The following is a 72,089-nucleotide window of genomic DNA, read 5'->3' as shown; positions in this document are numbered from 1 at the left end:
ATGAGGTTGCAGAACATAAACCTACTTCTGAATGAATAGATAGTGAGAATTCAAGCCGTAAATATGATCAGAGTAACAGTTTAGTACAGACAGGGCTCCTAAGAGATTATCTAAATTTCAATATTATTTTCAACAAGGTTTCTATGTACTATAATGCCTACCATTCATTTTATGGAGCTGTAGGTTCAGGATGCTGCCATGAGTCAGCTGTAAGCAGGCCAAGTAGATAATGCAGTTAACTGCTATTACCATTAACCTCCAAATAATCATATTTTTTAGTTGCCATATAACTGTACACAAGAAGCATTATTCTTTTTATAGAGAAATACTTATCCCCATAGTCATGAGGAAAGACATTAAAACTGATGTCAGATAGAAACTGCTGAAATATTCTTCAGTCTGCAAATGCTCCAAATTCACAATTAGTAAAATCAAATCATCAGGATTCAGAAAAAAGAATTACCATTTAAACAAATGATTTTAGCATCAGAACCACAAGCTGATGTGCTTCCTTTTCAGTTTCAAAATGAAAGAGCAGTTAGTCACTTTCACAGTGCACAAGAGGTGCACAGAAACCAAACCTCCTCTGCCTTCAGCTGCAAACTGCTTGTGCCTAAGAGAAAGCAGCATGCAGTCCTGTTCCCCATCACAAGCCTCTGTTCCTGCCTCAATCCCAAGAGCAAAGGGCAGCACCACAAGTCCCTGTCAGTCCCTACTGCACTGCCAAAAACTCTCTGCTGATCTTCTACAATGCACTGGTACCATGTCAGCCCAGAAATAACAGTAGTGCTACGCATGAAATTTAGGATTTGAAACAACATAAAATGAACCAGACAGCAAAAGAGTGCTACTGATTAGTACAGACAGTAACAGATGAAACCCAAGACTGCTCTGTTACATGAAGGCTAATATTCAAGTATGGCATTTAATTTTCATAATACATTTGGCTAATTGGATATTCTGCTAGCTGCAATTTATGGGCTGCCAAGTTTGCAACATGAATGAATGCTAAGGACGTCTTCACACAGGAAATTGAAAAGAACTCTGGTTTCCTAGGCTGGAAGGATAAGACGTTGCTTCTTTCAGAACTATTAGAAAATAATGCATCATGAAGCATGGTGAGTCTCTGTGAGACTATAGAGAAGTGCTGATCCTTTGCTAAGGCTGCTGCTAATTCCTCCTGCTCACAGAAGTGCTACTGGTAATATGTAGTATATATAGACACACTGAAATGGAAAATACCTATTTCCCTTCAGCTGCCTAGCAATGAGGATGTCTTGATCCCAGAGACAGTGTTAATCAGTTTCCAGTTGGACTTTAGACTCCTTGCTCTTATTTCAAAACCTTGCTTTAAAAAGGAGAGAGGGAGAGAGAGAGAGAGAGAAAGAGAGCATACAGAGAGAGCACAGAGACAACTACACATATCTGTCGTCTGTGCTTCAGAATAAGTTGTGCTGGAACTTTCTGTAAGTACCGTGCTGGAAGCCCCAGTAAAACCAGGAATCCCCACACAACTTACACTGTTTTTGACGGAAAAGTTGTGATATAAGCTATTATGTAAAGGTAACATCTGTATTGGGAGATCTCAGCTCTTTCTCAGCTAAGCGTGAAACAAAAGAGCAGAATTATTTTCAGGGCTGAAAAGCTATGAACGTGTACTTAATTTTAGAAAACTGATTATTGAAAATTTCACCTTTTTTTCACCTGAGTTATTGCAATACAACATGTCACTGTGTCACTTACCTCAAGGGAACATAACTGCAGTGAAGGTCAGGTAACAGAAGGTTTCCTAAACTTGTTTTCATCATGAGCACTGTTCTTTCCTGTGAATAAAGCACAGCAACTCTGCCATGAGGAGACCTTTCCTTTTGGAGGCCAATACTGCCTCACAAATATTTTTAGAAATATGACAGTGCCCGCTGTATCTGGACACAACACCACCTGTGGATAATTTGGGTGGCAGGGCTTACCACATAATTTGACATCAGGGTGCTACATGTGCTGTCAGCTTTCTGGCGCGGGGACACTGGTGGTGGTGGGGACTCCCTACAAGTCCACCAGGGCCTGTCCCATGTCCCACCACCCCAGATAGGAGCAGGGCAAGGGGCAGCCCCAGCCCTGGGCATCTCCCTGGGGATAGGACATGGGCCCAACTCAGCGGGTCCCATGGCCAGGAAGGGCAGGGCTGTGAGGAGCTGGAGCCCTGCCCTGCTGCACCTCTCTGGGGCAGGAGCTGAGGCCCAGGGCTGGGGTGGGGGCTGGGGCAGACAGGGAGAGCCCCAGGGGGCCAGGCAGGGACACCAGGGCCTGTTGGTGCCCCCAGGGCCTTGACACTCTAAAGCCGCATTCATTAACAATGCCTGTGGAAATATAGCTGAGTAGATTGTGTATTTTTTATGAGTAGGATTGTGATAGCAGGATTGTGAGCTTTAAAGCTATTAAAACTGTCAATACACTGTTCATATATAAGGTAATATTTGTTTTCTAAATCAGTAGACCTTGAACAGCTCAGCTGGAACAGGGAAGGGAAGAAACTGCTGAAACACAGGCAGTTTTGGTTTCAGTAAGGAAAAAAACTCACTTATGTGATAACTTCCTCTTCTTCCTTACTCAAAACTTATGAATCAACCTGCTTTTCAGAGCTCTGAACATCTTGATTTGCATTCCTCTTCTCACACTGGAGAGAAACATAAGGATTTTCACTAGAATCATTTGGCAGTATTCGGGCAGAATTTACCCAGCCTTGGTGCTTCTGTTTCACCATTGAGGCCTCCTCAGTCTCTGGCTGCAAGGTAATGTGTGCCTTAGTTTCTTCCTAGCAGAATAGATTGCCCGTTCAGTCAAATCGTGAAATGCATTTATTTCCGGGGGTAGTGCAAATATTGCCATCAAAACTGAAAAAAATCTTGCATTCTTCCCCAGGTATAGGGGTCATGAAGACTTTTTAAAATAAGGTTCGTTAATAATCCTTTGTTGAAAGGATCAGATTTTGTCCCATCAACACAACCATTGTCATTAGTGACAGTACATTATCCTTCCAGACAGATATAAAGCAAAAGGTTCAGTGCATTAACAAAATTAATTTCTAACATACATGTAACTCACCCCTACTTGTTTGCAAACTGTGAACCAATAATTAAAATTAAAACAGTACATGAAATGTAGAAAAACAAAACACAAAACTATTGCAATCCAAAGTACTTGTGGAGAAAAAAGAAACCCAATTAAGACTGTCACAATACTTTTGCCTTTGTGTCATTGCACCAGTAGATAAAGCAAGTTGCCCAGAACCTATGTTTCACCAGAATGCATCAACACTGCAATTAAGGCAATCACACATTAGATTTCTGGAAAGTATTGGAAGCCTGGGTTTAGAGCAGGAAGTGAGAACAGGGCTTTCAAAAGGAAGAAGAGAGATGGTCACTACCAACAATTCATCATAACTGAAATTATTCCCAGAAGAACTTCCTGTCCTCAAAAAAATCTGAGAAAAAGGTTTTGAAATTCTAGAAATGTGCCATTACAACATTTTTAATACAAAAAGTCTTCTTTTTGTGGTTAAAATCATCTTCTCCTGATGAAACTTAATTTAGTTTATATTAAAAGTTTTTTTTTTTTTTTTAAAAAAAAGGAAAAAAAAAAAAGGTCATCATTAAAATGAAGTATGTTTGTTTGTTTCTTAAGTCACTCATATATTCACTGAGCCCCATGCCAGTCCTAAAATTTCAAAATCAACAGCATCATTGTGGGATAAGAAAACTGTTTTCTGTATATCCACACAACAAAGGGAACACATTAGGAGTTCAAGTTCTTCCCAGTTTCCTACTACTGTGGCTCAGAAGTGACCTTTGAGAACTACCTTGGTGAATAGAAACATAGTCTAGACCTCCAAACTTTCAAATGTACAATTATCTCCTTATTTTAATAAATTTTAATAAATATAATTTTAATAAATATAATATATATTAATAAATATAATATATTTACTATATAATTATATTTAATATATAATATATTTAATAAATATAATATATTATATTATACTTCTAAAAAAGAGCTATGCAGACGACCTTAAGGGACTAAAAATTAGGAGCTCCTTCAACCAAGTCAACACAAAATTCTAGTAGATTCACGAAATTGGTGTGTTAAACATACATACCTATATTTTATTATGGCCTTTACCTGACAAATAAATTAGTCACTGTTCATGCTGAGACTGTTATGAGAAACTAGATAAAAATTTAATAATAAAAAATAAATAAAAATTAAAGGATACCATATTTGAAAAGCTTAAGAGAAGTCAGGGGCAACTTCCCTTTTGCAGCATCCAGTTTTTCCAATCATCTTTTCCCCAAAGTACAAAACAGAGTAGCAAGAAAAAAAAAAAATAACTTATCTGAATAAGCACAAGTCATAAATTTATGGAACTTAAGATCAGAAAAGACTGCTTGATAAAGCAATCTGAATTCCCGCATATGACAAGCAGTCAGATTTTACTGGGCTCTCATGCTGTGCTCAGTTCCTAATATATGAGAGGCACACGCTATGCATTTGGCTAAAGCATGTCTTGGAGACAGCCCTCCAGCTGAGAAATTGAGGAGATATTTAGGCACAATGCGCAAGTATAAAAGAAATGAGCAAGAAAGAGAGTTTGAGAAACAATTTAAAAAAAAAAAAAAAAAGTAACTATCCATTAACTACAATGTAACCATCCCCCCCCAAATCCGTATCTGGAGTTATGCATATCCATCCTGGACACTAAACTATCACCTTTCCCTGTAGTAGCTGAAAAACTACACCATTATGTTTTGACAAATCTAGTGTTAGTCTTACTATTCCAAGTTAGTCTTACTATCCCAAGTGTCATAACTATACTGTCAAACTCACCTTTCTGGGTGGAAGTCATGCTGGCACCACAGTAATTTTGTTTTAAGATTAATGAGATGGTTTAACCATATTGAAGGAATACCGTTTTGTGGCCGCCATGGTGATGATGATAATAGAATATGCTATACATATAACTTGAAGTCTTTTTTAGTGGTGGCTACTGTTTTGTTTTGTTGTGTTTTTTTTTTTTTTTCATTTTTTTTCTCTTTTTTAAATCAGACAAAGTTAAAAATGAAGTTTTAAATATGATGTTCGAGAGCTATCATGAAATGGCACAATCTTCCTTCTAAGCATGCAGTCAATACGTTCCTTCTTTCTTTATAGAAAATAAAATACTTCTCAAAGTTGAAGAACTATTTCGGTTCATGCCCAACTGCTCAGTCAGGTATACCTTTCCCAAACTTCCAACTATCACACTGTATTTAAATTTTGACAGTGAACAATGCCCAAAGGTGTTAGAAATCTGAGGAAAAATGGTTTAGCTGTTCTCAACTGCAGGACTAGTTATGGAAAATTATTCTCTTTTAATCAGTATGCCAAATCACACTACAAGGAGGAGAAAATTAGTTTAGCTTAGAAATGGTCTACATTAATGAGAAATATCTTAGAATTTCTTGTGTGGATTGCTTTTTATTTCACTGAGTGAATTGTGCATACTTATTTCTCATTGTAATGGCTGAAATATATATCAAGAAAGCAGCAGTATGCATGCTTACTTGTTTATATGCTCGTTAATGAACTGAAGTACAATGAGCGGTTTTGGGGAGAGCATGAGTCTCTTTAGTCCTCAAAAAGGGATTTCTAATATAAAATTACAGTGCTCCTTTATGATAGTAAAATGACTGTGTAGTGACAGTACCACGTAGAAACTCTATTATAGGTCTGTAATTTCTCAAAATACTTTAGAATAATCTACCCCAAATCAGGAGTTGCACTCAGATTGTTGCCTTGGTCATCACTACATCTGAGGAGTTCTTTGTAATGGTATTTGTGAAATTATAGATCCATAGCTGTTAAGGCTAGAAAGGACCACATAGAATATCTCATGTTCCCTGTTTTTTAGTACAACCATATAATTTCATCCAGCTGTGTGTCTCCATTGTTTGCTAAAGTATACCATCCACTCTGTTTGAAGACTTCAAGAAATGGTAAGCTCACTGTTCCTCTTAATAATTTGTTCCAGTGGCTGATAACTTCATTTTTAGCAACTGAGAAGTTTAATACTAATCTAGGAAGCAACCAAAAAATACTGGGAATATCTCCACCTGTTTAAACGATGGTATTCCAGATAATTAATATCCTTCTAACCAGGTCTGTTCACCATAAAAGCAACAGGGCTTTAAGAATTATTTCTTTTTAGTAACCACTACTTTTGTGATTTTTTTTCACATTTGTTTCTCATCATTTGAGTTTCTAGAAGCTTATAAAATTTGGAGGCAAATCCCCTTTCTGGTTTCCATCTTCACAGGCCACAATGCTTTCAAACAATGGCCGATACTTTCTTCTGTAGCTTTCCGTGATTTCCATGCAGCCTTTTTTCTTGATAGAATGGAAGCCTTCTTCTCACAATGAAATTATTCCCAGATGGACTCATTGCTGAAAATTCATGAGAACTCCTGCACATGTACAAAAAAATGAATAAAAAATGAGAGTACTTTTTGAGATGCCACAAAACACATTTCCAGATAAATTGATAGTTTGCATTTTTGCAGACCTTTACATCTTCCAAGTATTGGGCATGCATTCATGATCCAAAAAGATTAGTGATATTAAATGCCATAAACATTATTTTTCTAAGGTTCTGCTTCACCATCACTGTCAGGTTTAGCTGCCACAGTTCAAGGGATGATAAAACTACTATGTATGACTGACAGACTTAGGTTCTGTAGCGTACCCAACTTTGACAAGTACATCACCAGCAGAATTCTTGGAAATCTCACTCCCTGGAACAGGGTTAAGATACGGAAAGAGTGTGTCACATGAAGACTGACTGCTACCATATATTAAGACCAGGTGGTCTTAATGGGTGGGCTACAACCCTCTTATCTGCCCTCCCCCTGTAAATCTGTACTCACTTTGAAGCTTTACCCTTACAAGTTCTGAGTCCTTTATTAGAAGCTGAGGCTCAGCAGCATAGAGGATTAGCCTTTATTGTCTCACTCATGGCCAGGCCTGTCTGAAGGCCCTTTTTTTCTGCGAGAGGTGCTTATTGATGGCAGAAGTCCTGTGGAGGGTAATTCCCAGAATACATCCACACATGGCAGTGGACCACAGTGCAGAGACTCCTGACTGAAACTGACAGCTGAGATGGTCTCATTGCACACTTCAGCATTATGCAGAGAAGCTGTTAAGGTCCCCAGAGCACCTCAGCCATGTTTTTATGGCACTTCACCCAACCAAGCCAGCCCTAGCTCAAGTTCACAGTCATCCTGATCCAGACCAACTAACTCAGTGCCCCTCTCACCATGACTGCAGCACTAGTAGTGACAGACCAGCAGGAACTGTCCACAGCAGTTTAGAAATGATTGCAGAAAAATGCTCTAAAGAAAGCAAGAAAGTTCTCACAAGTTTTATATTTATCATCTGTTACACTGACAGAGAAAAGCTAAAGTTTGACTGATTTGATCAAACTAAGCAATTCAAGCATCTTCTACCTAATTTTAGGCCAAAGAAAATCACAGCAATGCAGAAGCAGCTGATAAATCAAAAGCAGAAAATCAGGAATTAAAGCTCAGTTCAGGCCTTTCATCTTTATTACCCTTCTTTATGTGCATATGGTAGGTGTTCAACACTTTCCAAGTCCGTACGATACTTCTTGTGCTTCAGGAGCTTTAGGGCTGTAGTCGTCTATAAAAAGGCAACCTAACAGTTTCCTGTGGCCGAGAGTTGAATGTGTTATTTGTTACCAGCTGGTTCATGGTTAGAATGAGCCCAAGTCTTGGCTTTAAGTGATCAGACTTACTTCAAACCACTCACTCCTGGGGTGAATTCATGTACAGAGAGAATTCTGGCGCAATATTTTATTTCTGACTTATGGCACATGACCGTTTTTTTCTAAACCAATATTAAAACCAGAAACTATAACATGCCAAATGCAGACTGCATTTTTTGGAAAGCTGATACCAAATGTAACAGTAAATGAACCCTTTTGAAAGGTTAAAGTTGCTTTCATATAAAACTTTTTCTACCAGGAAATGGAAGTGGAATGTTGAACTAAACATTTAACTTGAAAGAACTGCGCACAGATTCCATTGGCTGCATTATCCTTTAAAATAAGAAAAGCAAAAGGGTTTTATGAGTGTATATAGCTCTAGTTTCATAAAAAGAGTATTATGGTGATGAGGTAAAATGAATCCCAGTATTTTGGATGCTTCTTTTAACCTTCCAACTGCTCCCTCCTTGTGCATTAAGCGTTCTAGGGTGAGATTTCACAGTATGGCTGAATTCATCTAACGGTCCTGCTCCTTACATTTCTCCCTGCATACTCCCTTTCCTGGCATGCAGGCCTATTGCTTCCCTTCCACCCTCTCTGACTTTCCTGTGGCCCTTCAATAAGCCCGTTTGGATTACTAAACCAACACAACACTATCCTTTTTTTTTATTTATTTTGCTGAGTTAGTTTTCTACCAGCTGGCAAGGTGAACCAGCCCTAGGGGTGACACAGATACCAGAGCTCTTGCAGAAAAAAATGGCTAAGAGCAGCCTTCCTAGATCTGCTCAGTATGCCCAGGAAACCTCAAACCCTTAAAGCACCCATTCTAAATAATGTGATTGCTTCCTACATATACACTTACAGGACCCACTGGAGATTGTGGACCTGTTACACTAGCTTCTGCAAAAAGGTAATGGAAGAAAGTAATCATACCAAACAAATTTGCCACTTACAGAGACAAGAAAGATGCCAACAAAGAGGCCAACAGATGCACCATAGGGTGGTTATGCATTCCCAGGAGCAGGCAGTGCTGGCTGAGGGCAGAGATCTGTGCATCTTCATATTAAGCAATCAAAGAATGCCCTTTTGCTGGATACAATTTTCTGACTGGGGAGAGAGGGAGCTGATTTTACACAGTTTCCTTGTCTCAATTTTGATTCCTTCATCATTCTGTGGAAAGAAGAAAAAAAAAAAAGAAAAAAAAAAAAAAAAAGCCATTCAAATGAACTTGGCACACTGAGCTACTGCTGATTTGCCAGATTCCAGTGTCCTCGAGTGTGACACAGCGTTATTATTCAGTGTCCTGTATTTAAAATCAGAAGTGATTTAATCTGGCTTTCTGCCATCCCACTTGCTGACATGTTGACACCATGTAAATAGTACGTAGCTCTGTGGCCACACTACTTTCATGCCACACGCGGAGAGAAATAGACAACACCTGCTATTATTATTAGCCACATCTTAGATACCTTGGAAATGTGCAAAAGGAACATCAAAATTAATTCAAACATGTTATGGTCTCCAGCTCCAAACTCCTTCATTAGGACTGAAAAGGAAGCCATGCATGTACTGTAATTAAAAACAGAGATTGCTGATTTACATCTCACACCCTTTTAAAGTCACCATTCTGAGACTGTTGCTAAATAACTGAGTCTATTGAATGACACAAGAACTTAAACCAGCAAGATATTTCTCTGTACACCATTGAAAAGGCCACCATTTTAGAAGAAAGCTCACAGAGCAACAAAAGCTCAGTTCCAGGCTGCAAAATTCTAGTTGTGTAATTAATTTCAGACACTGCCTTCCCTGCTAACATTAGCTTGTCTACTTCTACTCTCCTGTTCATGTCAAAATATAAACCTACCAATGTCATCAGGGCAGACTCATTAAACCAAAGTGAAATTATGGTTTTCACTGGGGAATACTGCAAAGCAATGATAGCACATCTGATATGTCACCTACTTCCTATAAGAGCAGCTTTTATCATCTAAATGTCATACACCCTTAGTCATATTGGGAACAAGAAGCAATATATACTGCTTCTCAGAGGACATATAACATTGAAATTTGCTGTCTTTATCAGTGGTCCCCGACTACTGCTACATACACCTCCTTTTTACAGACTTGTGACACAAGGAAGTAGGTGATTATACTTTACCTTTTCATAGTGTACACCAGAAGAAAACTTGCTCATCCTCATTTCACTGCACCTATGCCATCAGAGGAGGGTCATGACTTGTGTCATTCTTGTGAAAACAAACAAGAATAACTATAAAGTCAGAGAAGACAGCAAAATACAACAAATTTGATGAAAAATAGAAATCAAGTATTTATAGTTCGGAAGCTGGGAAGCCTGCATTGTTGCGAGCTCACCTCAGTCCTCACTCTGTGACCCACACTACGGAATTACACCTATGTAGGTACACAGTTCCCTACTGACTTTAGATTCCTAAAACCATAAATAAAAGAATCTCTGGCACCAAACCTCTGAACTTTGCAACTAGATCATCATTTCTTAGGGAAAATCAGATATACATCTTGAAATGCCTTGCCTAAGTGAATTCCTCTGGAAACTCTGGAAACATGCAAACATAAAAAAGAAAGGGAGGGGTTCTTTTCAGCTCCTATGAGACAGACAGAACACAGAGAAATTTAGTTTATTTCTGCTCAAGGATGAATACATTGGACAATATTCTGTACTTGTCCACATTGTTCAAAAGGATCAGCATTTTGAGTGTCCCAGACTGAGACCAATTCTTTCTGTTTTATCCATTAAGAAGACCAGGAATCTTGTGGTCTCTTTTCAAAGGAATGTCTTTGTCCAGAATCTTGCCTCAGAGATTTTATTTGCAATATGTTATTTAGAAAAGAAAAGAACACTGGAATGACTTCCTGATTTCTTTACTAAATCTGTTCTCAATCTACTTTATTCCAAGCTTCTTTATAGAGAGTTCCTTACATGATATTCTACTGTGACACTCTGTAATTACACACATGCTGGTCAAACTTTCTCTTGACTGGAAAAGGGTTGTACTAACTCCAGTAAACTGAAAGAAAAAAAAAAAAAATGGGGAAAAGAGTAGGTTGGTTGAGATGATAACTCACTGTTCAAGATGTGATTTCTTTTCTTACAGTTGCTCTGGGTAATGTGAATGCTTCTCACACAGAAGTGAGAAAACCTATCTTGTGAGGTTTTGTGCAGTTTTTGTTTTGCCTGGGGTTTGGATTTCACAAGGCTAACTAGATTGCCCTTGTCTAGGAAACCCCAGGGGTAAAGCCAGATGGTGTCTGCATGCAAGCTAGAAAGAGTGAAAACTGGAGAAGGGTAGTGGCTGAAAACTAGGGAATAAAAACCACTGAACTGGACTAGTGGGTAAAATATAAAAAGTTAACAAGAAGTTATGAAGTGGCACAACAAGGGTAATGAAGTGTGCTCTCTACAGGAAGAAACGTGTTTCGAGAAGAACATCAAATGTGTTTGGACCTTTTTTCTAAAGTTCCCTCAGAGCTTCTTTTGGTGAGGCTTTCCTTCTGCCTTCTCAATGCAAGTCTTGTGAGAATATTATTAGCTCCAGAAAATCCCCCCAAATTCTTGTCATGTGATATATACCTATACATAAATCAGTTACTCCAAACAGGTAAAAAATAGCACAAAAATAGCACAGAAGGAGCACAACTAGAAACCAGCAGCACTGCCTGAATGGTCAGCTGTGGTAGCCTGACTCAACTGTTTCCTCTACCAAAATGTCTTATTTAAGTGACATAAAACGTACAGGTAAGTCTTGCCTTTTGTGCAGCTGAATGTGCATCAACACCAAAAGAGCAAAATCTGGTAAACGTGAGCTACTGACAGCAGCAGTGAGTCTCTTCAAGAGGAAATGGTGCGCTCTTCCTGTCGTCGCGGTTTCCTCTCTCGGTGGTGGAGGGGAAGGAACGAGGGAAACACAGATTGCCACATTCAAAAGCAAATGCTTCCAGCGCCGAGGCCTTCTTGCACTTTATCTGACATCCGTAGTTACAAACTTGAGCACATGTGGTTCCAAAGAAATGTTCAGAGGGGAAGACAGCAGCACAAGCATGGCCTGTTCCCTGCAGTGGCTGAGCAGGGGGTGCTGGATGCCAGGCCTGGCCAGTGGGACAGCAGGCAGAGCTGTGACTCACCAGAGGTGACGTCGGGTGCTGATGGCAGAGAAGTGGTGGCACGAAGCAGGATAGGGGGGTACATACGTGCATGAGACCCAATGGAGGTCAGAGGCATTTAATTTCCCTGTTCATGTCACTTGCAGAACAACCTAAAACAATACACAAAAGTAGCAGAGGTTTTTGCACTATAACTATTATAGCCCCATCCATACAGCATTTTGAACATTTTCTGTGATACAACACTACTATTAACATCTCTGTTTTCACATCTAAAGGCACGCAGTACTCCACATGGAGGTGTAATCTTTGCTTGATTGTTTACAATTCCAGTGTTATACCCTCTCTTATCTGTTCACTTTGGCTAATGTGGCTTGATGATTTCACTCTGTGTTTTCCCTTTTCAATTGTATACATCAGATAGCAGATATTTGTACTTCCCTCCCATCATATGACACATTTTCATAATGCAGAGCGACAACATGGCAGGCTTATTTTTGCAAATTATCCTTGATCTACTCTATGGTATTTTTTAGAAACTAGCACTAATTTTTACAGTATAAATTAGGAAATGCAAGGTGAAGACTGTGCAAATATTAAATTCTGTGTTACATTTCTGCAGAAAATTGGTATTCACTCAGTCTGAGGATAATTCATGTCTGAAAGAGCCTCTTTAAAACTGTGTTATCTGCTTCATCTCTGTGCTAGCCTGCTCCCTCTGATATGACTGATGCTTTGGAAGATATTGCCGTGAAAGGAGACTACGCTTACAGCAGTGCACTTGAAAGCTAATAAACTGTCATCCATCTTCATTATACAGTATGCACTGGGATAAACAATGGGGAAACCAGGGGCTTACTGAGGCTGCATTAAAAAGTGGTGAATCAGAATTTCGTTGAAAATGTGTTGAGGACACTAGGCTGCAATTTTAAAGGTGTTCAATGTTCCAGATAAATGTCTACTTAGCTTTCTGTGCTGAACTTAAACACCTGAACTCCACTTAACTCCAGCTTAAGGTGAGCACCCTCACACTCCTCAGAACGGCAATAAGCAGCTACTTGCATGCTAAAGGATTACATACAGCAAAAATCTGGACACTAGTTCTTGATGATCAATAGTGTTAGCCTACCAGCTGACTTCAGTCTTGAACAATGCATCGTTGCCTACCTACACACGAGGAGTAGGCCATCACCACACATCTGAAAACTAACTCAGTAGTAGTGAATGAGAAATATCCCTCTTGGCTCCTGTTTGAACCTGTGACATAGACTGAACAGCTACGCATACCATTATAACCATCCTAGCCCTCCACTCTTACTATCCTGTGTACCTCTAATTAAATGTGCAAAAAAATAAATGTTTTCCTGACAGTCTTTTCTCAGGCTTGGTATGAGTGACCTGAGAATGTCCAGAAAACTGCTATGAAAAGATGTTGTGAAACAATTTTTCATTCTAAAAGCTATTTTTGATTACACACACACAAAAATTCACTAATTTCAAGAAAATGCAACAGCAGTCTAAGCTTGGATTGATGTGTCTGGAAACTACAGCAAAGTTTACACACTCCAGTTACAATAAACAATTTAAAAAATAAAATAGTTACTAATGATATGTTGTGGTTGTTTTTTGTTGTTGTTGTTGGGTTTTGTTTTGTTTTGTTTTGTTTTGTTTTAAAGGATCTATGCTTTTAAGATTACAACAGTGAAAGATTTAGCAGGCCAAAGTGTCTCCCTTTTCTATTCCAACTAAATCGTATACTATTTGGGGTAGAAATTTGGCAGGGAACTCTGCTAGCTTATCCCTGCATTGTGTTTGGACTGATTTCTTTATCCTTTTTTGATAGATAGACGTCTAGCCTATCCCTGAATATCTTCAATGGTACTGATTCCAAAACTTCAGTTGGCAGCTGCTTTCCTTGGCTAAGAGTCCTTATATTTATAAACTTTTCCCTGATATATAATCCTAATTTTACCCTCACAATGCTTAGGGCTACTTTTCTTTCTTTCCTTCTTTGTTATTAATTAATGAGAATAATTGAACATTGCCTCTTTTTAGTTCCCTTTCTATTGTGAACAATAAAAGATGTCACTTTAAACATCCTGGAATTAACATGATTAATTCTCTCAACATCATACTGTGGGTCTTATTTTGCAAGACTACCATCACTATTCTTCCATATCTCAAGATTCATCCATTTTTTGTTACACAAAATATCTAAAACCACCTACAGCTCTTCAGCTCGTGACCATAAATGACCATAAGCAACACTGAAGTTCTCCCTCCTCATTATATATTTTTCATTGATTTTTCTCATATAAAAGGTTAGACTAGCCGATTCTGTGGATTCATACCAAAAATGTACAAGTTTCTAGAGCTGAAAAATATCAATACTGCAAAAAGAATGACGCTCATAGTTGAGACAACAGTTGGAGAAACTAAATCTCATTAGAAAAGAAATAAAACAGTAGGTCAGTATCAGTGTTAATGCCACCAAACTGGGAGGCTGATGTCTCTGTAACTGCTGCAAGACAGTTAAGCAAGGCCAGAGAAGGAGAGATTTATCTTTAGAGGGGGTAAAGACAATGTGAGAAAAGGAGTGGTGGGATCTGAATTAGCACAATGAAAAGCTGCTGAAAAGGAGACATTTCTAGGATCTGAAGAAGGGACTAAAAACTGGATAAAAAAGTTTTGGGGACTTGTTTTTAAATTGGAAAACTGCGGAAGATTATGTCAGCCATGCCATGCAAAGCAGTGTCACTCAAGAGCAACTCATGGCTGTGGATCCTGGGAGGAAGGGGGATGAACTGTGTCATGAATGCAGAGAAAGGTGCAGTAAACCAAGTCCTATCTTTCCACTGAACATTTCCTACCTTCTAGCAGTTTTTTCCTTAGCGTGTGCCCGAGTTTTGTGCATTCCCTCCCAAGGAACCCAGGCTTGTTCCTAGGTGCATTATAGAATCCCGTACATCTTTCCTGGACAAATCCTATTATGTGCATTAAAACGCACAAGTCTTTTGGTGGACCTAGCCCTCAGAGTTTCACAAAATCAACATAAATCAGAAGAAGTAAGTACCTTATCACTCTGGCAATCCTATCAGACACCTATTTGTGTCATTGAACAGCTGGCTTCAAGTGCCCCAATTGGCCATTACAGCTTCAAGGATCCAACAACAGGATGCGTGAACACACACAGAGAGAGGGATCACAACAGTATAACTCTGGGAGTCTTTTTTATTAACAGGATGACAACTTGGTTCAGACACTGTTTGCTCAAGCTTCCAGACACATTTCATCCTCATCAAGCATGCTCATATAACTAATGAGAGCTTTACCAGAGCATCTCCCATGTAGACAGTAATCTCATTTCCCAAGACATTCTCACACTACAAACCTGGCATGCATGTTTCTAGGTACCATGTAATCATTTATATTTTGTCAGTAGTTATATAGTATGAAATGTGCCGTGGCCATTCAAATGCTTTTGACTATTTTGCTAGCTCAGTTCCAACCATAAAAAGTAACTCAGACAATTCAAATTATATATGTAAAAAAAAAAAAAAAAGCTTCATCTGGGCATCTGCTACTTGTAGTGATAATTAAATAAGTTGTTTTAAAGTAGGAATGTTGTGGCCACTGAGTAGATAACTCCCAAAAGGCTCAGGTCTGACCTCATTTGCCAGGTAGCTTTTAACCACTACACCATTTCCTCTGAGCTGTGAACCCTTCAACCCATGCATGTGCATCTGGATCAGCATATTGAAGTGATGCTCATTTCTGCATCACACTGTCCCCTATCATCAAGCTGTGGATTACCACGTTCTTCTTTTTACCATAGGACTGTCGCTTTTAGTACGTGGGAAATGTGGTTCCTTTTTTAAATAAAGGAAGTCTGAGTAATTCTGTAAAGCCACGAAGGCTAAACTCTACATACCCGTTTATTCCAACAACTTACATCATTTCAGCTTTTGCAGCTCTGACATCCAAAATAACTTCATTAAAATCAAAGTTTGTAAGCAATCAAGCCACTAATTTGCTACCAAACATTACTAATGTATTGTAATGTTCGTATTCTATACAAACCCTTTGGCAGCACGGCTTCCAAGCTGAAGAACCGCTAGATTTAATCTGACTTAGAGAAAAGTTCTACTACACCCCTTAGGAAACCAACAGATTTATGGGAGATTCATAATCAATTAGCAAGAGGAGATAATGGGACGAGGTGGCCGAGTGGTTAAGGCGATGGACTGCTAATCCATTGTGCTCTGCATGCATGGGTTCGAATCCCATCCTCGTCGATGTGCAAACATTTAACTATTGGGGAGTGTCCAGAGAAGGGCTACAAAGATGGTGAAGGGCCTAGAGGGGAAGATGTACCAGGAGCAACAGAGGTCACTAGGCCTGTTCAGCCTGGAAAAGAGGAGGTTGAGGGAAGACCTCCTCACAGTCTACACCATCCTCATAAGGGAGAGTGGAGGGACAGGCGCTGATCTATTCTCTTTAGTGACCAGCAATAGGACCCGAGGGAATCGTATCAAGCTGAAACAAGGGAGGTTCAGGCTAGACATCAGGAAGAGGTTGTTCACTGAGAGGGTGCTCACACACTGGAACAGGCTCCCCAGAGACATAGTCACTGCACCCAAGCCTGTTGGAGTTTAAGAAGCATTTGGACTGTGCACTTAGTCACATGGTCTGAATTTTTGGGTAGACATGTGTGGTGCCAGGAGTTGGACTCAATGATCCTTATGGGCCCCTTCCAACTTGGGATATTCTGTGCTTCTATAATCAGCTCATCACTGGTCCATATACAGATGTATAGATGTTGAATGAGCCACAGGTCCTGGAACAACCTGGCAATACTAACCTCAGCAGAAGATATGGGTGCTAGTATGCAATGCTGTTCTTCACTTACTGACCAGGACACCTTGCAGGGAGGATTATAGCGCTCTGGAGCTGGGACAGACAATCCTCAAGTCTTACTTGTTTAATCAGAATCATAGAATAACCTAAGTTGGAAGAAACTTTCAAGATCATCAACCTGACCTACATAGACCCCTCACTAAACGATGTCCCTTAGTGCCACATGCCCATGTCTCCTAAATAACTCCAGGAATGAGGAGTCCACCACTTCCGTGGTCTGCCCATTCCCATGCTTGACAACCCTCTCCATGAAGAAATTATTTCTAACATCCACTATAAACCTCCCCTGATGCAACTTGAGGCCATTAATCTTATATCCTGTGGTTGGTATCTGAAGAGCACTCACTCCTACTTCTATACCACATTTCAGGGCAGTCAGGACTCTGAAGCCAGAATCCTTTATTGAAGAAAATATGGGAGACTATTAAAATGCTTTTTGAGGTTCAAGAACTATGGACCTTGCCACTTCAAGACCAAAGCAGTTAAATATAGTGATATTTCAGGCATCAGCTGCTTTTCTGATACGGCTTTAAGAATGATGGAAGGTATGTTTTTTAGGTAGATGAGGAATCAGACCAACTAAATTGTCCAAATACTTCCTAATACATCTCTGGAGGATCAAGTTCTGATTTGGATGAAGTGTCACAGAAACTAGAAAACTTGTTAATGTGAATATATAAAGTCAGAAATTTAAGTGAAAGCAATCATTGACAACAGTACTTTGAATTACAAAGCTCTTTAGAGCTGGGATTTTAACAGGACTTAGTCTAAACCTAACTCCAAACCATTTAAGTCTATGGTAAAACTACCGATAATTGCAGAGGCAGGCTGAGACCTCACAGAATTTTATTTTTTTATTTATTTTTAAGAATCTTTATGCTTTCACCTCACTGCTTTAAAGCATTTTGCAAACATACACACCTTAGAGGTTTTATATAGCTGGCGAGTAAACTAAAGCATATGGGGAAGAAATAATTTGTTCCACACCACAGAAGAAATATGTCAGAGTTAGAATTTGTACTCACAGAACTGTTGCTATTCTGTTCTTCTCTGTGGCATGGGAAAGTCTTCTCATTGAGCTTTCAAGTCCACAAGGCAGAAATGACACTATCAGTTAGTTAGAGCTGTTCGAGTCCTTACTGAAGAAAAGTGGTCATGATAATACTTGTAGCTCTACAGATTTCATCTCCTTAATACAAAGCAGAAGATAATGCTTTAAAGGATCCATTCAGGCTTAGTCAGTTTTAGCTCTCAACACACCTTAAGTATAGACCATAGGAAATATAAAAACAAACAAACAAACAAACAAAAAAAAACAAACATGTTTCATCAGATCCTTTTCAACTGTCATGGTTAAATATTTAAGGCAAAAATTAATGGATGCAATAGAAGTATACCAAAAATGTTACATGTTTGCTTTGTATTTTATGCTGTAGAAATCAAAAAGGCAAATAGATTCTTCTTCCTTAAATGCTTACATTTGCTCTGAAAAAAAAAAAAAAAAAAAAAAAAAAACAGTGTATTTAAAACTACGCAGCTGATTTTCAGCATGTGACCTCTGATAAATGTCAGTTCTGACCTCTGATAAATGTCAGTTCTTTGGACAAATGAAGAATCTGCATCAAAAACAATAGTTTTTTTTTTTTTTAAAGAACAGAAACAGAAAATAGACAGTGACAAAATGGTGCTGAGGCAGATTTCAGGAAATATATTTTCTCTTCCAGTGTTACATTCCAAGATATTTTTAAAGCACAGATATTGAAAACAGATTCCCATACAATTCTTAATCAGTTACAGTAGCCACTGGAGTTAGTGGTTCCTAACATGTGGCAAATATACAATATTTCTAATTCAAGCCATGCCATGGTGGTATTTTACCAACATTCCTTATGCTATTGTTACAATTCCACTAGTTTCACAGCATTTGATTTTGTTCTGAGAACATAGCATCTCCCTTTCTGATATTAACAGCAAACTGTACAATCATAATAGCCATGGTTCTTTCCATACCAATATCTCAAAATAGTTTGATCCTTACCTCACAGTTTTGTAGATTGAGGAACTACAACTCGGAAATATGAGGAGACTCTCTGCATTCAGCCAGCAGTAAGCTCATTGTAGGGCCTAGATTGGAAAATCAGCAAAAAGCAAAACACCTCAAACTTTGTAGAGCCTATCTGGTTTCATAAACAAAACTTGTCCCCCACAGTGAGCAGGGAGAGGGATGCTCCACTGGAAATGCATGCCATGGTCCTTCCACTGTCACTTGATACTGTGGCCCTGGAGAGGAAGGAGCACGGCAAAGCACAACCTGGTGTGGGTGCTCCTGCACACAAGCCATGACAAGCCATGTGGCACGTGCAAGTCCTCACCCTGTGATTTGCATCAGATTTAGACATTAGGAATCCACATGCTCTAGGATGGGGCGCTAAGCCTCTTACTAACACACTACAAAAAGTATTACATGTCTGTGAGACAATCACAATTATTTAGGGAAACCTACAGTTTATACAAAACATATCGAAATATATCACAAAATCTACCTGACTTTATAAGAAACTTGTATCCAACATTTAATATTTTAGAAGCCATTAAATACTTCATTCACCGATGGATTAACTAGAAAATTCTGAGATAAAAGCTGTACGAAGTGACTTGTACTATTAATTGAGTGGCGAGAGAGAGGTCTTGGGAAGCTTGTGACAAAGCTATATCAAAGTGCGTAGGGAAACCATTCCAGCTTAGCTATTATTATGCACCAAGTGAGAGTTTCATATGAAAGTTCAAAACAAGTTGCTGTCATCAGTCAGAAGCAGCTGAAAAATCCTAAAGAGGTGCTGATCACAACCCTAGATGGGCTTTTTGTTCTGCATCAGTAGCGCTAAGAGTACAAAGTAGCAAATCACACTTTTTCCTAAGCAAAATGATTAAACTGGACAGAAAAAATGGTGATGGGTGAAAAACATGAAATCTGAAAAAGCTGATAATTATATTTCAAAGTTGATCCACTATTTTTACATCCACACAAAGAGAATTCACAATGATTTTTTTAAATTAATTTCAAGTTGATCTGAATCTGTATTTTTCAACACTTCCCTCTGATGTTAGAAGTAAGAAAGCTCAAGCCACCACCTCACCAACAGTAGGGAAAGGCTCGTTCCAGGACTCACAAGGATGGTTATCTCTCTCCTATGTAAAATACAACGCAACAGTGGCTAGCAAGCTACTGCTGACTTATCTAAAACAAATGCTGCAGGCAAGTTAAACATTTTGAAATAACTTTCCTACTTTACAACAGTTATTCATGCACTTCAAATGCAGATTTTAGTTATCTTAATCTAAAATCGAAGTTTCTGAAGAGCAAGACATGTACCTGGATTAAAATTTGTCATTCTTTTTTAATTGAAAATATATTTTAAAAATGAAATGCTAGATTAAAAAATAGACATTTGAATAAGATGACCTGATATTTGCAAAACTTCACCACCATAGTCACCAAACACATGATTACAAGAATTTGGCCTCTCTTTCATGTATCATCCATGAAACTTGCAGAAATGAAAACAACCCCTAAACTAACAGTGCCCACTGCCTTTCCAAGCTCAGTGCATTTGTTTTCTTGCAAGGACATCAGCAGTATATTTAGCACCAGGGTGGAAATAGGGGAGGTTGGACTAAAAGACTCATATTACATATTGCAGGTCTCATATTCCCACTCTTGTGCTGCTCCTGGATTTACAACCTGCTCATTTCATGGTTTCTTTTGAAGCATTTTGACAGACAACCACTTCTCTGCCTAAAACTCAATAATAGCTCTAATGTGATATACTAGATGTACAGGCATCATGGTTCTTCATAAGAAAGGAAAGGAAGCCTTACCCAGAAAGTAATACTATTTTACTAAAACAAGGTGATTGGGGTTTTGTTGGTTTGTTTTTGTCTTTCACTTTTTTTTTTTTTCTTCTTAAGTCACATCATGCAGCAAATGAGGAGGGAATTAACTGCATGCACACTAAGTGCCATCATTGCTGCCGCATATATTCAACCTAATTGTAAGAGTGAATTGCTCTGTATGAGAGCAGGTGAGGCCTTAGACACATACCGAGTTAAATGCAGAGACGCTGTTGAGATACTAAAAGCTGAGATATTGCTGATGACCACAGAGAGTAAATTACAATTAGGTACACATGCTTTTGGGAAGTTTGCCAAGAAGAATAAATAAATAAATAAACAGGGAGAGGCAGTCATCATTGCTGCCTTGCCTATGCTAGGTAAAAATTGAGATCTAGCTGCCATAACTCTCACCACAATTGTGCTCAGAGCACAAAGCAAATCAGTGCTGATGAGACAAATAAGGAAACCATCTCTGAGAAGGATTTCAAAGAGCAAAACCAGAAATGCTTCAGCATTGTTGGTTTTATCAGCTGAGCACTGAGACAACTGCACCACTGCCAGCTGTTGGTATAGCATGGTGGTTTGGTTTTGGTGTGAGTGGTGGCGGTGGGTATGTTCCCCCCCAACCAAGGACTGAAAAGCAAGGGGGAAAAAAAGGTTCAAGTGTCGAGTTAGAGCAGGAGAAAGTGTGGATACTGTAGAAGCAAGAGAGGTTTGAACATGGCTTTTGCCTTTCATAAGGAGGCACCAAGAAGAACTGGGAGCAGTGAGGTACAATGGTAAGAGTAGAACACAATCCAGAGTATTTATATAGAGCTGAATTTCTTCAGCAGGCAAAGCAGAGGGAAAGGTAGTAGCACTGGCCACAGTATACCCCATAGGGAGAAAAAGATGAACAGGATTCCAACCTCTAACATCCTGTACTGGATTCAAAATTAAGATTTAGTTTACTAGGTGACACAAATTGAGAAGGATGAATGGTAAAAGCTAATGGGAGCAGACACAAGAACAGGTGAACACCGACATTATTTCAGTATTTTTGATTCCTTTCAGAGAAACTGTCTGATCCAACAAGAAACAGACTATTATGACTTTTTAGTGAGGTCAAAATATCTTCAGAAGTTCTCCACCAGTCTTTGCTGGTAATACCTGGTCCTCATACTTCCATACTCAATACTCAGAGCAGATGCAGCTGTTGCCTGCAATCTCAGCATGGTCAGCAGTGTTGGTGCATTTCTGCCATTGTAATTGTAGCAGCACCTAAACAGAGGGGTGCTCTTCAGCAGGAACTTTTCTTGTAACCTGGCAAGCAACTCGTCTCGCCAAATGCTTTCTTGCTTGGTTAGTTTTGTTCTGGATCTAACATTAGCTCCAGTTCTCATCTCTACTGTCCTGGTTGTTACAAGATCTCTCTTTTTCAATTCTTATTATTTAAATGTGCAAAGTTGTAGTTTATAAAGACTAAGTTCAACTCCTCTCCACGTTACTTAGGTATACCTCTATGTCTAGCATTGGATCAAAAAGCCTTTACATTCTCTCTGTGAGAATAGTCTCTTCTGGTGTGAGAAGAAAATACTGGGAGTTTCATCTTGCGTGATTTCCTGAGATCTTCAGTAAGCAAAGAGCATTCATACCCTTGTCTCACCATCTCAGCCTCTTACAGGGCTGGGCATCAAGGCTGTACCCAACCATTGCTAATCCTAAAAAATTTCACAAGGGAACAAAACAATGTAGATGCAAAAGCCCAATTGCAGGCATCATATTTCTATACATGGTAGTAGTTCTTTCCTATGTCACTTTGGGGCTAATGAGTTGGACCTATGAGTCTCCTCTTGGGAGATTTCCTTTCTTGTTCCAGCCTCTGCCAAAGCATTGGTGGCAGCACTTCACAGGGGCCTGCAGTCCAAAGAAAGAAACATCACAGGCTACAGAATGTAATGAAACGTTTGGCTACAGGAGCCAAATTCATTCATTAGTCCAAGGTCTCCTTTTACCTCAAATAATGTTTGATGATGAAGAGAAGTTTGAGACCAGAATTTACTTATGAACATAAACCAGTATTTCCATGTGGTTTCTACACTCTTGTAATCCAGGAACAACATTCAAGGGTTTAACAGCATGAAAGACAACATCACCAGCCTTTCACTCTCGATGATCTGCATTAACACAGAGTCTCAAATCACCTGCAAAAACAATATCATGGTGAAAAAGTAACCAGTCCTGATCGTAATGCACATTTGTCTGTGCGGTATTATCAGACACTTTTGAAGTTTGAACAACTTTCTCACACATAAAGAAAGCATTAAAACCATTCTGAAGCACTCAAAGTACATAGGGGAACACATACTTCACTGCTTGCTGGCAACAATCTTTTCCATAGGTCTTTTGCCAGTCCGATCAGGCACAAGGCTGCAGGACTAAAGCAGAAACTGATAGAAATATGCATGGACGTGTGTGTGCGTGTACTCACACATTTTTAAGTAAGTGCTAAGGAAAGAAGGGATACATGGAAGACTCTTTTTAAAAGCTTTGATGCAGGGCAAGTTTAAGGAAGTCAGGGACAACTGCTCTGGATAAACTGATCTGAGATTGAGGAAAAAAAAAGGAAGTTATGCCCTTTGATGAAGGAGTTTAGAATAGGTACAGCTGCGTTGTGCAGGAAAAGGAACTTGATAATAAAAACTCTGATGTGGCATTTACCCCAAAACATCACTGAGTAAAAATACACACACACCCACAGAGCTTTAGCTATTCTGGTGCAGCTTAAATCACTTTAGAGCATCACAAAAAGATCTGGGACTTGCCTGAAATTAGTCTTCTGGAAATTATTTAGGGTTGCTCTGACCAGCTATTGGACATTTGTGTCTTTTTGGTAGTTGTGTATACTGGGAGTGGGATGTAGCATCTGCAGACAACAAAGTTAAGCATCATTTAAGGAAAATTGCTGCCCTGAGCCAGAATCCATATCACACACAGTCTTTGTCAGGTTCATCTCTTTTGCTTATTAAGGCTGTTTGCATGGGTTGCTACTGTCCTAAAGTCACACATACTGAAGTCCTCTTGTTCTTATTCATTTGGGATACTTTCTTCCAGTCCAGTACAGCTGTCAGTCAGGGCGCTAACTCTTTGAGAGCAACAAATGAGCCAGATGCATAGTTCAATGGCCAGACACTTCAAGTCATAACAAGCAAGTGAAGCGAGATACTTTTGCTTGCAAAAGAATTAGCTTTTATTAGCCACTAATACCACTTTTTGCCCTGTGTAGCCCTTTAACCAGCTGTATCTCCATTGACATCACATTTTGGGGAGATTACTAGAGGCATGTCTCAATGTGGAAAGCTTAGAGAGCTTTCTAGAGCAGCCACCTCTTACCAGGACAGCAGAGGAATGGAGAAACTTAAATTACCACACTGCAGACATTCACATGGCATAAATCTTGTAACTCAGACCACAAATTGTGCAAGGCATTTTTGCTCATGTATAATTTTTATCATATGTTAAATAGGTGCATGTATAGATATGCAGTATATGGCATGCATATTAATAACCTAATGAATTGAGGCCAGAGAACACGTCCAGAATTGCATAAATACATATGTATGTGCCATATATATAGTTGTGTGTGTGTGTGATCATGTTTAGTCCTGGTTCTGGAAACAGTGACAGAATATCATTAAATTGTATTTTTCTATCTTCTCCCTTTCTCTAAAACTGATGAGAGTGAATAGCTTAGCTGCATTCATAGACTCTATGTTCAGATATATTTTATATAAAACACTATGATTTATAAACCCCAGTTAAACCCCCCAGTGTAGTTACAATTTTTCCTCTGAGTGTCAGACTGCACTGATACCTTACAACTTTGTGATACTACTATAGATCAGAGATCAAAATTAAACTGCTGATCTCAAGGATTAGACCCCCTCAAAAAATATCAAATCTATTTTAATCAGCTATGGTATGTCCTACATGGAAAACAGTAGAAGCTCCTAAGATCCCAACCAGTTAAGTACAGGCAAACTAACTTGATTTCATTGCAAAGGGTTCAAAGTCCAAGTCAGGAGCAAAGTTATTTTTTATTCTGAAGAATGTCTAAAGAAACAAAGCACAAGGAAACTGCATAGGTCGCACATGCTGAGAGGTTGAAGAGAAAAGAATCTCAGAAAAAAAATAATAGTCATTAAACAAACCACTTGAACTTTTCATTAATCACGGCAAAGCTTTGCAGAAGAGGGAGAAAGGCAAGTATCACAGGATCTCTGTTAAGGTATTTAGGTGCGGAACCCAAACTAGTTACATTTTCTAGTAACTTATCACAAAAAAAAAAAAAAAAAAAGGGCTCATGAAGGCAACCGATGCCTGAAAGGGGGTAAAGGAAGCCAGTAAAGGAAAGGCAGAGAGAGAAACTTACTTCCAAAGTTGCCTACCTCACGAATGATGGTGTGGGCCCCTGCACACTGGGAATGTGCCTCAGCCCCTGGAAGAAATAGCCTTGCTGTTTTAGGAAGCACGGCATCACCATGCCTCTCCCATAGCAGCAAGCATTCTCCCAACAGCTGGGCTACAATTTTCAACCCCATCAGCCTTTTTGTCCCTAGAGATTATCTAATAAGGAGTAGGTCCTGAAACAATGCATTTCCCCTGCAACAGAACATTAATGAGATACAATGGCAAATAATGTGTTCTAATATAGCTAGGATGCTTGATGCTCTTCAAGCCAGAGACCAAAAAGAACAAAGGAGTTTATGTGATTTCCTTTAACATAAATGACATTTTTTATGGATCAGATGCATGACTAGCAGTATTTCTAATATCAATTTTCAATCACTTAGAAAACTAGAAATAAGTCTTCCTTGGGACTGAACTGAAACTTCTGATGGGCATATTTGAGTATGTAGCAGCTGAAACATGGAATCAAACCCTGATTTTGCTGTTACAGCTGGGATGGACAAAATAAAGGGAGCTCCTTCTTTCCAAAAGCATACCTGAGCAGAGGGAGCCAACCTAACCACACTGTGGGCTGTGCTAATAGAAAAAAAAAAAATGCATAACCATTTGGACAGGAAGAGGAGTGGGGTTCTCCCTCCTTCTGTCACATGCCAGCTTGGCTTTGACAAGAAAACCATAGGTATTCATCCTATCAGTGGTTGCAACAAAGAGCCTTTGTCTTTGCCTTTCCATCTGGTCATGTTCTTCAAAGTCCAACACAATGGATTCTTAACCTGGAAATTATTAATGAAGTTGCAATCACCCACCTTTTTATGACTAGACTGGACAAGTTCTTACACAGTGTGTAAAAGGGTAATCTCTTAAACATTTCTCTGGCACAGTGCAGGAAAAGTTAAGAATTCAGCAGACAAAATCCTGAGCATCTTCAGAGAACACAACTCCTCTCCCACCTTAGTAACACCTACTCTCCTCAGCAGTGCCACAAGCAACACCACCTTTGTGTTTCTACTTCACATATAACCCCAGAAATAATTGTATGAATGGAGGACTGGTTTTCTAACTACCTAACTGCTTATGTGTCCCAAAACAGATCTAAACAACAGGACAGCTTGTGTCCTCACACTCCCTCTGTTGCTCTCTGGTGCTGCCCAGAGAGGGCAATAATGATGGACAAAATAAATTATGTACAGGGAAAGCTTCAAGGAAATACCTACCTTGTTAATTTCCCTTGCAAACAAACAGTAGCTATTAAAGGTTATACATACTTTGTCCAGTACACAGAAAGAAAAAAAAAAAAAAAAATTAGAAGGGACAATTGCAACAGCATAGTAGGAGCAGAGATTCCCATTAACTCCAGTGAAGCTGGCTAAGATCACTTAAGGAAAACTTCCTTCATAGGAAAAGCAAAACAGCAAACAAACCAACTTGATAACATGGTTAAAACTTAGGTGAAGGCAAACATGCTTTCTGCCTGTGCAACACCTACAACAGAGGGGAGCAGTAGTGAAGCAGGGAAGACACACCAATACATGCCCGCTGCAAAGACCTGCCCTGAGAATAGACTGCCATGTACCACAGTCAAAATAAGTGTCATCTGCACTCTGTGACACTGCCAGGGATACTGGCAGCCTCAGCAAGTTTGTGGATTTGATGCATCAGGCATTGAGTTGCCATTGACCCACATGGACAGGACAAACCTGAAAGGAGGGATTATGACTGGCACAGGCAACTTGGATTAAATCCATATGATGGTTAAAATAAATAAATAAATAAGTAAAATCAAGCTCGGAGTTTTGCTTTTACTTCTACCCCCTCCCCAGCAGAGCTGTCATTATTAAAGAGTTGAGAACAATGTCAGATCTCATGCAGAGACTAGAGCCAGCACAGCACAAGAAGGGGAGTCAGTGCTAAAGCAATTTTATGGACATATGCTTTCAAATGAAATCAAAATGTCCCCAGTGTTGCAGCCTTTCTGCAGCTCCCAAGGCTCTCACAGCTTCTGGGGGTTGTTGGCAGTTGTCTAAGGACATCTTTTAAAGGGTAACTTGAAAACTACCGCAGCCTGGATCTGTCATAAAAAACCGGTCACTGTCAAACGTGGGACACTGCTCTGCTGGGGGATGGAGCAACAGGAGGGGTTTTACAGTCCTCTTGCCTCCCATGCAGTCAGCTCTTGGCCACAGAAAGCATGCAGTCGTGCCTAAATTGGGCTGTGGGGTGGGGGAGTTACCACTAAGTGAAATCTCCACAGAGAGGCATCCTGCCCACCAGCAGGTAGCAGGTAGCAGGAGTTATTTGTCCCTGGTCTCACCAGCAGAGCAGCTTGCCTACCAGCTGCTGTGGATGTCTGAGGGACATAGCAGAAACTGCAAGGCCTGCAGAGCAGGGCTGCTGCCAAGCAAGCCTCTCATGCTCCTCCGCAGCCTGCTTGGCCATCGATAGCAGCAGGGCTGGGGAGCAGCACTGGCACACCTCAGCTTCTGGTGAGGTCTGCCCTGCTCGTCCTGGGGTACTGGGGTACTGTGATGCTTCTGTGAGGCAGGCTCTGCCCTAAGTTGTTTAGTAAAGGGGTTTTTGGCAATGGTTTCATGTTACAAGACTTCTTTTTATATCCCCTGCTGCCTCTTTCAGGCCCTATCCACCCGTTCCTTGCAACTATTAATAAAGTGTCCCTTCCTCCAGCTGTGAGAGCAGGCTTTGCAGCCTGTTTTTAAGCTATTGTTGCACTTTTAACAATTAAGACTTCACAGCTTATGCTTCAGTATTTTCTTTCCTTGAATCTAAAGTGCATTTTTAAAGGAGCCATGTCAGCTGACATCTAGTCTTAAAAATAGGCATTCAAAAAGCTAAAACCTATAGGCATGCTTCCAGGAGTTTCTTTTCTTTTTCTTTTTCTTTTTTCTTCTTCTTTTTTTTTTTTTTTTTTTTTTTTTTAATTCAACACCAGTACTTCTTTTAAGAAGAAGTATTTATTCTTTATTCTGCAACACAAACAGTACTGCTCTGTACTAGCAAGAAGGAATGTGAGGGGAAAAAGGTAAGTCTAAGCCAACTGTCCTGACAGCACCCATGCGCATGCTGCCCTTGTAAAAACCCTGTCCTCTTGTTACCCTGCATTGGCCTGATTCACCTGCTTGATGGACAGAAAGATGGAATGCATAAAGTATGTAGTATAATACATATTTTATATCTGTCATATCTATTCCCATCTAATGCAGCCAGCACTCATCTTGCCACCATTGTAAGACCACACAAAACTTAGATAAAGCCACAGAACCAGGGGGAGGTGACAGCAGAGAAGTCACTTTGCTGTTGCCCGCAGCCTGCTCCACAGCAGGGTACGTGCTCAGGGCTCCCACATCACCGTGCCTAAATCTGCTAGCCTCAGTTCTGCAAACTGAAGGCCAGGCATTGAAATTATGGAGAATGAATAAGGATTTTCATTGCCTCCTTTTTTTCCTTCAATTTTTTCCTTCCCATATTGACACACCACAGACAGCCAAGTTTTAGAAACACATGCTCTGTGCTCCTTTAAAGCCACCCTTCTCTAAAATTTCTCAGTTTTAAAAAAAAAAATGGAGGCACTCAAAATAAACAATCACTTTGAAAATCTTGGCCTATATCCCAGTAGGGAGTGAATCTAGTCACGTACACAACCACCTTCAAGCTACACAAAAATGAAGCATTAAAATGCTAAAACCACGACAGACAATATGGAAACAAAAAGTTCAGTAAGATGCAGTAGCTAAGATCATGTAGCTCTCATTTATCTACTTCAATCATAATTGTTCATTACTTGGTTTGTTAGCCCCTGCTATGAACCAGAACCCCAGCAACTTGAACAGCAAACCAAAACACAGTTCCTACGCCACTGAGTTAAAAATATGTGCAGTCAGAGCCAATATTCTGTGTTAGGTTTTACCTGGGCTGCTTCCTTGTCCTTACCGAATCCCTGAAGCATAGAAATCCCAGATTTCTTTCACTGACTGCTGCCATTTCTGTCTTTCTCAAGTGACTTTACCTTCCGTAGGAGTTGTTACCTTTGCAGTTCTGGCATCATTTTTGTTCTAATGCGAATGTAAAGCTGTACACAAAAGGTATACACTCAATTAGTATTCTTCTTTTCTTTAAGCGTACTTGTTCACAAAACCAAAAAGCGTGGCCAGAAGTAGCAGGAAGCGTCAGTTCTTGAACAATAAAACTGCTGAAAGAAAAAGTTTTACAAGCAAGCTCTGGTCCACAGAACACAATGTAAAAAGCTGTTAGATTAATCTATTTTCATTGTCTAGGGTGGAAAAAGGAAGGAGAAAAAGAAGAAAAAGAAATTCCTTTTATGCTATTATCATAAAAGATGGTGAAAAAATATGAGATTTTAATCCTACATAATACCATTTTTTTCATAAACTAGAAATAAGTATTTTTTTTTCAGATTTAAAAAAAAATAAAGCCTTGAGAGTATTTTGGGAAGAAAATACATTTTTTACTATCCATTAATTGAAAAATTTTGTTTCTATTTGCTGGGTTCTTTTTGTATTGCCGGCCAGTTCTCATAAGGGACTGTCTGCATCACTCATCCTCTTCTAGGGGATAATGACAGCCATAATGTACCAAGCTGCTCAAAGAGAACTAAGGCTCTGCTACTTAGTGGCAAAATACCAGTTAGCAAGCAAGGTCAGACCAGCAAGGAGACTGGGAGCAGCAAGCACAAACTATAAATTGTCTAAGAAAATACACCACAAACTGGAAATGCAGAATTGACACAAAAACTAAACAGCCCCAAAATAGAAGGCTCCATTTTCTTCTCTCAAAACAACAAAAACTAAAACCCACAATGTTGAAAAAATTAAGACAACTTTTTCCTTCTTTTTCATAACATATTAAATTTTCCAGAAGTTGCATTATAATGTCATCCTGATGGCAGATTCCTGTCCTGACTAGAGCTTTTTGAATCCCCAGTGTTTTATATACTCTAAAAGATAATACTATTATCAAAATCACATTTTAATATGAGGCATAAAGAAGGTTAGGGCACCGCAGTGGAAAAGATCTAGTAATATTTTCTTCAGATTTTCTTCCTTATTCAGGAAACTCTGTATTAGGGAAAAATGTGGAGCTTGGACTCCTTAACACAGTTATCACAATGCTGCTGCAATGCAGGGAAACAGAGGAGTTTGCCAATTAATGTGCAGAACTGGCCAACAGGTCTCCTAACTTCTTTGCCAAGCTCTGCCACTGACCCATTGCAGCTTTGCAGAAGTCATTTGACTGTCTTTGAAAGGTGTAATAGGATATCTGCTCCTTTGAACAAGATGTGTAACTTATGTCTGCATAATACTTCAGAGATCCTCGTTAGAGTCAGAAATGGCCAAGGGAAATGGAAAGTGGAAGCATATATTACAAATACATATTTGATCCCATTCTTTAACCCTCTGTTTTATTAAATAGCATGCCCTTCTTCCTCCTGCAACTATACTGAGTGGCTCTTGCTGCACACTGTAGCAGTTCCATCACATTTGACTTGCTATTCTCCAGCGCATTTTAACATTATTTCAGTTGTAAAGCAATGTTTTTAAATACAAAGACAAAACAAACTCATGAGGGAAATTTTCAAAATAAGTATTCCTCTTGGGTTTTCTTGTTGTTTTCTTCAGAGGGACCAGATTGCTGCACGCCCCCACTCAGCACAGGAACTGAAGTGATGGACATGAGAGGAGCCAGCTTACACCACTGAAATGCCCACGGTTGTTTCAAACAATCTGCAGGCCTGTTGAGGCTCAGGGCTGCTCTGTTTTTCAGTCAGATGAAAATGCTGCTTGAAGCTGGGCAGGAAACAAGCTAGACGTGCTCCAGTTTTGCATTTTGTATTAGGGAAAGAGAAGTGAGCAGGCATGGATGGGTATAACTAGCATCCTGTTCCCTAGCATCACCCCAAAAATCACAGTTATGGCAGTGGAACAGCCCTTCCCTTGACTCAACATTTCCCCACAGCATGCTCCTCTGTCACAAACGGCAGAAAAAGGAAAACTTCATTCGACTTGCCTATGGCATATACACCATGCAAACTTGTTCCCTTATGTACTTGCTCCTCCTAACAAACAGAAATTTTTCATTTTCCTGTACAACAGGCAGGGAGCTTCACGAGCCCAAAGCACAGATGGCATGCTTGCCTGCATGATACGGCTGAAATCTGGGAGAGCCCAGTTGGAAGAGCCCACAACGTCCCTTCTGAAGCACAAGCTGTGTTGTCCGTGGGCAAAAGGCAGGCAGACAGGGTCTCTGATTGCCAATGTACAAAAGAAGCCTGCATGCATGAGAGCCCTTATCACTGGCAGACTCCTGGACTTGCAAAGTCAGAGCAACAAAGCCCAAAATACGTATATGCAGAAGGAGCAACAAACTTTCCACCCTGATGAAAGCACAATGAGGAAAATCTTTCCGACAGATTCACAGCTGGTTTCAATCCACAGCCTAAGCATATCTAATGGGCCGCCTTTATCAGAGAAGCTCTCATAGGGTTCTGGCTGCTACCGAGGTAGCATAGGGTTCTGGTTTGCCACCGTGCAGACCCCTCAACAAAAGTCAGAGAGGACACTGTGTACTCGTGACACGAACTGAGGCATGGGGTAATAGAGACCATCTGCTACAAATTTTGGCCCCTCTTGAACCTTTATTAATCCACCCCAACTCCTAAGATCTTACTGAAGTTAATGTAACTGCTGTGTTAGAGTACCAGGAAAACACAAAACATACCTTTCAAGAATCCTATGACTCTTTCCATCACTCTCAGAGCAAAATTAAAGGATTCTACTCATGTGAACATAGAGTACCACATGGTCCCAAATGCTTTGGGAAGAAGCCCTGGCTTCTCTGGAGACAAGTTTTTTAGTTAGGAGAGGTTAAGTGAAGCTACCAGCGTTCAGCAAAACCAAGACCTTTATGGCACATACTATCGACAAAAAGAAAAAAGTTCAAAACTCCACACCCATTTATGAAAATCTGCACGTTAAAGACTTGCTGAGCAGCTATTGTGTGCATGTCATGTAGCAAGTAAAAAGTACTTCAAATATACATAGCTTTATTTTTCACCCCAGTGGCTTACAGATTTGTCCCAGGACAATAGAAGTTTACAGGGAAGGGAGAGATGTCTGTGATTAAGAAGGCTTTCAGCTCTTCTTCCTACAGATACCCCGTGGATATTGCTGTATTCTCCAGAATCTGAGCTTCCACTTAAAAAACAATGAAGTTTCTAGCCCATCTGGGTTTGCGGAAGCAGAATGTAAACAGATGTACTGTTGTCTTATTTTAGAAGCTGTAGCAAGCCAGACTGAAACAATAGCACTAAGAAATGTCAACGGCTCCCATTCATCTCAGTGGGGTGGGGTGTTAACTTTGAAGCCTAATTGTGACCACTTTAAAGCCAACCTTTTAACCAGTTCACTGCTGTTGCCACACCAGAAACTCTAAAGTAATGAACTTACCAGCCTCTAGATTTGTATGCATCACTCCAAGCTCTCCCACTCACTTGAAAAGGGCATCGCATTACAATCGAGCTAGCTTGAATATTTTTGCACTTAAGAAGGTAGCTGCATTGTTTGCTACTGTCTTTCAAAATTATGTTACCAGAAAGTCAAGGGTGAAAGTTTGGCTTCATTGTTGATGCTCTCAAAAGTGCAACGCGTGGGATTTCATGCTTTTTGCTTTGAACAGGGTGTGTGGATAGCCCTTCATTTCAATGAATTGACAAACTGCTACCTACAAAACTCCTGAGAATAATTACCATGGAAATTACACAGCGCTATCAATCACGATTAAAAATAAACTAATGACAGTGGTAACATGTATTCGCAACAACAGAAAGGGGGAAAAAGAGGAGGAGAGGGTCTTCATTTCCAAGAACCTGTAGTTGACATTACCTTAAATCTAAGGTGCATCAGGCCTGATTCTGAGCATACAGAGAGAATGCCCTTCTGAAGATGTTTTACACCCAATTTCCAGGAAAGAAGTCAAAGCATTCTGTATCAGTAGTTACTTTTAAGCCAGCACATGAATTTTCCTCTGGGACTAATAACCAAAGACACTCCGGGCACATTTCTGCAAAAGTGATTTCAGATGCTCACAGGAATTCATCGTTGAAAATTATCAGGGTGAAGTACTCCAGCTCATGTTACTGAGCATCCAACAGTCAATGTTGAAAAGTCAACGCTAACATCACCACAGCACTACTCTGGCCATTGTTAGTATATCCACACTAGGTACCTTAATCAGCAAATGATGAGATGTCTCAAGAAGCCCTGAACATGGTTATAGCCACCAGCTCACTGGAACTGAAACAGGAAGGGGAATATCTCCCAAATTAGCTTACGAGTTATTTACATGGCTGAGATAAGGGAATAGTATCACCCAACAGTTTGAATGAATAGTATCATCAGCAAAAGACCTTAAACAAGCAGCTGGGATGGGAGTAACACCTCTATCTCAGGAAGTGGCAACTGGAAGAAAGCAAACTAGAAGGATCGGCATAACCCATGCTATATTTACAGAAGATAAATCCTTGATCACACAGTTACCATGCCTGAATAAAGCTGTCTTTACTTAGGAAGGTCTTGAATTGGTATAAGAGTGCCTACGTGTGGTAAGGAATAGGGTTATTCTGGTAGAAAGGGGAAACTTTCCTGTCTACACAATGCCTAGGTGTTCATGGAAACAAAGCCCTAATTCATGTCATTCAGATTCTTTCGCCTGCTACAACAGACAATGCTCTGATGCTGTTATTAGCAAGTTATGAATGCACAATCCTTCCACGTGTAACTTCCACTGCAAGCTGGGCATTTATGGTGCTTGGAGTTTGCCCTGACAAATAAAATGGCAAGTGCAAAATTCTGTTATCAAACATTAGTGTTTCCTGAAACTCAGTTTTTAGACCACAATAGAGTATTTGTAGAACACTCGTCATAGAAAAATGAAAAGAAACCTAAAAGCCTACAGACACTGACTTCATATGAGAAAGGCCTGGTAAAAGAGAGAGACATGTTCATTTTCTATCAACTTCAATCAGCTGCAGCAGGATGATCAGTGCTCTGTAGAGGTGCTGAATACGATCACATGTACTTTCACAGAAGTGTCTGAGCGCTGTTGAACATATTTTTTGCAAACGCTTAGAGATACAGAACAAAGACAGCTGAAAGCAGACTTGGTAAGTTTATAGTTTTACTTTATCACTGCATTAAATTCCCATTCAACATCAGTCAGGCACCACACACTTGTTACAGAAAGAATAAACAGCCTCATAAAAATTAGACTCTCCACTCCTTGCTTTGCTTCACACCCCTCCTCAGCTGCTGGCACATTAAACACCCCACACAGCTGGCTGTGCAGAAGCCCATGTCGACAGTGCTACACTGCCGGCACGAGCAGCGGCGGGCAGGAATGCTGACACGGGCACGGCTGCCACCGTGTTTACTTAGCTCTCATTTCTCTCAGTCTGCTTCAGACCAGAAATGCGGGCAATGAAAACCTATTCAACCTCTGAGAACCTCGGTCGCTGCAGGGAGCAGAGCGGGGTCTCTGCAGGTACATGAAAGAGGCATTGAGAAGACGCTCCCATTCAAAGGAGGCAGAGAGCGAGCCCCCAGCTGTCTCTGGTTACCTTTTATTGGCATGAAAGGGGGGAGGCAGGAGGGGAAGGTTTCAGGACAAGTGAAAAACAAGCTTTCTAAGATTCACTGTTCAGCCTCGAAACAAAAGCTCGTCGAGTTTAAGCTAACGGAGCTTAGATCCATTTCTTTCCATTTAGTAATTTATTATAGCAAAGAGAATGAAAAAGCTGTTTCAGGTAAGGGATTAAACATTACCCTGAAACAGAAGCAGAGTGGAAAAAATATGCTTTATGAATCCAGCAAGTTTCTCAGGCAAATAAACAGCAATCATCAAACACATGAGAAAGTGTAGTATATTAGTAGGTATCCAAGGATCATTGGGTGAAAACATTTACATCGGGACGATAGCTGGACAAAACAGCTGTCACAGAAGCCTTATTAAGAAGAGGGTATAATCTGTAAACACTTGCCAACCATATTAAACTAAGGACTATTGACACAGGACAGAAATGCCTGGTTCCAGGGCAAGGCAGGTGCAAGAGTGGCTCTGCTGGGAGTATCACTCCCTGAAAAGCCCCCAGCAGCCAGGGAGGAGGTACATGGCCAACAGGCACACCCCAGGCCCTCTTAGCCCATGCAGGCAGGCAGCCCACAACATCCCAACCTTGCTACCAGCCCAAACAAAACCAAGTTTGTAAGCCATGTTTAACCTGGCAGACTCTCCTCCAGGCTTGGTGGATGCCTAGTGGGGTCAGTCCATGCCATACTTCAGGAGAAAAGATCAAAGCTTCCCCACAAGCATTCCCCACCCAGTGCCCCTGTGCAACCATGGGCAATTCACCTACAGCCAGCCCTGCTGGAGACCAGGGTGCAGCACAGGGACCCCAGGGCAGCTCCAGGTACCCGCTGCAAAGCATAAAACAGCAGCACTAATGCTGGGTTAGCATGCACACCGAATCTCAGCTTTTCCCTTAAAAAAGGACCATACCATGTTCCAGATTTGAAGGATCTCTAAAGTAACGTGAAGACCTCAGATGCTGCAGAGGAGGGGACCCCCCAAGCACTGATCTAGAGTGCCTGCTAAATACATTCAACAGTAAATTTAATAATTTAACAGATTACTTTGGTCAGGAAAAGATAATAACCATAAAACTTAATATTTACATAGTGCTCTATACAAACTCATATTTTTTTTCTGTAGAGGTGTACAAATATGACTAATCAGTCATCTGAGGACACATGGCCAAAGCCCTGGCTTCTTGATGAACTGCAGAAGTCTTTTAAACTATGACCATATGCTCCAAGGTTTGTTGCACTGAATCTAGGCAACGCAAGTTTAAGGGCAGTTGGGTAAATATCTTGAGTCAACTCAGAGCTCTTTATAATTTTAGGTGGCCTTGATGCCACCTAAATTCAGGTGGATACAGATATACATACAGATACAGACCAAGTTATTAGCACCTTTCATAATTTTTTGAAAAGCAGTATTTTGCATCTGGGTTATCAGGTTTTGCTACGGTTTTAATTTCATGCCAGCTTATCTCTTAGAGGTAAACGAGCCACAGAGCAAACTATGCATCATTATATGCTAGCTATCATCTTAACACACAACGAAATATGGAAAAACAGGAAGGATTTATTTGGAATTCATTTACCATAGAATTTGCTGTAAGGGAAAATACCCAGGAGTTTATGTAATTTCTTAAATCTTTGAAGATGTTAAATGGATAACTTAGACAAAGTTCTTAGAAACTTCAGAAGAAAAACTACTTTACTCATTACAGTGAGTTGTGATTTTTGGGTTTTAGATCATTCTCTTAATATATCTTCAAGCAAACATAGCCTGCCAAATATTTTAATCAGACTACTTCTGATCTGTAATCTCTCCAATGTGGAACATACCTTAATAAATCATTGCACAGACTAGAAGAACCATTAAGAACAAACTACAGCACTTGCAGATGGGGTATACAGTAGTCACTCAGCATTATTGTATGTGACATGAAAGGATAAAAACGAGGATCAGAATTCAGGTTGATACATGAATGTTTAAAAGTTGATGGGTAATGTCTTGATTCCTATCAGGTACAAGGCACACTCCTGTAGAAACTTCAGTCAAGTCAACAAAAGTCACCCTGACTGACATGAACAGGATTTGGTCAGGTCCTGGTGTTCAGCGATGTAACATACACGTTGAAGAGCTAGAAAAGATCAGAAGAAACAGCATTTTAATCTTTTAGGCTTAAAAGCTGGATTTATTCTTTTGTCTCATATCATCTTACAAGACACACAATATATTTTGGAAACTACATTAAATAGATGTAAATAACTCAGTATTAGTCTTACTTTCCTAAAAAGAACACTTACGGACACCATCCTTTCATCTCTTCTCAGATTTTATATCAGTGGCAAATTTACAGGTGGTAGGATAGCAGGCATCTGCTAGACACAATGCAGTTGTGTTGTGCCATCAACACTGCAGTCTTTCTTGTGCGCTTGGTGGCATTCACTGTTTTATGCAGCATTCTGGTTTATTTACATCCCACGTCTTACGTTCTAATCAACAACCAGCTCATTTTCATTCAGGTCCTCCTTGCCCCCCTGACTCTTTTATTGCAGAGTTATTTTAGCACTAGTGTGGGCAAACTACACTTTCATTTCTACCTCAACTGTTATAGGAAGTATATTCTAGCCCCCTGTACAGAAAGGACACTGCTCCTGTACCTGAGCTCCTACACACGTAAACAACATTGACAGAGTGTTTAGGAGAGTCCTGGTTCACATTTCTGTTTCTGGGCCAAGTTCAGTCCTGTTATGTGCTACTTGACTCCTCCTGCTTTGTCCTTGATCCCATGCCCTTTCCTTCTCCTCCTTGCCTCCCATGCAGAAAAAGGAGCCGATTCCACTAGCACCAGCAGGATTCTGTCCAGAGGCTACTCTGAATCCAGCCCCACATTATCACAATAACCCTACCATTACCTTGGAAGAGCTACCATTTCTGGGGAAAGCCTACCACTTGTGTTAACACATTGGCTAGGCAGAGGAGTAGCAGTTTTTGAGGAGATTTATTAAAAATTAAACTTTTTTTTTTTTTCCCCATTTAAACATATGAATAGCTACACCCCTGTTTTAGCATCCCTGCTAGCCTTCAGTGAAGAAAGTTAAAAGGCTCAAAGTCACACAGAAAGACTCTCCCCATCAAAGAACTGGAATAATGAAAAAGAGCAATTCCCAGGAACTCGCATATGGATCTTGCTAGGAAGGCTTCATGATCTGAGTCCTAAAGAATGCAACAAAAAGACAAGAAAAAGTTTGAAACAGTGAAATAAAACAAGTTATCATCAGTAACATTGCATGGACATTGAGCAATGGTATTTACACACCAAGAGATGATAGCTGTTTAGGGGTGTTTTGGTAAATACTTTACTGACTCACTTCTTAAGGGTATTTCTGAAGAAGTAGCTCTTGAAAAGGAGACAGTAGACATATTTTAGAAGAGCATGCAGAGGTAGTTGCATCAGAGGTACAGAAACAGGTTAATGAACAGGGTTAATGAAGCTTCAGATATCATCAGTTGTTTATCCAAATGTCTGCAGTTTCCTTTGGTTTAGAAATTAGGCTTCCAGAACATATTGTATCTGTCAAACCAGACATAAGCACTGAACCTTCTCACCTTATCTAGACTTCTCCACTTCTTTTTCTGTATTTGCATGCTCGGCTGTATATGAATGGAAAACTTTTTTTATTTTTTTTTTAATCTTCTGAAGAAAAAAACACCTCCTAGTTTGAGTAAATCCTTCTCTATCTGAACACATTTACACAGAGTCTCTGAAATCCAGTATGAATACTCTACTAATACTGTGTGCTGTTGCCACAGTCTCACAGACTTTACACACAGCCTAAACTCCTGTGAAGAAAGCATGAGTTATCCAAAAAACTTCCTTCCCACCACGGAGACAGAATGCCCTATCAATTAATTGCATGGCACACAAAAACAGAGCACTTTGGAAGAGGAAGCGAGGATTACAGCATAACTGTTTGATGCTGCAGGGGGGAGAAGACATAATTTCACTTGTTCAAAGCACCTGGGCTGAACACACCATTCTTATCTTTTATTCCATGTAACAACTCAGCCAGCTGATCTTTATTTGGATAAAGAACTTTGATGACCTCCAGGTCAATAAAGTTTACCCCCCTTCTATTGATCATTATGCAGACTGAGAACTGCAGAATTTTATGAAGTCATTGGGAAGAGCTTTTCCTCACAAGTTTTAAAGACACCCAAAACATTTCATTTTCAAAAAAGGTGCAATTACCTTCCATGAGAAACTTTGCCTCCCTGCTTTCAGGTGTTGTGGCTTTTTTCCTGCAAGGTGACACTAACAGGATCAGTTTCAAAAACTTGAAAACATTGTGAAAACACAACGTAAAGTAGATAATATGGAGGAACTCAGATTCAGCTGTACAGGTTTTGCACCCCTTTACAGCCTTTGCTAGGTTACAGCTAGCAAGCAGAGATGGAGGTCTGTATGCTTTCTATTTATGGTTGTCCAAAACCACATAGAAAGATAAAAAGATGCAGCTGTGATATACGGTGGGATGGGGTTTCAGAAAAATAACTCCACTCTCATATCTGAGTTGGGTCATGCTTACACAACAGGAATGAATGGTTTGCAATTGAATCGGCTGAACTGACCTTGTGTAAACAAGACATGATGAAATTTAAGTTTTGTCATATAACTTCCAATATTCAGCCCCATCTTTTTCTAAGAAATTCCAATTCCTGGGAATTATGAATCTTCCATGAGGCTTCTGAGGAACTGTGAGCACATAGTGACAGAATAGGTGATCAAAATTAATTCCTTTGTCCAGTTTGGCACTTAAAGCTCAGTATCAAACACTAAAGTTTCAGCTGGCCATTAAATCTGCTAAAGGTAAGCTACTCTAAACACTAATTAAACTATTTGTAAATTGTTCTAGGATGTTTTAATGTGTTTATATGCCTCGTTCACAAATGTTACTTAAGGATTTTAAGTAGTTTAATATCCCCACTAAAGACTAAGCCTAAAGGCAATACATGTTGATGTGATAAAAAGTCTCTCTTCCTGAATGAATATACAACTCAGTGCTATATAACTAACACAATGAAATCAGCTCTGTCAAGTGATGTAAGCCAACAAATCACAAACCCAAGAGAAGGCCCACAGGTAGAAGACCCAGCTGTTCTTCCCAATATCATCCTGCACATCTGACCAGAATTTCCCAAAACTAAAAAATAAAATCCCCAGCCCCTCTGTTGCACAAAGGAGCCTACCCGGCTACATAAGCAGAATCCCACTTTATATTAGGTTTGTTTTTTTGTTGTTTCTCATTTTTTTCTTGTCCACAGTAGCATTATTAGTATCAATATTACAGATGGATCTTCTAGGAAAAAAAAAAAAAAAAACACCTCTCACCATAAAGCACCAAAAAAAAGTATTTCAATATTTAAATTAAGCTGTCTTGCTAACAGTTTAAAACTATCTAGGCTATATTCTTTCAGGTTTCTCTGGGGGGGGAGGAGGGGAGGGGGAAAAAAAAGTATTTCTAAATTTCTGGGACCGTGGGGTGTGAACAACTGTTGGAAACAGATACAGAGACTTTGCCATAAACCTAAGAAGAGTATGGATGCATCCCAGAGGGTCTTCTATTTCCTGCCACCACTTTAGGAAAGGACAAGTACTAAGACAGCTCCTGTCTGCTGCTGGCTTACTTTGTGCATTCACTGCTATTTCATTACTTCAGTGTAGGGCTCAGTAAGAGCTTTCCTGCTCAGGTCTCCATATTGGTTATTATCAGTTAACACCACAAAGAAATGAATCACCAGCAGCAAGGCAGTTCTTTCAGCAGAGGAGAAAAGGAAAAGGAATGGGTGCCAGAAAATCTCAAGACACCTACCCATACACAGCGAAAAAAACAGTGTAAGGGACCATTTGCAATTTTCCCCTAATAGAATAAGGAGGGCATTGTCTAAATTAAAATATTTCTGACCAAATCATTGCTTCAACACAGCAATATTGACTATGAGACCAGCTGTTAGACTACATCTGTATCAGTGAATGAAATCTGTCAGTGGACATTTCTGAGAGCTGTGACCAATTGTCCTCCAAATGGTCCATGCCTACATCAGTAACCTCTCAGCCCATGAGACTGGGTGGCTGTGCACAACCTGTCTCTTGGAGATGGTCTGTGGGATGCCCTACCTCCAGTGGGTGCTCTAATGGGCCACAGTCAGATGACAATGTCCCAGCACATGGGAACATTCCCAGGAAATGGGAATTAACTCATCATACATATGCAGCACTGTCTTTTTAAACTACTATACAAATACTTTACTCTCTGAGGCATATTCTACTTTACATCTACACGTGGAGCCTTATGAAGCTGTCACAAGTGACTGGCAATCCTCTGCTGTTAGCAAGTGGTATCTACGAGGAAAATGATAGGAGTCCTCTCTGCTGAGCCCAGGGAGAGGCTGCAGTTTTAGGAGTGAGGTACCTGAGAAGTAGATACACTTCTGCATCATCAAAACAGACACCCTAGAACAGACTCTCTGCAGAGCATCTTAAGATTTTGTCTTATAGGGCTTTCTGATACCAATCCTTAAAAAGTTTCAAGCTCTAGTGCATGCATCCCAAACAGTCTCTCGCCAGCTATATTTGCATTCATTGTTGCTCCTTAACCTGAAACCTCAGGTTTAAGTAACTGCCAACTGATACTATCAATGTTTGGTTTATGAATCATCCAGCCAGCACATGGGCCAAGGAAGAAAACAGCACCTTTACAAACATGTCCTAATTTTTCTGGGCCATGCAGAACAGGAGCAGTGGGAGAGGAGACATGAAGGCTTTAGCATCTGAACCAAAATACACGTCCCAGGCCTGGTCTATACCGGTTAGGCACATGTAAATTGACAAATCAGGTCAAAAAGAGACAACAACTCTGGGATATTAGACCTAATGTTTCAGTATAGTTTCAAGTTTCAGCAAGAAACTTTCTGCTAACCTGCTTCCTATTTAAATTTGCTCCTTCACATAAGCCCCAGATTTCTTTAAGTATTACTTTTTCCCCCATGGGGCACCAGACATTAGAAAAGAGAGAAGGGATAGAAAAATCACTGCTCTGGATGTGGCTTTACACAAAGCAGAGTGATTTAAAGAGGAACTGCCTGCCCTCCCACACACACCTGCTAAGGACAGTTTTGCTAAAATCAGCATAGCAATCCCCTGATGGAAAAGCACAGAACCAAGTCACTCTCATGTGATTTTTTTGTTTGCTTGTTTTTTAATTTTCAGCCAAATTCTGCACCGCCCCAGAGCCCAGCAGACTCTATCTCATGGGGGTGCTGAGCACCTCATCTGGACACTGGCTCTGACAAAAGAGGCAGAGAACTTGCAGCGGAGAGCAAGATGCAGCTGCCAGCCTCACTCAGATTATAGAGATACACAATACGCCCATACAAGAGTCATCTGGGATACATTAGGCTGGGAAAGCTCTCATCCCTGCTAGCATACCTGCCTTTATTCAGGGCAAGCATCACTGCAACAAAAGTTATACATTAGGCTAGGCTGATAAAATTGTCTGTCAGAATCTGGGCTGGCCACTCTTATCTTGATACTAAAATTAAATATTTCTGCAAAAATTAGCCTTGACTTTGCAAAGTAAATCAAAAGCAATTTGTTTTGTTTAAACTAGTGGATTGCAGATATCTGAATAGAACATAAGGAGGGGAATGGAAAATTTTGTATTACGGTACTAGGCAATTCATTACATTTATCTATGCTGCAAAATCACTTTCAAGGGTATCACAGTCTCTGTAAATTATTACAGCTTCTAAAACCTGATCACAATTTGTACCAGAACAAAACCAGCATGCAACTACTGACTTCATTTTTTGAGTTCAGATCCTGCCAGCAATCATTCTGGTACAAGCACATGTGAGTTTCAAGTGTTTCTCTTTATACCTGCGTCCTTCATTCAAAGGGATGGACCCTTACTTACACTTTTGCAATATCTGGTTAATATTCAGGGCTTCAGCCTGAGAACAACAAGGCATCAGCTTCTTTCATGTTTTTTCCAGTACTTCCTTGTTTCAGACTAATCAAAACCATAGGCAGCACTACTTTACTCAGACTTCTCCCATGGACAAAAAGCAGCCCCAGAAAGTTGCCTGGGCTCCCTGTGTGGTCAGCAGCAATGGGCAGGCCCTTCCCAGGGGCACTTATTTCCACCACCTCCACTCTCACCTCCCCCAAATTAGCACAGGTGGGATGAACTGCCCTCCAGACATGCTTATTTATCCTCACTGACTATAAACAGGGCTTAGGTGACTAGATGCATTGCTCAAGATAGGCAAGATGCATCTGTTACTGGAACCAAGCCTCAGTAAAAAAGCTTCATTCAGAATGTGTGCACCTTTAACACCAGCAGCCCTACCCTGCTCTTCTCTCACACTGGTGTCATCCAGCAACAGAAAGCTCTGCAACTGCCTAGCTTTCCACTATTGCTGGAACAGGTTGTGAAGTTGTTTTTTGAGCTTTCTGTGTAAGGTAACATTGCTTGCTCTCCCTGTCCCTGAAATGTACAGGAGGTTGAGTAAAGCAGCAGAGTTAAAGCAATAGCAGCACTCTGTCAGGCAGGAAAAGAGTTAAAGATACGAGGATCAGGAATGCTGACTTTCTTTAGGAACTCCTACATTGTCAGTCATTTATTAGAAAAGGACTTGTATTTCTGAAGTAAGGTCTATAGTTTCTTTCTCTTCTGAGGCTACAGGTTTCTCTGCCAGACCATGATGAAAAGGGCCCTCCCTTGCCCATCACAAGCCAATGCTGAAGTCATCCCGTTATTCTTTTTCACCTTTCACACATGTTGAGGCTTCTCTGTGGAAGCCTTGCTGAGACATACATCTCTCAGTGTCCCTTGTTCCTCTTTGCTCGAGGCCTTTTTTAATCCCAGATTTCTTTTGCACGTAGTTCAAGCAAGAATGGTTCTTGGATTTCAATGAAGGAGGATTCACACATGCAAACAATGCTGTTTTCGTGCTGCATGTGATCACATATCAAAACCAGAAATCTTTTCTCTGAAGCAGGTATTGTAAAGACCTCTAAGTAGGAGGTCTTACCTCTTGCTTGAGAGCTCACCTGCTGTGTCTAACTATAAATAATCAAAGCAGGAAGATAGGAAGACAGGCCCTTTCACACCACAGCATGGTTTGGTAGGTTGCTGCTTTCAGCAGGTGGATGTGGAACCAGCCACAAGGTGACTTGGTTGCAAGAGCCCCCGTCCTGCCTGCAGCACTCAAGAAATGCTGCAAAGGCTCAGCATTGCTCACAGTATCCTTCCAACAGGGGAAAGCAGCAGAAGCTACCTCTGCTCTCTGTTTTAGGTAGCATTCATCCTTGAGCCTGCAATTAAGGATGTATTCAGGGACTGCCTAGATTTTATTTTACCTGCTGGTAAGTATTCTGGGCTGGCTCTGGGCTGACCTGTGCATGTCAGGGCACTGCAGAGCATACATACCTGCAGAGGGGCTCCCTCCGGCAGCCATGGCCTCTCATCACCTGGTATGTTCATTTCCACATATCCCATCTGTCCTTGCAGCAAAGGAAGGGTCTTTCATAAACTGTTGTCACCATAGCTTGCAGGAAGTAAAACTCACAGGTAACCTGTACTCAGTGCAGCAAAGCCATGACGAGCACTGCAGACTCCAGACCGCTCCCAAGATCAGTTCAGATACGATGCAGATGTAGCCACAGGCTTCCCTTGTGGGAAGGAGAGAAAATTGGATAGCTGTATGTTATGTATCTGTGGGGCTGTTAGCACGATGAGAATAAAGTGAAGCAAGATTAAGAGGTGTATCAGGACATTTTGGACGGATCTTTTCCACTCAGCGGGAAAAGTCCCACAGAGCTGCTGGGGACTCCATGCAGAGGCTGGTATTTGCTGCCACAAATGGTGCTGTTTTTTGTGCATGGCTGAGCTATCAGGGAAGGTATCGGTGCAGCCTGTTGCTACTGATACCGTAAAAGAAGACAGAAACAGTGGATCTTTTGTTTATCAGCTCCCCGCAGTGTACAGCCCTTTTGTGAATAATAAGCCACCTTTCTGCAGCTCTTGTATAGTGCAGTGCAACGTTTTCAGCTCAGCTCAGCTAAACTGAACCTGCAATCACCTGATATCAGTAAGTTAAAACAGTGCTGATAAGAAAATGTCAGTACAAGAAAATTCTAAGGAGCACAGTGCAAGAATAAGTTAAACCAGAGAGGACATGTTCCTTCTAATAAATGCAACTGACTTTTGGCAGGTCTTTGCATCTCAGATTTACCGCTCGTACTATGGGAACCGCTGTATTGCCTCATCACAGGGCTCATGTGGAGCTGTGCTTACTCATGCTTGCAAAGCACTTCAAGATCAGAGAAAGCAGGGTCTGTAAAACCATACAGGATGATTCGTTACCATTATTATTTGACCACAGCAATGGAAAAATATCCTTTTAAAATGCTTTGGTTCATGACTACCTTTTAGCAGTTACAAATTTAGCTGAGAACCTAAAAGTAAAAACCAGCAAGATGCAAGGTAGCAGGTTCAGACTTCATACACCTCAATACAGGCCTTTTTTTTTTTTTTTGCCTCACTGTAGCTGCTGCTTACTTTTAATACCATCTTTAATCCAAAGGTAACAAGTAGATGCAGAGGTAAAGTAAATGCAAATGAATTCTGGACTCACCCTAAAACATCTGTCTCTCGAAATGTTACCCTCTGGCCCATATCCCAAGTTGTTATCCTTCTCCCTGCATAAACTTTTGGGGTCTCATTAACACACCGGGCAAGTCTATACAGCAAAGCGCTGTTAGAGATCCTGAGGTAGCTTTGAGGAAACTGGCTTGTCTACATGGCACATTGCAATGCCATGCACCGATGCTAGCTTAGATCCCAGAGGCAATATAGCTGTGTCTGTATAGCAAAGCACCCACGCTAATTAGCCTGGCCCCTGAGGATGCTGCAGAAATGGGGCTAATTAGGTATGCTGAGAGGCACCCCTCTTAATTAGCCCAGGGAGAACACAACAACATTTACAGAGCTTCCGATCACAGTTTTAGCTCTATAGCATGCGTGGCTGTGTAGCATAGCTGAGCCCACCGGCCTTTTTTGAACACTGTCCTAAGAACTTAAATACATCCTTTCAGTCCAGTCTCACTATCTGACCCTGCTTTTCCAAGTATGCATATTCTTCATGGCAGGAAAAATGTGTAAATAAATAGATTCAAAAGAATGAAGTAAAAAGCCAGCATAAACCACACTGCAATAATCTCGTAATATACATATTATTAAATACAGCTACAGGTAGCAACACGCCTGTAGGGAAGCACTGGGTATTCCTAACCCATCTTGATAAAAGGCATGCTTTGGCTAGTGAGGAGCATTTTGCAAGCAGTGTATCTCTACAGGTACTGTTAACTCAAGCCAACTCAGCCATAAATACAGACCGTGGTATATTAAGTTGTAATCTTGCAAGATTTTCCATTATGAGCTCAGGGCTGAATGAAATCACTTAAGCACAGACTGGCACCTAGGAAGGACGGAACTCCCAAGGGAGCAGTATTGCCCCATTCTTTCTCCCCCTGTTGCTCATGGAAGAGATCAGGGCCACTCTGGCTGCTCCTTCTGCCCCCACAAAGGTCCCTGCCCACAGCTTTGCACAGAATTCAGGAGGCTCTCCCCACCACTGCCATTATCTGGCCTGAACAAGCTGCCAAAGTGAAGCAACGTAGGCAGTTGTGCCTCTAACTTCCCTGGTTGCTTCAGGACAATGCGTGGGCAAATAGCAACCTGCCTCCACTGCAGCAAGCACGAGTACAGCGATGGGCCCACTGCTGAGCAGCATTTCCAAATTCCATCCCAAACACCACAGCGTAGACACACGTAAATCATTGCGCTAATGCCTTTCAAAAGGAAAATGTGCATGCTTCGTGTCATTCCAGGAAGTTTTTGGTTTTTGTTTTTTTGTTTGTTTGCTTTTTTTATGTCACTTGCTTATGAAAAATGGAGCGCAGTTATTTCCAATTATCTCTGAGGCGTGTGCCAAAGAGCACCCAGTTCTTTCCCATATGTTTCAGAAAAATGTTTTTGCACGTGGGTAACCTCTGAATAGGACCTAAGCCCTTAAGTCCTGGCTTCAGTTTTCTGCAAAAATACACGGCGAAATTTTAAATCAGCCTTAAGAGCTTATAACATGGAACTGTTGGAACATTTGAGACAAACAAAATTTTTAGAGCAGATATATGAAATGATAAATATCTGAGGAGACAGAGATTTCTTCTGGAATTAATGTCGTTCCAGTAGAGATAATACTTAGAATTCTGTTCAAGATGTCTACATTTTAGGTGTATAAAAGCAAAAATAAAATCAGGCTCCATTATCTTTTAGGTACACACAAATTTACTATGTAGAATATGGAGGGTTGGGGAAGGGGAAAGAGGTAATATATCTGAAAAATAAAAGTATACTATTTAATCTTTACTTCATATCTTTTAGGAAAAAAATCTTAAAAGTATGGTTTCTGTTTATGTAGCTTTATGATACTTGTCAAAATAAAATACTGTGCTATAGCATTTACTAATACAAACTGGGATATCTCACGCAACTTTGACTTTACAACAGGGGCTCTGGATGTATACCAGATGCACAAAATAGTCATTAACCTGATATGATATGAGAAAGGTGTTGAAGTGAATAACTTATATAGTAGTAATAGTGGTTCTGCCTATGGACATTTTATCTTGCTCTTGAACAGGGAAAAGAAAAAAGAAAATCTTTTACGTGCCTTGTCTCCAAGCAAGTTTAGAGTGACCCAGAGACTTTTCAGTTTCAGTGTGACATCTGCCCCTTCAGTTATACTCGGACAGTGCTCAGGCCAAATCTGCAATACATTACGTCGTCTCACAGAGACCTAAAAAATAGGAGGCGAATTCTAGGCAGGAGCATCTCCTGGCTCTATAAATGTCAATACTAATACTGTGTGCCAAAATAACAAAAATACCCCAACTCTCTTTCCAACTGTATAAATAGTTCAGATTTTCAGCTTTGCTGCCCGAGCTTGGCTAACACTCTTTACTTTGTCCATCCACTTTCACATCTACCAACAACTCTTTTCCCCTCTTCTATCCATGCAGAACGAAACCTGATGCACAAAGGTTATCAACTTCCAGAACCTCTTCAGCACAGGCCGGCCCATAAGGTCCCCATCAGTGAACAGCAGCTCATCATATATTCTCATTATACTGGCACATAAATCTTCTGAGTGACCAGGGAAACGGGAAGCTTGCTACCCTCATAACATTCCTCGCGTGCCTGCTACAGCACAGAGTCTATACATTGCCCAAAATTCCCAGAAATAGAATATTTCAAGATATGGAATATATGGAATAATTCAAGACATGGAACAAGGAACAGGAAGGAAAGATGAGCTGGATATAAACCCCAGCAAAAAAGTCCTCAGAACCAAGTGCTTGAGGTGGCAAGGAAGATAAGACACAACCATGGCAATATTCTTCCTATTTCTCAAAGACCGATTGGGCTTAGTATAGTTTTGCACACCTTCTGGGGAAAAAATGTGGTTAACAGTAGAACAGAGGCTTACAGCTTGTTTCAATTTGGAAGCCCTTGAAATATTTCTGTGGAGGTGCTACATGGAAAACTGAAGTCTATGGACAACAGCTTTACATTTCTTGAGTCACCCTGGACGGACCTCTTCCAAGAGCTCACAAATAATAGCAGTTCAGCATGCAACAGGCTGAGTACCATGAAGCTACAAAGTCATCTGTGGAACAGAGAGGCTAATGGGCCAAGCAGCAGTGCAGCTAGGGTGAAAATATGGCATTTTTGAAAACAGCGTCCTTAAAATCTGCCTGGCACATCCATACAGATAGCCTTTTTTTTATTATTATTTTTATTATTTTTTTTTGACAAAGGAAGAGCTGCTATTTCATATAAAAAAATAAACACGTCTGCCCTCCAAACTCCTAGAATTATAAATAGTTTGAGTGACAAATATTTCTGTCACAGTACTCAGGATACCTTCAGAAGATATTCCTGGCACTGTATGTGATTAACCATAGCATGGCAGAGTTCACTCTTATAAATAAATTCTAGATACGCTTGCTGATTTGAACACAAATTTTTGTGTGTGTTTGTCTCTCTCTGCAGCAGGCAGGTAGGTTCTGGCAGCCACTTGCGCGCTTTTCAAGCTGACTGGTATAGTTTGATATCTATGCTTTGACACTAATAAGAGCATTAAATTCCTAAATGCTGTGTACTACGTTGCTCAACAGGTTTTATCACAGAAAAACTGAGTAGTCTTGATGAATGAAGTTTCACATAGGAAAATGTTAAAAAAAAAAAAAAACTTAGACATTATTTGCATAGATTGCACTAAGTTGCTTGTTTCCCACCCCTCCCAAGCATCTGAGTACCTTAGAAATAAATTATAGCCAGAGAGTTATTAAAATCTAAAAAAAAAAAAAAAAAAAAAGTCAATCTCAAACCACAAAACAAAGCAAACATTGTTGTAGTCATTTTTTCAGCACTCCCCAAAGGTATTCATACTTCAGTTGTCAGACAAACTACCATATACCTCCCAGCCATCTTCTACCTTGAAATATTGCTATGGTGTGTTCCACAGACAGATTATTTTCTCTTCAATATGTTCAGAAAAAAGTCAGATGTGTTCCAACTGGAGGAAAAAGGGAGATGAAAAGTTTGCAACGGCAGCTTGCCTCAGTTGGTAGAGGCTGAGTGTGGGATTTTGCTTGGTTTATTTTAAGTCTGAGCAGCTAGCAGCTGGAGCATGTCCCACATGCTAACACTTGGAATTCCCCCGGGAGAAGGTTTGTTTCAAACACAACGTCGGCCCTCCAAATCTGGTCCTCTTTCAGCTTCGTTAAATTTACGTTCTCCATCATTGCTTCAAGTTTGGATGATAATGCACCTATTCTGAGCAATCGAACCTCCTCACCTACTCAACATGAATTGGCTTTTGATTTGAACACAATCTATTAACAATATCTGCTTGCACACACATACACACCCCGGCCAGATACTAAGCAGACACAGACTTGCAGACCTGCACAGCAGCTGTGACAACAACTGATGTCACCTCCTTTGCAGAAATTTCCACAAACATCTTCCAAAGGCCAAGTTAAACGAGATAGAGCTTATCAGTTTCTTTAAAGTGCTCTGGATGAGCCCCGACCACGTGAGCCCCGGCACGGCCGTGGGGGTGTGGTATGTCACAGCTCCCGTATCAGCTGGCACATGTCGCGGGAGATATGAGACAGCAGAAAAGTCGTAGTAACAACATCACCCTGACTGCCGAAGATGAAACGAATACGCTGAGTAACTTCATGCTGCGTGCACGCACTTTCCGAAAACAGGTGGAGGGCTTTTCAGCCCTGGCTTCTGCCTGCACATCCCACTCAGCACAGATGGGTGTTAGCACTGCCAGCTACTCCTTAGAAAGGCCACGGCTCAGTAGCATCGTGTTTACGCCTTTACAGAGAGACACAGTTCTGTTGTTTGTTTCCACACACACACACAGTTTCCCGTCTTCTGGGTGTCCCTTGAATGAAAAAAGGAAATGAGTAGCAAAGATGTTTTTTCCAAAAGCAATTTCTTAAAATAAAAGTCCTTGCCTCTCTTCTTGCATCAGAAAGAGAGTTTCAGTAGATAGCTTCTTCAGCTTTTCAGGTGAAACTACCAAACGTTTCAGGTTTCCTTTGCTGCCTTTTAATTACGATTAAATTATCAGTTGCAAAGAGTTAAGTTTTACGGCTTTCACAATGATTAGTTTTACTCAAAACATTAACTGGCCAATAATACATTAAAAAAAAAGCCCACATTTAAACATTTGCAAAGCATCTCATTTAATGCTTTATCCTTGCTAGGACAAAAAGGCGTCTTTCTTATAGTACTTTAAAAAAACACAGCCATAGTATTAAGCACCGCATTCAGACAGCTTGCAATTTCACCCCAGGGCTCTCTCAGTTTCCCCACATGGGCCTGTTAGCACAGAGGACAGCCTTAAACTCTTACCTCTAACTCGTTACCATATTTTAGTTAACAGATGTTGGTAATGCACCTTTCTTCCTAGTGAATATGCCTGTTCAATTCCTGAATTTATATGCACTTACCCCTCCTGTCACCATTCCACTGGGCTTCATTAATAGTTTCCCATAGTAAACATTCCTGATTTTAAAGTGCTGGAAAAATGTGGGGGAACCAAAAAAAAAAAAAAAAAAAAAATCCTCTGAGCAAAGACAGGCACCTTTCAGACCTTGTTATATTTCAGAAGCTGGTGGACTGCCTTCCTCACTGCAGAATAGCCATTTGTTTTTTGCCATGCTGTGCCGCTGGATATATTACCTCAATTTATTCTTTTTTTTTTTTTTTCCTTCTCTCAATGTTATGATGACAATCTGCTCCTACAGATCCATACTCTGCATGACTCAGAACTCACCTTACACGGGGACTTCTTGCACCAGCACAGTACAGTCACTCTATTACCCTTGGGTTTGTCCCTTGCCAGTTGTGCTACCAGTGCAAGATTAATGGATTCTGGCACACAGCAGCACGACATGTAAATTCTGGCTCTAACACGGCATTGAAAGGTTTTGTATATTGGTACACAAGAATTTGGTGGCAAAGATAGTAAGAAAAACTGAAATTCAGTCTTACGCTTTGTTCCTGAGGTCCTTCTACTGAGGCCCAGCTACTGAGTGTGGATTGACAAAATTTTTTTTTTTTAATAAAATTTTCCTGTTTAATCACATTTTCCTGTAGCTCAGCCTGCCCCAATCTTACTGCAATCTCACACCCGTTAAGAATATCACTGGTCTAGCCAGCTCATATGGGATTAAAAATGCTAGATAACCTTTACCCATTTCCTCTTTCAAAGTTAAGTGTCTGCAGGCAGAAAAAAAAAGCTTTCTAGGGTATGGGCTCTCACATCTTCATTGTAGTGTGCGCAGCACAAAACTGTGGCTGGAGCCTAGCTGCTAATGGCATCTTAAATAATATTTCTTCAGGTGCTGCACAGTGTTTTAAGAGATAGTTCCAGCAATGAACATATCGGAGTAGCCACGACACCACTGCTCAAACCACTGACATGCAGCAGTTACAGTTTTCAGTGCAATGAAAAAAATATACCTCCTTCACGAAGGCTACTGAGGATGGCTGCAGACCAGTCCTCCTCGGGGTTCATCAGCTTTTTTTCATCTTTCTGCAAGCCAACCCTGGCTAAATCTTTAGAAAATTATTAGACCAAAGATCTGTGTGTCACTATACCCTCTTCAACTCTAGCTGCAACTTTTTATCCATGAAAGCCCCAGGATTCATAATCCAGGATAGAAGCCTTCCTATCTCTGATATTTCTTTGGCATGCTGGTTACAACCACTTCTCCCACCATCGCCTATTTCTGAACCACCTTAGGGTTCATAATCCTTGCTGGAACAGAATAAACAGCAGCATGGATCACCAGACACCTAAAATCACTTGTGAGCCCTAGGCTACAGCAGACAAAAAGCCTTTCAATATTCTTGCCAACAAGTCTTCCTCTCTTCCACAGAGGCATAATGATTTCTGTGCCCAAGTTCACTTTACCTTTATGCTCTAGTGATGCTTTAAATGGTCCTGTTATGTACAGGTCAACTATACCTACATGTAATCCTTCCCTTACAGGCAGCGAGATGCCAGCTATGAATCAACAGAATTTGTAAAGCTTTGCCAAAGGTACGCATAGCTGTGAGTTGCACACGTGGGTTCTTTAAATACTAAAAAGGGCTCTGCTTTCTTCACACCTGAAATACAGGCTCCTGTAGACCCTGCACCTACAGAATCCGCAGGCCAGTGCTTGATATCCCACGCAAAGTGAATTTTAAACGCAGACACATGACCTCAGACTCCGCTCATAAAGGGCAATCTGTACTGCAATGTTTGAGACTTACAAGTGCAAACACAGCAGAGGCACTACAGGGCTTATGTGAAAAAATAATTATTCCATGTAGAAAGGAAGTTGGCTTGCTTTGAGCAGAGGTGTTAATAGACTAACCTTTTTTCCCAACACTAGCCAGCTTACCTGAAAATATGAAAACATCTCCTGACGCAGTATTGAATGTATTTGAGATGGGTATCATATCCCACTCATGTTAAATGTCTTGCTGCATTTCAGACTAAGATGGTAGTCAATCTGAATGCCAGTTATAAGAGTCATTTACTGAAAAATAAACTTCGGACAAGTGTGCTGCAATTTTAATAATTTGGGGGCAGAGAGACGTGCACATCATAGCATACAAATAGGGCTGAATTTTAAAAAGAGCAGCTTTAGAAAAGATACCTTCCCACTTCCACCAGGTTCAGAATAGTTAATAAGAGCTGGATCCTGAATGACAGCAACAAGACGGGGTAGGCAGAGAACAGAGCTGCTATGCCACAAAGATCCACCAGAGCGAGGCTAAAACCAGCAGCAACTGGAGCAAGGCAAAAGAAGGAAAGACCAGAAAGACCTACAGCAGAAAAGGTATTCAGGTCCCTCTCAAAGGAAGCATATCTTTTTCCCTGAACAAGCTTTGGTCTCCTCCTGCTGTCTGCAATATGTTTCAATTGCACTCTGTGGTAATTCCCTAGCAGTGGCAAAAGTGAGAGCAGTTGTGTAGACACAGCATTAGCAATTTAAGCACTGGGCCATCCGCTGATCTGGCTGTACCCGAGCAATGTCCCTCTATCGTAGCCTTCCTCTGTCAGCAGCAAATTAGTTTCTTCTGCCAGCATTAAGCACACATGACGTAGGCCTCTAAGCCTATCAAGATGAGTCGGGCCTGAAAATGAGGAATAAAAAAAAAAAAACTATGGAAAGTATTTACTCTAAGCCCTACTGAGGGATCCAAGCACTTGTGCAGCCATGCCTTCAGGCTGGGTGGGATCCCAGTGACATGAGGGCATGGGACAACCTCTCCACCTGGTTTCTTCCCAGCCTGAACCGCAATAGGCAGCAGCCAGAGCACAGCAGAAAAGTAGACATAAACCGCTAGGCCATTCAGTGGAAACTGAAAGGTGCTGCTGCTGGTCAGCTGCTAATCTGTGAGGCAAGGGTTCCTTGGGCACACCTCAGAGGAACTCCTCCCATAACTGCTTCCTCTATAGCCCTTTGTGTCAGCATCTCTGCAATAACTCTGTGACACTAGATCTAGAAGAGAAGCAGAAAAATAAAGGGAGGGCTTACATCATATACCCCTGTCTAAGTAACTCTTACATCTGTTTTGATGAATTGGTCCACCTCCTTTGCTCCTCCCAGAACTGAAACTGTCCACACTTGAGGGAGACTTTGCTTTTGCTCTGGTTGTGGAAATAGGTGTGGGTATTTGGGCGTGTTTGTTTTTTTATTATTGGTTTTACACGCTTTAAAATAAGCAAGTTGCAAGTCTGCTTGCTTTATGGAAATATATAACATAAAGAAATAATTTATCATCAACAGCCCAAGGCAGATCATGCAAGGCCATTTACTAAGATGTTAGACTGCTAATATAAAGTATGCATGGGCACCTTTTACATGTATCACACACACCTACTTGCCTGGAAGCAAATCAATAACTCCCTACACCAAAGCTTGCATTTGTCTGCTCTTATTAGACATGGGATGGTGCCCTGGGGAGGGCCACAGGCATTCCATTACTGAGGATCAGTGCCTGAGCAAAATGGAAAGGCTGCTAAAAATAAGCAACATTTACTCATTGGTATAAATAACAAAAGTGAGAGAGAAAGAAAAACAGAAAGAGAACAAGATGAAAATGAAAACTGGCCCCAGACCAGGGCTCACAGAATGACTAGTCACCTCCTCATTGCCAATTCTGTCACCATCTCCAGTATGGGCAAGGTACTTTCCACTGCCAAGTGCCCCCAGCTTCTCTGTCTGGTGGACCATTACTTGCAGATTTGCAGTGAGCCTGAGCACAGGATGGAGCTCCCACAGCACACGTGTTTGTCTCTAGGAGTTTCAGGGCTTGGGCGCATTGAAACAAGGATGCAGCACTTCACATGTCAGCACGTGACGCCAATGGGATCCCTGCAGTAGCTTTTGAAATGAGTATTTGGTTTATCTCTGTTTTGTTTATAATGGGAGCTATGGGGGAAGAGAGAGGAAGGGAAGGGTCTCCACTTCCATAAAGCTATCATCATTAAAAACTTTATCCTCTCTTCATTAAAGTAGAAGTGTCTTCTGGATTCCCATTTTTCTAACAGAATTCCCTAGCAAATAGCTTCCAGGGCACTCTTGGCTGTGTCTTCTCAAGTACTAAAGCTGAGAAGTGCCTATCTATATTTGGAGGAAAATAAGAAGACTAAGCTAATAAAAAACTCACCCTTGCCCTGTATTCCTAAAAGCACTGTGCACTCCAGTGGCACCAGACCTTTCAGGGTGGGCTGCATTGTTACACCACTGCAAAATTTGAAGCCAAATATGCTTCGGGTTACTTTTCATTTTAGGGCCTGGTTAACAAAGAGGAATCATAATTGAGAACCAGCTCCCAAGTAGCACACTCAATTTTACCTCTGTTTCCACTTCATGCATTTTATTGTAATAAAACACACAAAAATTCTATCAGCCCTACAATTAAACAAATAGTGGTATTAACAACTCCCACTCACCGCCTTAAGCAGGTTTAGCTGGGAGAGCTGAAGCAACTGTCTCTGTCCTGCGTCTCTGCCAGAGGTCACCATCCTGTAGCAGGATCAGCTGATCCTGCTGGATAAACTCCTGAGCAAGTGCAGTCTGCAGGCTGCAGCATTAACATAAACCACCTCCAATTTCAGTTTACTCTGGCAGTAACCTCCTAGAAAAATAAAAGGGAGGAAACCTAAGGCTGGTAACTGTTTCATCTCCTAGTATCAGATAAATCCACTTCTGATTACATTTCAAAGCCCTAAAAAACGGAACAGTCAAGAGGTTTATAATAATGTTCTGGCTTGCCATGAATTAACATGAATTCTTGTAATGGAAAAGGTCACTAGCATAACCATTGAAACACACAGCTCAAATAAGGGCTAAAAAAGGTCCTCTAAAGTTTATCCAGGTACATGCAGACTTTAAACATTTTCAAAAATAGCTACAGCTGCTAAGTCTATGAAATTAAGCCCCTTCCAGACCTAGAACTAGGACAAATTTGGGTATCTATCTCTACCAACAGCGGTGTGATTTACAAACTGTCATAGCTACAATATGAATTCTTGACACAGTAGAAAGACAAGAGGGCAGGGTTCCTACATCAGTGCGGCTTTTTTTTCATGCTAGAATAACAGAGGATTGGCTCAGAAAGGCTCAGTGTCTCCTTGGCACCCAATGCAGAGATACAAATACTTGTAATGGGTTTGCTTACACGTAACTATGGAGAAAACGGCAGGTGGTTACAGTTAGGTTTCTGGGGCACACGTTTCACACTTTGTCAAATTCACGCAAAACAGAGAAAGGTGCAGTTTTCAAGTAACTATATGAATGAGGGGAGCACTAAACAGTGGCCATACCCTGAAAGCAGGAAATTGGTACAAAAGGAATGCCACAGCCTCTATAGCATGGGACATGTGTGCAACAAGAGTAAAAACGAGGGTGAGATTTGTCATGCTTAGCCTTGAGCGTGATGCTGAGGATTTTGAGGCTGGGAGGTGGGGGAGGATTGAAGTGATAAGGAAATTTCAAAACGAGGATGATCTATGATATCTGAAAGGGTTTTGCTTCATGTTGCTTGAACCACACTTACGTAGCTGCAATACCACAAAGCCCTGGTAGAGGTGCCTCGCGCTGAGATGAGAGGGATCCTCTGTTGTGGCTTTCACCACACTTGTCCTAGCCTCCTACACACAGCTTGCGCTGACACAGCTCCAGCAAGCCCAAAGAGACCAAACCCTGACACAGCCACCTCCTGCGCCCTTCTCATGCACCCATCCTACCAGCACAGGCAAGTCCTTCGGGAGAGCAGGACCCGGTACCTGACCGTGCCACATTTTCAGGACTATCCCACCTAAATGATTCAGAACTACTGCAAGCACAGGCGAGGAGGAGCGGCAGCTCCACGCATGCTGCAGCCCTGCTGGGCCAGCAACTTTCTCAGGCCAGCACCTCATGCTTAGAGATGACTGACTGTGAAGGGTCAGGAAGAGCATTCGTCTCATTTTCCCCTCTTCCGTCTTTAAAGTGAGGTGGAGTGCACAATGATGATGGGAGAATTGCCTTTTTCTGCTCTTGAAAAGCAATCCAGGGACAGGGCGTCCACTGGTTGGTTACCATGCGACCATGTTTCTACCACAAAATACTCTGTGGGTGACCAAAGAGCAAATAAGATGACATCAGCACAAAAATCAAAAAAGAAAAAAAAATACAAAAAGGATTTTTCTTCATCTTGCCTAAAATAAGTTATTCAATCAAATAAAGGGGGAAAAAAATCTTGATGATTGTATTCTGCTAAGAATTGAGGTAGATCTGAAAATACATTCAGAAATGAAGGTTGCCAAATCTGACCTTCTGTATTGTTCAGCCAGAGAAACACCCTCCACTTACACTTTTGTGTATGGCTCTCACTTGCTGTAACATTTTTATTAAATGTTTCAGCCAACAAAAGGAAATAGCAAAACCAGAAGGGAGACAAGACATTCCTTTTCAGGGAAGCTGGAAACTGATCCAGCAAAGTGGGACAAAGGAAATGCTGGGAAGTACAAATCCATCCTGAAGTTTAACTTAAGACAGTAAGTACTAGTCTTCACACAGTTTTATAGCACTTAATAGATGGCTCAAATTTGGTTTAGAAATCAATAGACAGAAAGCAGAACAGTCAACTAATGTGGATTAATAGGCCAGCATTTAGGACTCAAGGAAAAACTATGCTAATAAAATAACATATTGACAAGCACTTGTATTTACCAAAGATCATAAATAGGTCCATTTCCAGCAAGACAAACCTGTTTTGAGAAATGCAGGAGCCTCTTTTCTTTTTGTCCACTAATGGTACAGGTTAAAGAGAGGTGACTGACAGTGTGCAGGGCCAGCTCAGGCTGGATACCAGGAGAAGCTCTGATGACGAACCACCTCCTGCGCCTTCAGATTATGCTGATGGTGGCTTTAGTTGCAGTACAAGGGAGCAAAGAAGTCCTCACACACAGCTGGATTAACAGACTGTAAGCAAGATGCAATCATGCACCTATTTAGTGCTCAGACAGGAAGGAATAGCTAACCCAGGAGAAAATTAGAATAAAAGAGAGGTACCAGAAGCAAGTAGCAGAAGGGTGTCTGCTGGCTATGGCACCCCCACCACCCTGCAGCGTGGCTTTTCAGAACCAGGCTCTCTTAGGGAGCACTGCGAGCAGCTGTGGGTACATTAGACAGGTGAGGAGCTTTCATCACAGGACATTTTGTCAGACTTTGTGATGCTTCACAGCCACATCTTATGCCAGGTTTTTCCCTCACAGCAAATTTCAAGAAGTTTACAGTAAGTAAAATCTTTGAAGGGAAAGCACTAGTATCGAGAAGGATTGTTTGCAGCCATCAGACTTGTCCTATTTTATGCCTGCAAATGTAATGTAAATGAGAGGTGATTTGGCAATGGTGTGAAGAGGCTGTCTCTGAAACTCCAACCTTTCCCTCAGTTTCAGGCCATGCCATGCCTCCTATTTTACTTTTGAACAGCTAACTGGCAGAGAAACCCATGATGTAAGCTAGTAACTACACAAAATTAGCCCCTGCCAACTGTGAATTCATTTGTTCTTTTCTATTTGCAGTCTCTCCTTTGCTGAAACATAAAACTTTGTAGAGTCAGCATATTTCATCACATTTAAAATTATAACAACAAGGGCAAAAGCACAAAGAAAAATATCGCTAATGCAAAAGATGAACAGAAATCCAGCCTAGGGACAATCATGGCAGCAGAGCAATTTAGTATGACTGAACTATTTTACTGCCACCTTTCATTTTCTAGTTCCAGTCTAGCCTTTTTTCCAAAAAGAAAATTAAATAAATAAAAAAATGTAATCTCTTTCAATGGATGATAACGCAACAAAAAAGAAGTAACCATGCTCATTTGCAGAATAAGACTTTTTTTTTTTTGTAATCTTTAAGAACCTCTACATGATTAATAGCAAAATGAATAGCACTTTCTAAATAAATCTGCCCTAATCTAATCTAACAACACCTAACCACTCTGTTTCCCTATTGTTATACCCCTATTGAATGATTTTCCTAGCCCTCCCTTAAACCCATCGCTTCCTGTACCTCCTGCATCTCAAAGGCATGCAAATGCATGCTTGACAGCTTTTCCCCCTTCTTTGACACACACTTTTTTTTCAGGCCAGAAACAAACACACATGTATTTATTTACATTGTGATAGTCTCCAAAGGCTCCATTCAGCGCTGTGGTTAAAGCAAACAACCAATGAGAAAGGCAAGTCCAGAGTTCAAGCGGCAGCAATCAATGCGCCGAGTTCATACGCTGGCGAACGTCGGTGTGTGGGTACCCACAAAACAGAGAAGCGCTCGCCGGACTCCAGCAGCACTGCAAGGTATAATTGCTTCCTCTGTTAAATTGCTCGGCGTTTGACATATGGAAACATATTTCCTCTTGAATAGGGTTTCTACCCTCTACATTGTCATTAAAACTTGTTTCTGTCACCTTTGTCAATGCATGTGAGTTATTGCGATGACTAGGCACAACCCTCATACCCAGTCAGTTAAGTTACGTGGGCAGGTCAAGCATTATTAGAACAAAGCCAGAAAACGCACAGCCAAATGCAAGTATGGTTTCTGGACTTGGATAAGATAAAAAAAAAGTAAAGGGCATCATTTTCAAACAAAAGGGCAAACAATAGGCCCCTAAATCTCTATTTGGACATGCTAATTAAAGCCCAGTCCCTCGTCAGGAATCTATTTCAGTTAAAGAGGATCATTTCGGTTTCAGAAGATCTATGTTGCTTAAATCCCAAGAACATAACTACGAAGCAGTCTGCTAACCTCGAAGAGCGGAGCACAGCACATAGTTCCACCAGGACTGCACCCCACAGTAAGCGACAGGGCTCTCACTGTTGGCTGAGCTATAGCTGGGTCCCCTTGCGACATAATCACCCTGTGAAAAGGGTTCATTCTTTGCCACTCTTGCCAGGGCTGCCTCTGGCAAATCTTACTGCAATAATCAGCCTACACTGCCTACTTTGCTGTGTAAAGTGGATCTCTACATCTGTCTGAATAACCATGGAGTCACCTTTTCTTCCCAGTTGTGTGATACAGCTTCTGAAAATATATCACTTCAGGACAGGAACAAAATATATATATATATATATATATATATATTTATTTATATATTTATATATAAAATAATTAAGGGGAAAAAAAGAAAAAAAAGAAAAAAAAACAGGCAGCAAGGCTGGCTCCATCACAAACAAAAGAACTGCCCCTCCTAGTCTCCACACCATCACACTTTGCTGTAAAAGGTGATGGCCAAACAGTAATAGCTGTCAAGGGTTGGTTTTTCCATGGGGTTTACCTAGTGGGAGTCTTTAAGAAAACAAATCCAGGCTTCATGTCAGGATGCCAAACTGTGTCAGTGGTGTTAGGCATAGGTCATTGAGATACTCCTTCCATGCTCAGAAGAATTTAAGTTTGTATTTGCATTGGAGGAGGAAGAAGGCTCCCAGAAGGTAGGAATATTACAGCTGAAAACAGATTGTTCCTGAATTTTGAGGCCAGTAGATGTCTACCAGCTGAAAAGGAAAGACCTCTCCCCCCCCCCCCCCCCCCCTTCCTTAAACAATTAAAACAGGCATTCCAGGAAAAGTGGGCACCTCCAGATGTTCTCCTGAACAACCTGCAAATATCCAAGCATGTTTAGGCCAAGCTTCAACCACATGGCTGGCAGAATCACCCTGCAAGCAATTCACTGTGTGGCCTTAAATAAATCACTTACATGTGATCAGCACTAGAGGGGAAAAGGGTTTTCTGTTCCTTTTCTTTTCATGTATAGAGGCATTATATGAAAACAGGCAGAAGTATTGGCTGCTAGCCAGGAGGAAGGAAAAGAAAAAAAAGTTGGTTATTTATAGAGAATCTTCATTTTCCTAGTTTTGAAAGAAAGAGTTTTAAATAAGATCACTGTATCACAAAAGGTCACTACAAGTAAATGATAAAGGGGAATTTTTGCTTGGACCTATAGTGACAGGTATTAGGGTGTTATACCAAAATAACACAATTAAAAATAACAGAAAAAGCATTCATTACAGAATATAAGGGCATGTCATAGCTCAGAAAGAAGAGAAGCAGCCTTCTAAGGCTAAGCAGAAAATATAACATTCCTCCCTTCTCTTTGAAGGTCACCTTTCTATTTGGTGAGGTTCTCCCTCTACAGAAGGCACAAACAACGAAAAAGACACATACGTCTGTGGAACTCCTATATGAAACTAACTCTTCCATAAGGTTTCCCAGTTTTCCTCCCACCTATCGAACAACTATTGGTACTTTTCTACATGTCTAAAAGCCAAGTGATTTGTATCATTCAAGTGGGTCCATGTCTGTAACCTGGTCTCACTAGTAAAAAAGGAGGACTCTGTAGATCTGCTTTTAGGAAGTGCAGTTCAGTTCGCCAGCACCAAGGATGGATGGATTAAAAAAAAAAAGACCTGGTGAAGCACAAAGATAGCTGGATGGTTGGATAAAGTGAAATTGGATTTTGTGTGGCCCCTTTCCCCTTACGCCCAGGGCTGTGCCCCCTGGTAGCATCTGTAGCTCATGCCCTACAGATCCTCTGGAGCTGCAGCACAAAGCACAGCTGGCAGCTAATTTGGACTTAACCATTTCACACTTGCAAGCCAGGGATTCAAAGACAAAACCGGGCCCCCTCCTACTTTCCAACACAGAAACAATTTAAAACAGATCTAACACCTATGTAGTACTGATTTGGTTATCTTCAAAATCCCCATTGTTCTGTTTAAAGAGCATATCCTCCTAGAATAGCCTCCTTTTGATAAACAACTCCTTCTGCATGTCAGCCAAACAACAGTTTTGGTCTTTATCACAAGTGGACCAGCAGCAGAAACAGCGTGTGGTGAAGCAGGGGAGGAGGGGATTTTAGCTGAAAATAGAGTTCATTGTCAGCTGGACTTTGGGCTCAGGTTTTTAAATAGGTTTAGGAATGTGGATATGAAGCAGTTAAAAGAACCTCACCTCCAGCCCTTAAAGAAGAAATGTCTGTTCATGCTTTTAACAGCAGAGTAGTACCTCAGGTAGTGGGGCCGTTTGTGTGGTGTACACAAAAGTTCCTTGTATGGGAAGGGCAAAACGCATAGGAACTGAAATATGAATTCCTCAGAAAATGAAAACTTTCTTAAAAAGAAATACAGAACTCCAAAGTTGTGGTTTAAAAATAATAATAATAATAATAATAAAGTTTCAAAAAAAAAAGAAGCACTTATACAATTTTTAAAAGTTGTCTAGGCCAGAAATTTCTGTACCTCTTACACAGCTTGTGGGAAATGAATGTAGGTGCTACAGATGTGTGCTTGGTGGAACGTGATCACTTTTGAAGTGTTTATTTTATGAAAAATAGTATTTCTTTTCACTAACATATCTTGGACATGATTCTATAATGACACTACAGAGTTTGATTGTATTTTTTATCTCAAATATTCCCAAAGCACAGCTGAAAATGGTTTTACTTCTTCAATTCTTTGGATCAGTGGCTAGGCACTAAAAAAGCTGTCACAAGAAAATGTTACTTCATGTGTTCCTCAAGAGCAAGCTACCCTAGAAAAGCTATGTACATTTCTCAGAAATTGACATATCCTCAAAAAGTTGACATGAGGGGTTTTAGTGATTGTCAGCTTGTGTGTCAAACATTAAAAAGGAAAAAAATGTATGCCAACACACTAAGTGATGACCAAAGTAAAATACAGGCAAAATACCACTGATATTCCAGGTCCTGGAAACCATGCAGCTCTTGCTATATCCATACGGTTTGCTGCTAACTGCATAAAACACTGCTGTAGTTTGAGGCTGTAGTCCTACCACATTCTTACATTAAAAATTCTCTTCAGTACACAAGCGACCAGCAAAACCACATCACTTTGCTCTAAAACGCTTGCTGAAAAGCTGTAAGTGGCCTAAACAAGAGGAACATCACCATCTCCAGCAGCGCTATCTGCCGTCAGGCTAACTGGCAGCACAGCCGGGCTGCAGGGTGACCCCGGCCTGCACAGGCAGGCTAGGCCTCGGATAAGACGGTTGAATTTGGAAAACATAGGCGGTCACTGATGCCTGGTCTCTGGGTTTCCCACAGATAGAGCATCTGGGCAACGTTAACTGTGGCATTCTGTAAACACTGGCTGGACGATAACAGAGTGTAACGCCAGCTACAAAGTGGTGGTGGAAGGCTGTTTTCCTCTGTTTTGGTGGTAATCAGATGGCGTGGCCAAATGTTGTGCCTGTGGAAGCAAGCTCTGGAAGTAGTTAAAGAAGTGTTTACAGTGCGGTCTGCCACAGATAAGGAGACAAGATGCTCTTCAAAAGTCAGAAAAATCCATCCAAGCATAAGTTTTCTCTCCTGTTCAACACCAAGAGCCACAGATACCTCAAATGCAACTTCAACCAGGAAACAAGGCTGTCTTTTTGGAAGATTTGCAGTGCTAGGGGCTAGCAACACAAGACAAAATCTCAGTCCAGTAGCACCAATGACAAAGCTCCCCACTGCTCAAAGAGGTGACAGCATTTCTCCAAAAATCTGACACATTGTGCCATCAACTTTTCAGGTCTCACCATTACAACATACATAAGTCAAGCAGACTATATGCATATGCATATATTCAAATCATCAAATGAGATGGCAAAAACTTCGATATAACTGTTTTGTAATTGACAGGATAGGACCATTAGTGATTTTCTTTTTACTAACAAGTTTTGCTGCATCTTGGTGGTAAATGTAAAATATTGCCCCAAATTTATTTTCTGAAGAAATACAAGTTAATTCCATTCATGCAAGGCTCCACACTGAGAAATGATTGACAGCAAAGATTCTCAGTTACTGGATTTATCTTCTCCCCATTTGTGACCATATAACTTTCTTTGTAACAACTTCAGCAATTGCTCCTCCAGAGAAAAACTGTTTTTCATCCGTTTTGACTAACCTTTGCCACAGTTCAGTGGCTGAATGGAGGAAGATGACTTCACGTTACCAGACTCCAGACATCCTACCTAGTCTGCCACGGAGCACTTGCCCACAGTATGACAGGCTGGTCTGTGCAGCTCATTAAATATTTCACAAATCAGAAAAATATATATATATCAAAGAAAAAATAAGTAACTCATGTAAACAAAGCAATTGTTCATGCCTGTTAAAACCTACAAGTCTGCTATTATAATAAGGACAGTTGGTACTTTATGCTCATCTCAGGTTGAACTGTATAAAAAGATACAAATGCCTCTTGTGGAGACTTTGTTTTCATGAGTTTGGTTTCGGGGCAGGATTTTTGTTTGTTTGTTTGTTTTGTTTTATTTTTTACTGAAATAAGCTACATACAAATTAAGCACGATTGTTTTCCATGTAAAGAAAGAGAAATGCTTTCCATCTCTTAAAGTCAGCTAGAACTGAAAGGCGTTTAGAGACCAAAAAAGGAGAAAAGCAATGGATTTCTTTTTAAGGAAAAATAATGGCTTTATCTAGTAAATGAATGATTAAAATTTAATGACTTTGAGCAGTTATTTTCAGAAAATAAACCATCTACCTATTCATCCCATCATACTGCAGACAGATAAGCATCATGTATGTAGCAGTTCTGTGTAGCTATGTCACTGAGAAAAACTATTATAGAATTAAATAGAGAAATTAAAATTAGCTACCAGCTAAAGGTGGGGAGGAACTGAAGCCAGTTTTGTATGTAGAGCTCTGACAGCATGCTTTCAATACTCAGAATACAAGCTCAGGATCATCAAGATTGCTGTGAAGGGAATCTAGGATTGCTTCAATGGCATGGAACAACTCTGTTAAGGAAGTGAAATCACATTGCAGAAATTTGGAGGCCCTTCAGATAGCAGTGAGAGTTACAGAAAAAGCAGGGTCTCCTGTTCTAAATGCAGCTTCTACAAAATAAACATTTTCCTCCCACTTTCCTTTTCTTTTCTTTTAAACAAATTTTCAAATGTTTATGAAAAGAAAACAGAGACGAGATTGCATCTGGCTTGTCTATGGCGCCATTTGTTGCTATAGGGAGACTACTTGGAAAAGGTGATGAGTGGTAAGCTGGTGAATGATATTAATAGAGAAACAATAGACAAATTGCCTTCAATGTTGTGGTTAACCCTTCAGAGTTCACATTTTGGTTTCTCCCTCTTCTCTGTGAGCCCCAAGCAGAGGATAATGATTAATTACATTTCCATCCCTGCACAAGCGGCTTTCCCTCCGAATTGCTTTCCCTCCAAAATGTTAGTATTTTTCTCCATTTCATTTCCACAAGCAGAGTGTATGTAAAAGTATTTTTGGAAACAGGGGGGGAAGTGATCCACTGAAACGTAATTTTTTCCTGATTCAGATCCTCAGGCAGAACTGATCGATTTTTCAGACTTCAATAAGGATGATTTGTACCTAGAGCACAAGCCAAACACCACCTAATGCTGTATTTCTTTCTTAAAGTACAGAGAATGCAGAGAATTAAGGGAAAAGCTCCACCATTGATACCACTGGGCAGAAAGCTGAAGCATTCATATCTCTATGTACTTACTGTAAAAACACAACTTTGTTGAATGCAAAGAACATCCCTTCAAGAGCCTTAATAAAGAGAAAAAAGGCCACATAAAAATGATTTGCAGTTTCCCAATGGGCACATCAATTTACTTAATTAAATGTTACTTTCAAAGTTTCAGTCACAATAGCTCTTGTTCCTTGCCAGTTGCAGTGAGAAAGATACATTGAACAAGGATGTCAGCTGAATACTAGCATTGATGTTAATGCCAACTGTCCCCAGACTTGCCAAGTCACTGACGTTTAGAGCGAGGACTCCCTCATTTTCAGCTCTTTTTAAGGCTTTGTCAAAGTACTGAAATTCTGAGAGCCCATTTTTGTGTATTTTGCAGAGGCATATAAAAGCCTACCCTTTCAAACAAGAGAAGATCCATCTAAGCATCTGTGATGCTTAGGTCTCTCAACAGAGGGTACTTGTGTCACAAATTGTTGCTCTTTCCATTGTTGTCTACCAGATTTTGGTTCCCACATTTTGTTTCATTATATATAACATAACTTTGCAAGTGCACTCATATTTCAATTCGGGTTAAAAAAATAAAAATCTTCCTTCCCCCCAAATGCCAGTCATTCTCTGGAATCAATTACCTATATTCAAATCACTATACCTTGATACCCACTTTTTTTTGTTTGTTGCTCATTTCTGAACAGGACATAGAAACTCAGGTATATTCCATTAAGTAGATTTCTGTAGTTTTACCTACATCATCAATTATCTCCATTCTACTAAATTTTAGTGGAAGTTGTTTTCTTCTTCATCTGAAAGCTGTTTCCAAGTAGAGGAAGAATCCAAGAACAAAACCAGCTTGAGCAATGGTGTCTTGGTGTCTTTCTGCAGCTTTCTGAGCATCCGGATTGAAAAGTAATGTAGTACAAAGAGCAGTGAGACAAAAGTCTTTTTCCCCCCATTTTCTTCTTTTTCACTTTCAGTGCTAGAGGCATAAAAAGCAGTAAAGAGGTGCCTCCAGCGACACTATTGTTCAGCTAGCACCAGGCTCACCTTCAATTTCCTCTGAAAAAGAAATTGCATTCATGACATTTCTTGTAAGAGGGTGCCTCAGACCAGACTCTTGGTGAGGCTATCTTGCTCCTTATGGACTTTTAAGGTGAAATGCATAAAGAATTGGTCAATGATACTGCCTAATTGCTCTCTTTGTTGTCAACTTCATTCCAGAGCCAACTGCATTCTAATTTTAACATACTGAAGACACACAACTAAGACTTGTGTCTTCTCAAAATTAAGTGAACAGAATTTTGACATGTCCCTCTAAACATTCTCAAAATCTGCTCTTGCACTGTCACTCATCTAAAATCCAATCTCTAGAAAGCATACACAAAGTATAAAACCTTGTCCCTCTGAAATTATATTCAAAAACTCCTTTTTTCTACTTTTTTCCTTTTTTAAAAAAAGACACCTTAAGTTGATCCTACTTTAACGCCTAATATTAGGCAAGTGAACTTATTTGCTTGAGCAAAAAACGAATTATTTTATAACATAAAGTCTAATCCATACTTGGGAGTTTATATTTTAGGATACATCATTTGTAACTTACTGAATAATGTTTTTCTTTAAAGAGGAGTGACCCCCTAAAAAGAATGATGAAAATTCATTTATAGTCCATTATATTTAAGCGCAACACAAACACAGATCATGCCCAATAGACCCAGTAATAGTAAAAGTGAAGTTAAAAAAGCTCCAAATGTAGTCCTGATTCTCTTTGACACACATAAAACAACATTCCTTTACGTATCTTTAAAACAACATTTCCACTCATTTGAAGCAGCAACTTATCCTCATACCCTTATTATCTTTCCTGGAGTTAGTCTTTTAAGCAGAGTTAGAGTCTTCCATCCTAAATGTTTAATCTAAATGCAACCTCAGGCTTGGAACAAATGTCACTATGGTATAAAGTCATGGGAGGGGAGGAAAAAAAATTCTGAACTGCCATTCTTCAGACCTACTGCTGTCAGAAGGAGAAGAGGGTGCTGAACACCTCATAAGCCTCAGTTCTGCAGTTTAACTTAATTACAATCGTATTTTTACTCAGAAAACAAAAAGCAATAACTGAATGTCTTCTTCATGATTCCCTAGTGCATAAGTTGCATGTTGCATTTTCTCTCCATTGCTTTGTCCAGGCCTAAAGCCATAGAGAGGCTATTGCACCATTTCTTGGGGCATTTGTCCCAAAGTTTCAATGGCAAACCAAATGAGAAGCAGAGAATCAAAGGGACTATAACAGCAGAGGGTGATTCTCTCTGTTGTGAAACATCACAGCTTGAAATTATAATGAAGTTGTCATACAGCAAAAAGCAAACTTATAAATCATATTACATACAAAAATGTTTTGTATTCTTGAACTCCTGATATCTTAATGAATTCGTGAGGCAATTTTAAGTAACTACCACCACAAAACTTTGCCCACAGAACCAAAGAGGCTGTATGAACAGCATGGGAAAGAAGGACCAAGTGTTAAGCTCTTGAATTAACAGGTGTGAGCATGGTGCCTTTCACGTTTTAAGCATCACCTGGTAGGTAGACTGGTCTCGTCTTCCCTACCACATTCTTGCCACTATCCTGTAATGCTGGCTAACATCTGAGTGACTTCTGTTTCTGCTTGTAAAATAATATAACATTTTCAACCTGATGGCCCAGCTAACATACAGTGTTCAAATCATCCTCCAGTTCCTTCTATTTGTTCTGCCAAAACCTATGAGACTATAAAACCATTTCTATTTTTCTTTTATGAGCAAAAGTATTCACATAAATCAGAAAATCTGCTATTTCCTGAGATCTACCTACAACCCAAACAGATCCTAAAGTCTGGCATTTCAGGAATTGATTAAATGGTGCAAACTGTCCTTTATTGAACCCTGAAACAGAGAAAGCCTAACAGCACTTATGCAATATATTGCCAATGGCCACTGTTATTTAAAGTCTTTCATGTGCTCTGAACACTGTTCATATGCAGTGCAACTGTGCTGTGTGATGTGCTGGAAGTCAGCAGCTAACTGCACAGTTGTGGAGAAGGAAGAAGGTAGTGACCCAGTGCAAAAACCCAGCTCATCCAGAAAATGCTATATGATCCTGAGTGTTTACATAGAGAACAGGCAGACCTCTTCTTTTTGTTGTTGTTGTTGTTCTCAGGGACTCATCAGAATGCCCTATGCCATAGCAGAACCCAGAACTTTGCTTCTCTTCTTCCAAAGAATAAAGGGTTGAGTCAACTATTGCTACACAAGACCTGCAATCCCAAAGAGGCTTTCAAGTAGCATCAGTGTTTTCCCCCTCACCACACTTAAAAAAAAAAAAAAAAAAAAAAAAGAAAAGTCTTCCAATATAAGCTGCTCTTGAGAGCACTACATTGTGCTATGCTTTTTCATTCATACTTCTTGTTTTTATCAAGCAAGGATGACTAATGTGCTATTGTAATGCACTTTTTGTAAAAATGTGACCAACTGAGGCTGCTTCCACCGTAGTTGCATGGGTGTTTAACATTAAAAAAGAGCCCTCAGCTGGGCAATGGGCGACTCATTACCCTGTGCTTTAAAACAACAGGCATCATACATAAACCATGCTCTCATGCAAATTTGACCTACATAATGTTGAAATCTTCCAATGACAGGACGATTTCACAAGTAATCCCATGTGTCCAATAGCTGTAAACGTGGTGTTACTTTAGCACCACAGGAAGCACCACATTAGCCACAGAGCTTATCATGGCGTGTTTTTTTCAGTTTGGCCAGGAAATCTAGATGGCACTTCATCCCATGTCAAGAAATATTTTTCCAGCTCAGTTTACAGACTTTTTAACCACCTTGGAAAGACTGTAGCAATTATTTATGCCACCAATACATATGGATTGTATATATGACATATAACCTTTGACTTCAGCTTGGCCAGGATTTTTCTCCTTACCCCTACAGAACCACTGAATACTTATTTTAGATCCTATCATACATTTGGTGATAATGATAGGCAAAACCAAATGGCATCCCCAGAGCACAAGTGATAAGAAAGAGACTGGTGTTTTGTTATGAGAATGTTTTGTTATGAGAATGATTAAAATGAAACCTGGACTCTCAAGCATCACTCTAACACATTGCTGACCTCATACACAGTGGCCAGAGTATTTTAGAGTGACTCTGCTTCAAAACTTTTACTGAATTTCAATGGTTGAGTTTGAATGGGGCTTTGATTTCTCTAGATTGAAACCTGATAACTGTCTGCCTTGACAGAAAATTGTAACGGGTTTTGCTAGTACTAGCACTTAGTAAATTCAATCTAATTTCACATTTTTTATTTCACTTTTTAAACCATTTTTCATCCCAACACAATGACTTTTCTGGAATACAAGGACATGAAAGTATACATTAAGATAGGCATCTATCCCAAATCCATTCAGACTTGTCAACTGAGCATGTAGGTCAGTAAATTTTGTTGTAGCACAAGCCTTTAATTCACATTTCGCATTTAAAGAACTACACTTTTTCACTTCTCTGCCAAACAAACCCTTGTCTTCCCTTTCTTTTGCAGAAGTCTTGCTGTTTCAAAACTGGTTCTAACACTGGGCACTTCTATGCAGAAAAAGCCTCCTTATTTTTGACTGTGATATTCACATGGGCCTCAGGTCACCTGCACAAAAAGCTTCTTAAAAGCACACTTTTGAATAGCAGTACTAGATAGTAATACATACAACGTTTAGCCACAGTAAATACAATCACTTATTCATTTCATCATGGAAAGCTTACACTTACTCATGCCTCATTAACCTAAAAATCCTACCAGCGCACTTATCATCATACACTGCCTTTGTGCTTTAAAGGAAAGTTTTCTTACCCTAATCAAAGTGATGAAATGCTCCTCTGAATCATTTTATTACATGATACATGCCTCCACCTTATAAGGATGCCTTAAAAGTCTTCTTCCTTATTAGAAGCAGGGAAAAAAAAAAAAAAAAAAAAAAAAAAATTTTTAAATTGGATTGACTAGTGTCTTGGGCACAAATCAGCCTTATCTAAGACTTTAAAATGTTACTACTCTGTCACAAGATAAATGCCTTAGAAGTTGACAGTCTTCAAAACATTTGGCAACTAGGCACGTTGCTCTGAAAATTCCTATTGCTCTTGAAGCATCTTCTAAACTAAAACAGAAGCTTAGACTCAATTCCAAACTCAGAATTAATTATTTCATCCATATTAGGGATTTCCATACGATATTTCACACTTGCCCTAAACAATACCTTTTATGCCCTCAGTGAAAATTCCTTGAATTGGAAAAAATATTGTGAATAACAAAATCCACAGGAGACATCAATGGAGAAATGTTTACAGCAGAGAGAGCTTCATATCAACTATCCAGGCTTGAGGAGAACAAATTTAAGGTTCTTCTTACTAGTATGCAACCATGTAATGCATTCCTCTGACATACATTCTGTACTAACTGTTGCAAATAAATATACCCAGAAATACTCAGATTTCCTTTTTTCCTTGCTCATACTTTCACTTAACAATTTCAATATGAAACATAAAATATACTGAGGCAAAGAGAAACTAGCTACTTACCTGGTTCTAAATTTGACTATATTTCACTGACACATAAATAATCATCTTAGCCAGTGGGACTATAAAGGTTTGAAAAAGTTCTTACCCTGCTTACTGAGCAAGCATACAACTGTTGCCTTCATTGTCTTACACTGGTCTGAAAGAGAATGTCATTGCTGAGAGGAAAAAAAAAATAAAATCTAAACTTGCTTGCTTTATTTCACCATATAATTTCATTGAAGATCATGAAATGACCCTTCTCATGAAGATTATTTGACATAATTCATACCACAAACAATCCTATTTACAGCAGGTGAAAAGGTACATATTACATTCAGCTGTGAAACAAAATGCAAATTGTCCCACTTTTTCTCCTTCATGACTGACTTGCTGCACAGCAATTTTCTAATGTTCTTGCTAACAATAGCAGACAGGAAGAATGGAGTTCAACCTAGTTTATGTTTAGGAAGAGGAGCACTGATTTCCTACAATTACTCCTTGAATACAGCATTAGGCCAAAGGAGCAGCAGGGGAAACAATGGAAGTCTTCCATGTGCGTAAGAATATTGTTTCTGTCCTTTGAAAGCTTGTCATTAGACAATCCACCAACATAAAGGAGACTACAGGAGACAAGAAAAACAGTGATCTGTATCTAGTGAAAAACAGCAAAATTACAGAACATTTGTGCCACGTTTATCACCATGGAATGATTTCTCACAAATTGTTCCTTGGTTGTTTCCAGAGACAAATAAAGGCAGCAAATCAGAAAAGTGGATCAGAAAGAAAATACCCTAGGGTTGTCTTGGCACTTGTAGACCCCATCACCTTAATGGTTTGGTTCAGTAACCTGCCAAAAAAGGACTCATCTTCTGCCATACCCATCAACTGAATGA

General features: G+C 40.3%; 1 long non-coding RNA gene across 1 annotated transcript; it reads right to left on the bottom strand.

Annotated features, from left to right (window-relative positions):
- Nucleotides 1-36,431: 36,431 nt before the first annotated feature.
- On the bottom strand, nucleotides 36,432-49,630 carry LOC311207727. Its single transcript, XR_014618285.1, has 4 exons — nucleotides 49,505-49,630; nucleotides 44,374-44,615; nucleotides 37,183-38,095; nucleotides 36,432-37,016 (listed from the first exon to the last, which is right to left on the bottom strand). It is a non-coding gene; the product is annotated as an uncharacterized lncRNA (long non-coding RNA).
- Nucleotides 49,631-72,089: the final 22,459 nt, after the last annotated feature.

This window comes from Netta rufina, assembly GCF_964035555.1.
Source record: "Netta rufina genome assembly, chromosome: 3".
NCBI lineage: Eukaryota > Metazoa > Chordata > Aves > Anseriformes > Anatidae > Netta > Netta rufina.
Note: the sequence above shows the minus strand (reverse complement) of the source record. Positions and strands in the feature narration are given on the sequence as shown.